A 72,089-nucleotide genomic window follows, 5' to 3' on the forward strand; every position below is an offset into this window, starting at 1 on the left:
AGCGAGGATACTCGCTCGTCTGCAACTGATGTCTGCAACTGAACACATACTGATATGCGGCTTAAACCGCCCATGAACATCATAAGTTCAGATTCTTACCTGAGGTCGGTCGCAGATGTGGCGTTACCCCTGAAGACTAAGCTAGAATGTCTCGGAAAAGTATGCCTACCTTACCACACCCTTCAAACCAGAACGCCGCAGCGCTTAACACTGCTGTTATTAGGCAGAAATAGGTGTTTTCGTATATTAGCACTTATGCACGTAGGTAAGAAGCAATACTTCTCTTGAGTGTATTATAAAATACTTTCTTTACATTCACTTTTAACTGAGCAAAAAACCAATTAAAACAAATAAATTATGTGTTACATCGGCGAACAACTTTGTCACACACTAAAAATATGTGTTACATCTCGCGTAATTTTGTTCCACGCTAGATTTACTCCGATCTATTTTCCGTCTTACCCCTTTACACCCGAAGATTTTTTTTCGCAATTTCCGATTCAAAACGTTTATTACGGCTTTTTATATAGCTTAAGGGATCCACAAAAAATACGAAAAAAAATCCAGAGTTTATACGTAATCCAGAAATCGACCCGCACGATCGTGAGTCTCCGGTGGGAACTGTCACACTCACGATCGTGAAAATTGCAAAAAGATTTAGTTTTTTATCAAAAAATATTAGAAAATTAAAACAATTTGGAGATATTTAACATCACTGTCTTTATTTTCATTAGTCTTTATAAAAAATATGCCTTGGCAATGAAACCTAAACTACGTAATTCTATGAAAATCAACATTCTTCTTTCTTCCGTTATTGCCTCCGTCTTAAATCCAGGTCTCCAAGGCGTAGGTATTCTTGGCTTGGGAATACATCCAATGATAATGCAGATGGAGAAAACTTTCGCCATATCTATTGCAATTAAATTAAGTTTTCGACCGGTTCTTCTTAGATAATATAAATTTGTGCATCTGGTTACATATCAAGAGCCTCATAATTAAAATATTAAGAAAAATATTTCTTTGGAAACTTTACTGGAGATGTTGGTAGGGATGTGTAGACCTTTTCAAGACAGAAAACGTATTCTTTTCCAAGCTATTTTTCGATGTGTTGGACGTGAAGATGCTCGGCGACGAGAAATTTCTAGGGATGATTTTAAAGTAGATGGTTGAGGTTCAGGCTCAAGTTCGAGATTCAATTCTAGGTCAGTTTCTATTTGAGGGTCTGCATGTGCTTCTGGATCTGTTTCAGGGCACAATTCTTCAAATTGAAACTCTTCTAATCTATTTGGTTGAAGCTCTTCACTTTCATGAAGATCTTCAATGTCCGATACATTTCTTCTCACCCCGCACTGGCAAAATCTGATCGTCATTTAAATGTACCCCTAAAATTGAAACAAACAAAATTGATATTGACGAAACTTACACATAACTGGTAATAGCAATAAAAGCATTTTCATCAAACGTTATTCTGCACCAACAACCGTAGGCACACGATCGTAACAGTTGAAATTTGCAACCTAATTGTATCTAAATTGCAAGTTAATCGAATAAACTACTAAATTCCACGTATTTAGTGTTCTTTTAGCTTTCAAATTAGCTATAATTAATAATAGATACTAAACATTTAATACCAAAAATAATTATATACCTGTGACAGTGCGCGGGTCGAAAAAATCTGCCATCTTTGGAGGAGTCCCTAGCACAAATGACCACCTGCACTACGCTCACTTAGCCGGTAGCACGTGCGATACTCTCCTCACGATCGATCGGCATCGGTTGCGTTTCGAAAAATAAGAAGCTATCACGTGGGAATTTTTTTAAAGTGAAACTCACGCTCATATCATCTCGGGTGTAAAGGGTTACACTAAAATATGTGTTACATAACGGTGTAATTTTGTTCCACACTAAATTACTCTGACCTGTTTCTGCAAAAGAAGTATTACTTCAAAGATCTATTTCAAATCAAATCAAATCATTTTTTTAAATTCAAAATAGGTTCTTTACAGAGCACTTTTTGAATGTCAATACAACTACCACCACTTCACAAGGTGTTTCGTTATGGAGAAGAAGCGGCGAAAGAAACTCCATAACACACATCTTTCAAAAATAATATTTTTACATTGTCAACTTAACGTAATGGTACATGTGGAGCTGGAGCTAATTCAGACCACACCGTTTTGTCAGTCAAATAATCACTTACTTTATAGTACGCTATTTTACATAGCGTTTGTTTAACGACAAGTTTGAACTTTTTTTCTGTGAGATTCAAAATATTTAAAAATTATTTTCAAAGAATTCTGTAAATTTTGTTACGTAAACGTATTTACAATATTTCCGTCCGCCGTCATCATAAGGCGCCTATGTTTATTTCGTGCTATCCAAATAGTGATGTGCAAAATGCATGCGATAATTACCGATACATTATCGACATTATGGCGGCGAGACTGCACTTTGCTGCGGCTATTAGTGTAGGGATGTGCTCTTAAGGCTGACTTATCGATAAAAACACAACTATGATTATAGTTATGTTTGATAGTTGTGTTTTACCGCAAACCTTTTATATAGGTACATATTTCTTTTATAATATAGTAGTAGCAGACGAACATGTAGTCCACCTGATGGTAAGTGGCTACTGCCGTTCATGGGCTTCTGTAATCAACCCTAGATAAGAATAGATTCCTACATGAGATTGGATACAAATCCGCCGCTATCCCTTAGGACTAAGCTCAATTACCTCGGAACAGTATGTGTCTTGCTAAGGACGGATCTCTCCTTATAAATAAGAAGATCCTAATAGAAGCTTAATAATAATAATATTCTTCTTCTTCTTGCGGTGCCTCTCCAACTACTGGTGGTACTTTGGTAGGTGGTAGAACCCTTTGTGGTTCGACTCCGGTGGCACCACCGCCACGCCTATTTCTGCCTAATAACAGCAGTGTCAGGCGCTGTTGTGTTCCGTTTTGAAGGGTGTGGTAAGGGAGACATACTTTTTCGAGGCGTTCCAGCTTAGTCCTCAAGGGTAGCGGCGCATCTGTGGCCGACCTCATGTAGGAATATCTAATCCTATCTGGGGTTGATTACAGATGTCCATGGGCGGTAGCCACTTACCATCAGGTGGACTGCATGCTCGTCTGCTACTCCTATATTAAAAAAAAAAAAAAAAAACTCAGGGCCTCTCCTTATAAATAGAAACTTAATATTCTTCTTGCTTCAACTACTGATGGTACTTCTATATTACGTCAAGGCGAAGATGTTTTTAATGTAATAGAATCAGCATATTATGTCTATCTGATGTTAAGTCGATAACGTCCAATAAACCAACTGAAACTCTTTTGGTATTCGACCGTTGAAGATAGACTTCGTAACAGCGAAGAATATACGCGTCTTATAGGCAATCTGTTTCCTTTGGAAAGTTAATTAAAATAATTCCTACACGTTAAATATCAAAAATATCGATACAATATCTTTGCACGTCCCATCCCTATTTTCAAGCAATGCTATAATTTTCGTACAAAATACAGCACTTTACCGCCGATTACTTTCGATACAGGTCCGCTCCTAGTTGCCTATACAGGGTGCTCCGAAAATATATTACATTTTATTTATAACTTATTTTCTTTTTGCATTTTACCCGACAGCAGAGGGTATGATTTTTGAGAGTATGTATGTATAAAAAAATGTTTTCAAAGGTATGTGAAGTCTACTAACACTCACTTGGCCAGCGCGGTGGACTATGGCCTAATCCTTCTCATTATGAGAGGAGACCTGTACCCAGCAGTGGGACAATTATGGGTTGATGATGATGTCGAGGGGTTTTGCCTTCGTCAAAATTGTAGGTGTGACATAAGCACATACATATTTTAAGTGGACGGGTTTATTACTTTTATAGTAATTCCCGTGTTTTTAAGATCGCAATATTTTTGTAGTGCTCACCACAGTAGTACACGAACAAAATTTATTTTCAAATTACATAAAACAAATTGGACATTTCTTTATAAATAATTTTAGAACTCAGCCGACGGCCGAACTCAGAAAAGACTATTATATTATCTGGGGTTGCTTACAGATATTTATAAGCAGCATTTGCCACTAACAAAGGACCACAAGCACGTTTGCTAATAAAAATATAAACATTTTTTATTTCCTTAAAAGTACTCAAAACTGAAAAATAAAAATGACAATTTATAGATTTAGAGCATCAAGCCTAACAATAAATAAGACTATAAAATGAAAAGTAGAGTTAATAATTAAAAAACAATATTTATTTTCAAAAAAGTAGCATCCTGTACACAGTAATGAGAGCTCACGTACACCGCGATGTATATTTAAATTTGATACGCTAGGTACATGTATAAGTAACGTACCTAGACGTTGTACGTGATGGGAATGGCTTAAGGTACGAGGTACAAACCATATTTATTTGGGAAACTAGCAACTTAGTTGCGCCGCATATTAATAATCAATATATCCATATACAGACCAAAGATCGTTATTTTTATAGGATTAGCAGACGAGCATACCGTTCACCTGATGGTTAGTGGCTACTGCCGCCCATGGACAAATTCAAATTCAAATCTCATTTATTCAAAATTGATTCATATAGAATACTTTTTGAAAGTCAACAAACTACCACCGCTTCGGAAGGTATTTTGCTTTGGAGAAGAAGCGGCGCAAGAAACTCCATCTGACATCTGACATCTGACATCTGTAATCAGCCCCAGATAGGATGATAGATATTCCTACCTGAGGTCGATAAGAGATGTAGCGCTACTCCTGAGGACTAAGCTGGAACGCCTCAGGAAAGTATGTCTCTCTTACCACACCAGCACAGAACACAGCAGCGCTTAACACTGCTGTTATAACAGAAATAGGTGTGGCGGTGGTGCCGCCGGAGTGGAACCACAATAATACAACAATACAAAAAATATTTATTGCATACCAAAGAAAAATAAAATAAACAACAATAAATATAAAACACTCTTCGTTTGTTTGTCCACAGCAATAAAATTATATTAGATCTACGTTTATTGTTGTAAGACACGCGACGATGTAAGAAAATGTACAATGGCCGCCATTTTGATAACAGAATTTCTTGAGAAAGAGAATCCATAATGTGAAGGGTGGGTCGGAAGGCGGTTTAACCTAATTTTATAATGTAAGAGTAGCAGACGAGAATGCAGTCCACCTGATGGTAAGTGGCTACTGCCGCCCATGCACATCTGTAATCAACCCCAGATAGGATTAGATATTACCTGATGTCAGCCACAGATGCGCCGCTACCCTTGAGGACTAAGCTGGAACGCCCTTCAAACCATATTCCATTACTTACAGTATAACAGTGATAGCAATTGAAGGTAGAACCCTCTGTGGTTCGACTCCGGCACCACCGCCACAGCGATTTCTGTTATAACAGCAGTGGTAAACGCTGCTGTGTTCTGATTTGAAGGGCGTGGTAAGAAGATATAATTTTCCGAGGCATTCCAGATTAGTTCTCAGAGGTAGCGCAGCATCTTTCGACCTCAGGTAGAAATCTAATCTTATCTGGGGTTGATTAAAAATGTCCATGAGCGGCAGTAGCCATAAAGCAGACTGCATGTTCGTCTGCTACTCCTATATAATATAAAAATTACATTTTATTTCCTTATATGTTACATGTGAAATGTTTTACTGTAATACTCTAAGGGTCTTCCCACACATATCATTGCGAATTCGGAGAGTATAAATGACGTCATTCTGCTCCTTTTGGTTTAGTTACGGATATTTAAAAAATATTTTTAAAATGATAGAGCCCTTAGTGGTTCGACTCTGAAGGCCCCGGCGTCACACCTATTTCAGCATAATACCAGCAGTGTTAAGCCTGCTATTTCCGCTTTAAGGGATATTGCCCCTGAACATTTATAATCAACCCCAGATAAGATAAAAGTCTTACCTTGTCGAAGGATAGAAATAGCAAACGAGAGTGCAGTTAATCTAATTTTAAATAACTACTGCCGCCCATGGACATCTATAATAAAACCCGGATAAGATTACATTCATATCTGAGCTTTAAAGGTGGTAGAACCCTTTGCGGTTCGACTCCGGCGGCACCACCGTCACACCTATTTCTACCTAATAACAGCAGTGTTTAGGCGCTGCTGTGTTCCGCTTTGAAGAGTGTGGTAAGGGAGACAGACTTTTCCGAGGCGTTCCAGCTTAGTCCTCAGGCGTAGCGGCGCATCTGTGGCTGACCTCAGGTAGGAATATCTAATCCTATCTGGGGTTGATTACAGATGTCCATGGGCGGCAGTAGCCATTTACCATCAGGTGGCCTGCATGCTCGTCTGCTATTCCTATATTATAATAATAATAAACTGAGGTCAGCCACAGATAGATAAGCTGGAACGCTTTGAACGTCATTCTTATGACGTCATCTCATCTATACTGCATTTCTAATTTAAGATTGAAGTTACAATCAAGCAAGCCTGTGATAGTAAGTGACTTTTGTCGCCCATGGACATCTATAATCAATCCCTGATAAGATTTGAGACCTACCTGAGGTTGAGAACAGATGCATTGCTACCTCGAAGGGCTAAGTAGGAAAGTTTCGGATGTCTCCCTTACCACACCCTTCAAACAAGAACACAGCAGCGCTTAACACTGCTGTTAGGCAGAAGTAGGTGTAACTTTTTTATCGTAGTTCTGTGTTGAAGATCACCTGGGGTTTAGTGCGGTAAGAATCCCACATAACCCTGCGTCGCTCCCACGGCACCGGGTACCTTTTGAAGGTTTCTCCCTCGTAAACAATAAAGGCAGAAATAGATGTGGCGATATTTCCGCCTGAGTTGATCAACAGAGGGTTCTACTTTTTTTTATTATATAGGAGTAGCAGACGAGCATGCAGTCCACCTAATGGTAAGTGGCTACTGCCGCCCATGGACATCTGTAATCAACCCCAGATAGGATGAAATATACCTACCTGAGGTCGGCCACAGATGCGCCGCTACTCCTGAGGACTAAGCTGGAACGCCTCGGAAAAGTCTGTCTCCCTTACCACACCCTTCAAACCGGAACACAGCAGCGCCTAACACTGTTGTTATTAGGCGTATAGGTGTGGCAGTAGTGCCGCCGGAGTCGAACGTCAAAGGGTTCTACCACCTTCAAAGCCTACCTACCGTAGAGCCGTAGAATTCGTGTAAACAGTTTTCCTACGCCAATTTCCTATTCTTATCCTTACTAATATTATAAATCCGAAAGTAACTCTATCTGTCTATCTGTCTGTTTGTCTCTTCTACACGTCTAAACCACTGAACCGATTTTAAAGATTTTTTCTATAAAGATAGTCTGAGACCCGAGAAAGGACATAGGATAGTTTTTATCCCGGAAATCCCACGGGAACTAGGGTTGTCGATCTAAGATCGATTAATCGGAGAATCGATCTTTTGGAACGAAAACATCGATTATTTTTATCGATATTAGTAAGGATTGAATAGTAAACTATGCATTTGATCAAGTGATGATCTTTAGCAAAGTTGTTGTCCATGAGCCCACGAAGGTTTCAGAGTTGGTACGACCAATTTTCGCCAGATGGCGCCACTTTCCTTCCAATGAAGGTACGTATTTTCAGTTTTATGTATGTTACTATGTCATTTATTTTCTTTTAAACGCGGGCGAAGTCGCGGGCGAAAACTAGTAGATATATAGGGAGACCCTCAAGACGTTACAGCGTATGTTTACGACGCCCCCTAGCGGATAGCATTAATATTTTATACCACGTTGCCAATGACTTTTATTGACCGAGCCAAAATCGATACGATGGAGATTATTTTTCGAGGTCGAAATGTTGGTTTCTTGAATTGAATTCAGACTTTCTAGTTAAGTAAATGTCAGACTTGATAGTGTAGCGCTGCTGTGTTCTGTTTGAAGTGTGGTAAGGGAGAGACATTTTTTTATTATATAGTAGCAGACGAGGATGCAGTCCACCTGATGGTAAGTGGCTACTGCCGCCCATGGACATCTGTAATCAACCTCAGATAGGATTAAATTCCTACCTGAGGTCGAACACAGATGCGCCGCTACCTCTAAGGAGTAAACTGAAACTCCTCGGAAAAGTATGTCTCCCTTACCACACCCTTCAAACCAGAACACAGAAGCGCTTAACACTGTTGTTATGAGGCAGAAATAGGTGTGGCGGTGGTGCCGCCGGATTCGAATCACAAAGGGTCCTACCACCCACTTTGGATATTTGTTCTGGATTTAGATGTTTTGTGTATTTGTGTGTGTCCATGGCACCTAAGATACAAGGAATCTTCTGGGTCTGTGAATGTAGAAGGAGTCTTAAAAATGTTAATTCAATTCTGTAAATAATTCGTTTTACAATAAAATAGTTAGTGCGAAGTAAAAGGGCTAAGAACATGTAACTTCAGAATAGTTACTTGCTCCCTAGATGCAATAAAATGCAGTAATAACCTTAGAGCTTATATCTGGGCGCGTGGTAGTGTAGCAGCCAAGTTAAGGCATGTTTGTGTAGATCAATAAAATAAAACTAACATCGACTTGTTTTTTAAAGGAAGATAAAACTTATATTAGGGGATCAAAAGGTGTGTAATTCACACGTTGGTAAGCAGCCACTGCCGCTTCTGGATATCTATAAGCAACCCCAGATAGTATCCATTAGAGGCACTGAGAAGTAATTTAGTACATCTAGTAACTATGAGTGTTCCTTACTACACCCTTCAGTTAATTTTGCTTGACTAGGGAATTAACCCAGAAAGGACAATGCCCATGAAAGTATGGACCGCCGTCCAGAGTTGCATTAAATTGAAACATGTTGTGGACGATGTATAATTAACCAAATACTACCACCAATAATTATTTTTTAGACCAGCACCCGGATTCTGAAGTTATTTACCGAAATGTTACATAACCTCAAAATCGAAAATATCCGACGATAGATTGATGGTCGGTTTTAACTGATAGTAGGTACCTATAATGTAGTTCGATTAACATATTCCATTTACTTTTAAAGGTAATAGGTAAAAAAACCTAAAATAATCCTAAAAACCTAAAATAATGAATTCCGAGTATAAAATACCGCCATTTTAATTTTTGAGAACAACCATAGAACAACAATCAACATTTCGTCTTATTTTATCTTAAATGGAACCCCCTTGTTCAAAGAAACTATTCTGATCGACAAACTATATAAAAAATCAAAAAATAATTTTAATATTACTTTCATTTTGATGCATGAGAAAAATCATTAGTCAAAACACTAATAGATCTTATTGAATTTCGAGTATAAAATTCCGCCATTTTAATTTTTAAGAACAACAATCTACATTTCGTCTTATTTTATCTTAAATGGAATCCCCTGTACAAAGAAACTATTCTGATCGACAAATTACGTAAAAAAATAATAAAAAAAAAATAATATTACTTTCATTTTGACGCATGAGAAAAATTAGTACCATGAATGGGCATTCTCCTTTCGTGTATCAAATCAGTATGGTCCCAGGACAATACATAAATACATAATAATTAATATATTTTTTTGCGGAGATTGCGGAGAGTAATGTTTTTTGAGCGTATGTATGTTTGTCATTCTTTGTCACGCTGCAGTCCAAACGGCTTGACGGATTAACATATGAGGTGTCGTTGGATTCGACTAAATTGTGGGAGTGACGTACACTATGTTTTTAATTATTTTATGTTGTCACAATAATTCCTTTTGTACGTTTTATTTCAGTTTTACACGTGTAATTTTAGCATAACAAATAATGCAGTTTTACTAAATTTTGGAGTTACGAGAATTATTTTGGTGTTACAGAACTTGGCGCACTTTTACAGTGTGTCTTACAACTAAATATTTCACCGCCGGCTGAGAGGAAACGATAAAATGCAGTCCTGTATTATTAACTAGTGTTCGTCTGTTCTAGACAGGGAATTAACTTCATGTTTCTTACGTCTATAAAAGTATGATGTTGACGTAATGAGATTTTTGAGTGAAAACTTCTTTAGGCACTAGGAAAATTAGTGAACGCATTGTAATGTTAGACTCTTAGACAAGTTTGAAGGTGGTAGAGCTCCTTGTGCTTCAACTCCGATGGTACCACCGCCACACCTATTTTTGCCTAATAACAGCAGTGTCAAGCGCTGCTGTGTTCTTGTTTGAACGGTGCGGTAAGGGAGATATACTTTTCCGAAGCCTGATGATAAGTGGCTGCTGCCGCTCATATACATCTGTAGTCATTAAGATTAGATTCTATCTGATGACGGCCACAGATGGGATGATACTCTTGAGGACTGTCGAAACACCGCAGATAAGTGTTTCTTACCACACCCTTCAAACCAGAACACAGCAGCGCTTAACACTGCTGTTATTTGCAGAAATAGTGGCGGTGATGCCGCTGGAGTCGAACCACAAAGGGTTCTACCACCTTCATCTTTAGCAACTCCATATAGAACAGGAGAAGGAGGATCTTCTTCTAGCATCATAAATGCTTTTTTACTTCTATGGACTATAGTGGGTGCTTCATATAACACTATGAAATAAAAAACTCAAAAAACAAATTAAAAATAATATTATATTTAATCATCACATAATTACGTAACAAATGTTAGACTACTTAAAAACTTCCTAAATTAGTTAAAGATTAGTCAAAATTATTAATGACATTCATGACCTACCAAGTAAACGTCGACTCACACTCAAAACGTCCAAATTAAAAGTATTACAAAATGTGCTACAATAAGCGAGTTGTAATTTGCCGATCGAATCTAAGATGGCTTTTTTTCGGGATTTTCGGGAGGGCTGAAGGGCTATTGATCTGGGGCTTCAATGAGACAAAAAAAAAATATAAATGTTGAAGATTTTTTTACAAACAGTATTTTTTTATATTTATACTAGCAATACTTGCTATTAACTGCATTAAATTATTACAGGACTTTTTCCAAAGCGAAACACCTTGTGACGTGGTGGTAGTTGTATTGACATTTAAAAAGTGCTCTGTAAAGAACCTATTTTTAATAAAAAAAATGATTTGATTTTTGAAAAAAATGTATTTGTAGGCAACAAAGCTTTGAAAGACTTGACAAAAAGAGAAAAAAATGGAAGGAGAGAAAATAATTCGGAAAATATTTAGGGCCTCCCTTCTTGTCAAAGATCCGCTGATCGGATCAAATATCAATAATGCCCTTCCATGTTACATCTTTTTTGTTTCCACAACCCTACTTCTTCATCTTCTTAGTTTCAGTCACAGTGCTACTAACTGTTGTTTTGTGCTTATTGAAGTTCTTTATGAGTTTCCTAATTCTTCTTTTAACTCTTCTCTTCTGTGCTCTTCTCAGTTTATTCAAATCCCGATTACCGCTGTTCGTTTCACGTTTCTTGTAGTATTTGTACATCTATGAAAATAAAATCAAATAAAATTACATTTCTACACTTGTATAGTGCGCACCAAACTGCTAGTCCGCTCTGAAGTTGTTGCGAGCAAGTGTACTCATACAATTTGCTATAGCGACGCGACTCATTTCTATATTCAGAACGGACTAGCAGTTTAGCGCGGACTTTAGCACCATACTCAGGGTGAGGTTAGGTTAGGTTAGTGAGTATTCATTTCTAATACGCACATAACTTGAAATATCCGTGCTTGCCTGTGAATCGAGCCGCGGACCTTCCATCTGATAGACTAAGTTTCTAATCACTAAATTATCCCTGCTTTTTGAATACAAAATATTGTTTATAGTATAATTTATATTTTTGTTATTTCTACATATTTTTGCTGCTTCTATTATACCTACATTCAATTCATCTATTGAATTCACTTTTCCTTTCAAGAAATCCAGCTGATTTTCTAAATACTGCTTAACACCACTCATTTTGCTCTGAAATAAAATTCACATATTTTAATAAGACACCCATGACAGATTAAAACAAAAAGTCTTTGTGCTTCGACTCCGGAAGCACTACACCTACACCTATTTCTGTCTCATAACAGCAATGTAGCGCTGCTGTGTTCTTAAGAGTATGGTAAGGGATATACTTAAACCAAACTTAGTCCTCAGAGGTAGCTACTTTCGATCTAAACAATCTCAGACAGAGCTCCAATTTTATCTGGATTAGATTATAGATGGCTGTACGACAGTGACTTTACCACCAGATGGATTGCATGTCCATTTTTTTAATATTTTTGTATTAGTACTGGAGTAGCAGACGAACAATCATTCCACCTGATAGTAAGTGGGTACGGCAGCCCATGGACACCCGTAATCAACCCCAGATAGGATTAGATATTTCTACCTGAGGGCGGCCACAGATGCGCCGCTACCCCTGAGTACTAAGCTGGAACGCCTCGGAAAATTATGTCTCCCTTACATTGCTGTTATGAGGCAGAAATAGGTGCGGTGGTAGTGTCGTCGGATTCGAACCACAAAGGGTTCTACCACCTTTAAAATTTACATTTGGCATTGACCTGATCAGATAGACTACTTACTACTTACCATCAGGTGGACTGCACGCTCGTTAGCCACTTCAATCAAAATACCAACCTTATCCACTTCATCCATTTCATCATACCGCCTCATCAGCTCTTGGACCGCTTGTATACTTCCAAGGCACTGTGTCCTGTCATCCAGATGGTCTCCAGGCATCAGAACACCAATGTCATCTGCTGATTTTTCTAAAAAAAAGACAGATTAATTACCAAGATTAATTCAAACCTTAACAGCAGTTAAAAAGCTGTAATGAGTAATTATAGAACCAAAGATAAATAATAATAATAATAATACTCTTTATTGTACCCAGATGTAGAACATAAAATAAAAAACATACAATTTAGGACGACACAAAAGGCGGTCTTATCGCTAAAACAGCGATTTCTTCCAGACAACCTTAGGGTGAGGAGTTAAAGAAAGTATGAATTACAATAAAAGGTAGGGTGAAAAATAATTAAAATTATAGCTACTAATATGTAAAATAAAGTGTAAGTTAAGGGATAGCATATACTTAGTAGGAGAAGAATAAATAAATAAAAGGGAAAGAAGCTAATAATTAAATTTAGAAACAACGTAACATTTTTTTATTTTTTTTTTTTAGATGATTAATAGCAAGAGCAAAAGTTTAGAGAAGGAATAAAGTTAGAGTTGAGGGTAGTGAGATTTGACCAGATTTTTGAAGGAATATAGGGATTGGGAGTTACGAATAGATACTGGGAGGGAGTTCCAAAGACGGATAGCTGAAACAGTGAAGGATTTTTTATAAAAGGAAGTTGAGTGAGAAGGCGTATAGAGAGCAAGATTTTCTGTAGAACGGAGAGATCGGTCATGGGACAAGTGTAGAAACTGGAAGTGTTGTTTGAAAGATATAGAGAAGAACAGAAGAATATGATAAAAGACCAATATATTGTTCTATCCGCGGTTTAAACCATAAGCCAGTACCTCTGAGTTTTCAAAATGAGTATTAGAAATTAAATATCACTTGCTGAAACGGTGAATTAACCCTTTAACGCACACCCTCACTTTTTTTGGAAATCTTAATAATTGATGATACTAATATGTTCTATGCTATAAATTTAAATGGTATATTGTAGTAAAACTTTTTGAATTCATTATTTTTCGAGAAAATCCAAAACAATGATTAGCATCAGAATCTCCACCAAAGTTTGATCATCCTCAGTCCCCATAAGAGATTCCCATAGAAGATTCTATTTATTAAGTGTAACTTCCAAAAAGTGTAATTTTGTCAAAAATAAAGTATATGTTACAATACAAATCTAAAATGTAACAATATTCATAACTAAAATGAAATGAAAAAATCAAAACATATATACATAATAGGTTGTAACTACCGAACAATATTGTCCGCGGTAAATTAATTATTAAATTAGACAAATTGATTATATACTTGTTGTAAGATGATATGGTTTATAGGAATAACTTGAAAATAAATACTCAATACAACAACTCAAAGTTAGGTAGGCAATCTTCCGGTTACAATTTTTCAACTAACCTCTTCTCATTCGATCCCAAAAAAACTAGGTTTCTTTTATTTACCTCTATTATATTTGCACGATATATCAAAGTATATACTACATTACAACAATTTTACTTACTTTTCCCAAGAAAACATTCCTTTTTATTACCGTAATACTTGTAAATAAGTAACGTATACTCGCGATTATAGCAGATGACCATGTATGGGTGCACGGTGGCCAGTTCACAGGCCATTTTGGAAAATGGCGCATATCTTTTAGTGCGCGAGAGTAACTTGAACACTCGCCTATCGTCTAGCTAGCGTGGTTCATTGGGAGTCGTAAATGATCATAAGGCTCAACATTCGAATAAAAATATATGAAATAAAGACCGAAATGTGACTGTCCAATTTACTGGCCACTTTGTATGAGCCGTCCTATAAAGGGTTAAAACATCGTGAAGAAACCCTACAGGCCAGTCTTCCAAAAAAGCTCTTAAATGTGTTTGAAGTTTAGTAATTCGAATTGGCTAGCTATTGACTCTGGCCTAAGCCTCCCTAACTCTGAGAGAAGATCCGTTACCCAGTAGTAAGACAGATAGATAACAAAAAAGATAGATTATCATATCCACATCCAGTAATGGTTGAAAATGCGTCTGACAGTTCTGAAAAAAGTTCTCAAAGGTGTGTGAAGTTTACTAATTCGACTTGACTAGCTATTGAAAGCCCCTCTAACTCTGAGAGAAGACCCGTACTCAGTAGTAGGACAGATAGATTACAAAAAAGATAGATTACCATATCGATATCCAGTGTTGGTTGAATATGTGTCCATGTTAAGGTCAGGCAAGGAATTTTCCTTTTCAGATGGCGACGTCAGCCATTCCAAAAATGTTTGGAGATCTGGTGGTAATTCTGAAAAATATCACTTTTTTAATTTTTAAGGTCACAGAGGTCCATATAGTGATGAGGGGAACAATGTAAATAGATTAAAAACTACTTACTTATTTGAAAATTTTTGTGTGTTTAAATATTTCAATTCTATACATATTACTAACTTTGTCGTACTTAATCCTTACTAATATTATAAATCCGAATATCCAAATATCCAATCCAAATTCCAATTCCAAATATTCCAAATAATATTATAAATCCGAAAGTAACTCTGTCTGTCTGTCTGGTTGTCTTTTCTTCACGCCCAAACCACTGAACCGATTTTAATGAAATTTTGTACAAAGATAGTGTGAGACCCGAGAAAGGACATAGGATAGTTTTTATCCCGGAAATCCCACGGGAACTAGCGATGCGATCTAAGATCGATTAATCGAAGAATCGGTCTTTTGGACCCAAAGCATCGATTTGTTTTAATCGATATTAGTAAGGATTGAATCGTAAACTATGCACTATCTTTAGCAAAGTTGAAGGTACGAATTTTCAGTTTTATGTATGTTAGTATGTTATATTATTTTCTTTTAAACGCGGGCGAAGCCGCGGGCAAAAACTAGTGTTTCTATAAAATAAGTCAGAAGTTGCCAACGAGCATGAAGTCCACCCGATGGTAAGTGGCTACTGCCGCCCATGGACATCTGTAATCAACCCTAAATAGGATTAGATATACCTATCTGAGGTCGGTCGCAGATACGCCGCTACCCCTGAGGACTAAGCTGGAACGCCTGGGAAAAGTCTGTCTCCCTTACCACACCCTTCAAACCAGAACACAGCAGCGCCTAACACTGCTGTTATTAGGTAGAAATAGGTGTGGCGGTGGTGCCGCCGGAGTCGAACCACAAAGGGTTCTACCACCTTCCATCGAGCATCGTCTTGGACCATCATGGTACAACAATCTGCTACTCCTATATTATAAAAAAAAATACGCTGTTTACCATCAGATGGACTGCATGATCGTTTGCTAATCTATACATATAAATAAAACTGAAATTTGAACTGTCTACCTCTGTTCAACAGTTAGTTCGCAAAATATCGGTTTGTTTTATGACGACCCCTTTTTATATTTTTATTTTTTTATTTTTAGTACTTTTTTTTCTAACGGCCAGCATTACACATTCTATGTAAAAAATTTCAATGTCTTTCTATTACAGTTCCAGAGATAGAGCTCTGTGACAGACGGACAAATAGAGTCTTAATAATAGGTTTCCGTTTTTTCCCTTTGGTTACGGAACCCTAAAAATGTGGCTTGTGACCCTAAAAATTTAATACTCACTGGAGCAAGTCCTCTGTTGAACCTGAAAGTCTACCACTTCCGACATAAGTTTGACAAGTTGCTGCATCAGGGAAGACGCCATCGCGTCTTCATGGTTATCTTCTCGAACTATGAAAAACATTTGAAGAAAAAGTTTATTTTCTTTCTTTTTTTTATAATATAGGAGAAGCGGACGAGCATGCAGTCCACCTGATGGTAAGTGGCTACTGCCGCCCTTGGACACCTGTAATCAAGCTCAACAACGCCAAGAAATTAGCTGGGTTTAGCTGGGTAAATCGAAAAATATCATATAACCATTTCTCCATTCCAACGTCTAATCTTCACAATCGTATAGGTCCCAATGAAGCTCGAGTTTCTACACATTTGGCATCATGGGCTCCCCTACCATTAAGGTTGATTCTGGTAAAATCAGAAAAAGGTGGTCCCTTTATCCCTAGAAAAATATACCAACCCTATTACCTTTTATATTCCTCGTCTGCTTCACAGCATTCACGGCTTCACGAACCACCTTCTTCATATTGGCAGTTAATGCAGCGAAATCATTCGTATCATCTACGTCATCCTGGAGAATATTAAATTTGCTTCAACTAATTTTAATTAGATAGATAGATTATTTATTTCAAGAACTTAAGCAACAACAACAAATTATAACACATAATACACAGTCAAATCCAAAAATACACAAATGGAAACACAAACTTAATCATGAACTTATTGACTACATTTTCTTAAGAAATAAAATTATACAAAATATAAAAAAAAAACTGAAAATAATAAAGTAAATTAAAAAATAAAAACAAACAAAATACATAATCGAGTGTTGCAGCTAAAGTATATGAAAAGGTTTCCGGAGCTCAGAAAAAAACAAAATTGGATCTCGGCAACTGATCGGATCGATTCAGCTCGGACCGTATGCGAACGTTGCTCAGAAGGCTGTACAGTATTACAAGGAAATTACTGTAAATTGACTTACTAATTAGTGATCAAATTATGTTTTTGAAAGTCCTAATTAAAATTTCTCATCCATCATTTTATTTCTATCACCAAGAGTAACAAAATGCTGGATACATTAAATAAAATAATGATAATAAAATGAAGATATAAGCAAAAGTCATGAACTAAAACGGTCTATAACTTTTTGTCAGATATTCTTCAGTTCTACAGTTCTTCAGTCTAATATTCTTCAGCTCGTTTTTGTATTCCTTCTATAGCATCAAAATATTTTTAAATTAAAAGTAATGATTACTCACTCCAATTATATTTCTGATATTTCTCCTCCTAATCTTACTTGAAATTCTTTTTGGACGTGGTAATAATCTGGAATATTTTAATCTTGTATAGAGAAACAAGTACATTATTTATTCAAAATTAAGTTTTGATGTTTAAAGTGGTTATCGAGCATGCAGTCCATCTGATGGTAAAAAGTCACTGCTGTCCATGCTCATTTGCGATCTGTATAGAAGGTGGTAGAACCCTTTGTGGTTCGACTCCGGCGGCACCACCGCCACACCTACATCTACCTAATAAACCTATAATAAATTTCATTTAATAAAAAACTCGTCTGTAGTTTTTAACTTGGACCACAACTAAAGCAAATGTATTGAATTCGCATCTTACCTACAACCACGGCACTTTGCTCATTCGTATTTTTTTCCGTGTACCCGCACCGGGTTAAATTATTAATCTATTGTACTTAATTATAATTATTGTTCTCATGTAACTGACAATTGTCTTCTATGAGAAATAAAGATCTTTAAACCTGTCCATGGGCGGCAGTAGCCACTTACCATCAGGTGGACTGCATGCTCGTCTGCTACTCCTATAATATTAAAAAAAAACTAATTAACTTACGCATTAACATCTTTAGTTGAACTCTTCTCCGTTCCACCAATATCACGTTTAGTGCCACGGAATTTATCAGCAATATTCTTCACTTTCCCTCCAATCCAATTTTTGGATCTCTTCACAAAATTACCACTGCTCAACGAATGCTTATCTCTTATAGGTTTTTCGAAATAATCCATTTTGACTCCATACTCATCATCGTAAATGTCATTCCAAACTATTAATTTGCTGTCTCGTGGAATACTTCGTTTGGAAATTGTCTTATTGTCAATATTATTATCTTCTTTCTTAATATCGTTTCTTAGTTCACTTATATTTGATTTAGTTACATTTTCGACGCCTTGTTTTGTTGTGAAAGTACTAGAGTCTGTAATATTATGAAATATGTTATCAAAATATTGTATTTTTTTATCTGATATATCAGGTTTTTAGTTAAAACTTACTTTTATTAAAATAATATACCTAGAGGTCTATTACTGTTTTAATGGCGTGGATTGGAAATTCATTCCATCTACTTAATATTTAGGATAGTACGGTATCTTAATCAAATCTTTAAGAGAAGTAGGGAAGTGATTACATATTTACCAACTACATAAGTACCATTAATTAATTATATAATTACCAACCAGTTATGATAGTCGGTGTAACTTGTACATTATCTTCTTTAGTTCTTCTACCTTCTTCTTTATCTTTTACTTCAGTTATCTTTGCAGAAGCATTTTTGTCGTCTAAAGATAGAAGTACTCTTGATCTATGTGCAATATTCTCTATCATGTCAGAGTCATATGTCGGATATAATACTTCTTCAGAAGTATTTCTTTTGATTATAGAGTTATTAGTTGAATTGTTAAGGATACTGGAATTAAATAATACAAAAATATTGTTTGAAAAAGGTAAAAAAACAAAAGGTATTAGTTAAAAGTTAAAAAGTGGGAATGAAATATTTTTGTTTTAGATATTTGATTTGATTTATTAATTTTGCGAATGTTGATGTCAAAATGGGAGAAATTATAATATGGTATATACACAATATACAAATATAACTCGTAATGAATTAAAATTCAGAATAAAGATTAAAGTAAAGAATCAGTAACCAAAACTCTATCCAGATTGGATAAGTAGATCTGAGAAAATCGCGGAAATACAAGTATACATACATATATAGTGGTCTAAAAAAGAACCTACTTTTTTGAAGTCGGTTATGCAGTAATGAGTAACTTATTAAATATTTATGACCATTAAATAATTTTAGAGATAATATATCATAAATTCACAGTTATGTCCCATAACTTAATAAATTCTTAATCCGTACCTTGAATTCTTCAATCCGAACGTCTCACCAGACAGTTTAGCGAGCGTGTTAAACCAATCCGAAACCATTGCGAAGAACTCACCAGCTCCCATTGTCTTATTATTCTTATTTCCAATACCATCCTTTTTTGTATCCCTTTTAGTCTCATTAACATTAGCATCTATATTAAATACTGTACTATCATCTTTAGTAATAACACCTCGATTTACATCTTCAAAATCATCCACATCTATAGACTCAACGGATTTCAACCCACGTTTCGGTACAGATAATGAAGCTCCTGAACTTTTAGTGTATAGTTTCTGCGTTATCATACTACTCTTGATCAATGGATCGTGTATTGACGGATTCAACAAGGGATCAAAACTCGGTTGCAGGTAGGGAATTGCGCTGGATTGTGGTCTTTTCTTTACACTCGCTATTTTAAAGTGTTTTCGGATAGCCTTGAACAGATCAGATTCCTTATTGCATTTGCCTGGTTTTATTTCAAATCTTATACCTTCTGATTTTTGTGGAAAACCTAAAAAAAATATGAATTTTACTAAACACTTTCAGAATGGATTATGGTAAAATTATCATCACCTAGGAAGTTGGTAAGACCCTTTGTGGTTTAACTTCGGTGGCACTACTGTCACACCTATTCCTGCCTAATAAAGTGTGGTAAAGGAACGCCTATATCCTAGGTATTCCAACGCATTCCTCGGAGGTAACAATGGATTTGTGTTCAAATTCAAGTAGAAATCTTAGATTATCTGAAATGATTAGATCTCTAGAGACACATATAGGAATATCTCTTCAGGATATGTTGTTTGTAAAAAGCAGTGGTAGTTAAGAAATGCGGCCTCTCGATCGAGGGGTCCCAGGTTCAAATCCCAGGCACCTCAGATTTATTAGAAATTAGTTATCACTTGCTTAAACGGTGAAGGAAAACATCGTGAGGAAACCTGCATGCCTGAGAGATTTATAAAAAACATCTTAAAGATATGTGTAAGTTTACCAATCCGCACTTGTCCAGCGCGGTCGACTATGGCCTAATCCTTCTCATTCTGAGAGGAGACCCGTGCCCGGTAGTGGGACAGTAATGGGTCGATGATGATGATATGTTGTTTATGTACTGCAAATGACTTCTACAATACAACACGGAAACTATTCAACTATGACAGACTAAAAGGTAATAGTATCGTACCTCCTAGTTGACGCTTAATCGTATTTTGATCCAAGGACATTTTATGCCTTTTAACATTTGGCTTCACAGTCGTCCCTTTCTGATCCACAGAGCCCTTCTTATCATCCAAAACTCCATAATCACTGTACGCTTGAGCCATTTCGACTAACCTATCGTATTTACTATCGAAATAATCTTCAATGTAGTCAGTATCGCTTATTTTATTTGTTTCGTCATTGTTAATTACGTCTTTTGTTTTTACTGGTACTTTAACGTTTTCCATCGCCGCTTGCTTTATGATGGCGTTTAGTTCTTCTGGATAAAGGGGCATTGGTCCTTTCCAATTCCTGTTGTATACGTCTGGTACATTTTCCTGGAAAATATAAAGTAGTTTTAAACATGTAGCTTATTCATTAAAATATATAATAAAACTATTTGTATGTGGGTGTGTATTTGAAGGTGGTACAACTCTTTGTGGATCAACTCCGGCGGCACCACCGCCACACCTTTCGCCTAATAACAGCAGTGTTAGGCGTTGCTGTGTTCCATTTTGAAGGGTGTGGTAATGGAGACATCATTTTCCGAGGTGTTCCAGCTTAGTCCTCAGGAGTAGCGGCGCATCTGTGGTCGATCTCAAGTAAGAATATCTAATCCTATCTGGGGTTGATTACAGATGTCCATGGGCGGCAGTAGCCACTAGGTGGTACCATCAGGTGGACTGCATGCTCGTCTGCTACTCCTATATTATTATAGAAAAAATCTCTATTTATTTTAGTTACTAGGAAATTCTATAGAGCACGTTTAACCCCCAAACCATTCCCGCACAGTTAAAAAGCTATCCACAGTTATATCTTAAGGTTAGATAGTGGACGATAAAAAAATCTCATCAAAATCAATCAATATGATGATAATGATAAGATTTAATTATCACTTAATTAATCGATTAGTTTATCAATCATCAAAATAGCATAGATATAATTTCTTAGAATTTCGTGAAGATTAAGATATGTTATGTCCTTTCTGATTGAATTTTCAAAAATTATGTGCGTATTAGAGATTCATTATCACTTGCTAAACGGTGAAAGAAGACATCGTGAGAAAACCTACATGTCTGAGAGTACAAAAAAATCTCAAAGGTGTGTAACGTTTATCAATTAACGTGTAACGTGTAACGTTAATCATTTTGAATCTCACGGAATAAAAGTTCAAACATGTCGTTAAACAAACGCTATGTAAAAAAGCGTACTATAAACTAAGTGATTATTTGACTGACAAAACGGTGTGGTCTGAAGTAGTTCCAGCTCCACATGTACCATTAAGTTAAATTTGACATTGTAAAAATGTGTTTTTTTTAAAGATGTGTGTTATGGAGTTTCTTTCGCCGCTTCTTCTCCATAACGAAACACCTCGTGAAGTGGCGGTAGTTGTATTGACATTCAAAAAGTGCTCTGTAAAGAACCTATTTTGAATTCAAAAAAATTGATTTGACTACTGCCTAAGTACTTCTCACTGTGAGAGGAGATCCGTGCCCAGCAGTAGGACAGTAAAGAATGAACGTAAATGAATAATTGGGTAATTTATAATAGTTATAACATGCTCTAATTTCGTAAAATCATAAAGGTCGTAAAACCTTTCTTTTTTTATAATATAGGAGTAGCAGACGAGTATGCAGTCCACCTGATGGTAAGTGGCTACTGCCGCCCATGGACATCTGTAATCAACCCCAGATAGGATTAGATATTCCTATCCGAGGTCGGTCACCGATGCGCCGCTACCCCTGAGGACTAAGCTGGAACGCCTCGAAAAAGTATGTCTCCCTTAGCACACCCTTCAAACCGAAACACAGCAGCGCCTAACACTGCTGTTATTAGGCAGAAATAGGTGTGGCGGTGGTGCCGCCGGAGTCGAACCATTGAGAGTTTCACCACCTAATCTTATCTGGGATTGATTAAACATGTCCATAGGCGGTCATAGGCACTAAACAAGAGACGACTGCGTTCTTTGCTTTAAAAACAATATGAATCATACTTACATTCCTCTTGTTCCTGTCAACTCCTCTCTCAGTCTCATCATGGGTTTCCATTTCATCAGCCAGCACTTCCTTCAAGTCCTCATAAGCAAGGGTTTCTTCATTACCTTCATCAACCTGAAGTAGCTTACGATGGTTGTAAGCTCTGCTTCTCTGGTCTGCTATGAGACTGGGGTTCAGATCTTGATTTTCTGGTTGCCTGTGTCAAATATTGTATCATCAAAGTATCGTATGGACATTTTGTACTGTTTATATTTTATCTCATCATAACCTCATCATCATCATCTTGGTGAGGATAAACTCGTCTCACTTTAATTTTTTAAATTGGACTCGTGTCAAAATCACACACAGTGAAGTTAATACAAAGAGAAAAATAGTAACTGACAAAATTATATTATAAGTTTTCCAAATCTTATATATAAAATTCTCGTGTCACAATGTTAGTTACCGTACTCCTCCGAAACGGCTATACCGATTTTCACCAAATTTTATATGCATATTCAGTAGGTCCGAGAATCGGTTACTATCTATTTTTCATACCCTTAAGTGATAAGGGTTGTTCACCCTTAACATTTTTTTATTTATATGGCAACACAACGTTTGCCGGGTTAGCTAGTATAGTATAAATATTATAAGATGAAAAAAAGTCCCAAACTATCCACAGCAACATTGACTTTCCTATTTCGTTCACAGATATAATGCTAATGGAAATAAAAAGTATACGAGAAATATGAACAATACAGCTCTTATTCAGCCATTTTTTATAAATACATAAATATGTGGGAGAATACTTCATTTTCTATATAAATATTCCGTTTTTAAGATCACCTGATTTTAATTTCGAACTACCGCTCCGTATTTAATAATTGGCTACCTGTATCATGGTATAAAAAAGGGGCGCGCAACTGTCAACAGATCAGAAGTTGTCCAATAGTAGGACGGCACGGTGGTGCTCTGAACTGTTTGGTGTTTTGCTTGGGTGTTGTTGTTACTATGGTGGCATTAACGCTTATTCATTTATTTATTTTAACTACATTTTTATAAATATTGGTCAAATTAGTTGAATCTAGTTGGTCTGAAGTAGTTCCAGCTCCACATGTACCATTAGGTTAAGTTTAACATTGTAAAAAACATTTTTTTAAAAGATGTGTGTTATGGAGTTTCTTTCGCCGCTTCTTCTCCATAACGAAACACCTTGTGAAGTGGTGGTAGTTGTATTGACATTGAAAAAGTGCTCTGTAAAGAACCTATTTTGAATTAAAAAAAATGATTTGATTTGAATCGAAATACCATTGTAGATCTATTTACTGGTGCGCCCACAAATAAATATACAATAACGACGAACAATATTGAATATTAAATGTATGTACTTACATAAAGGCAGTCATACGCAAGGGTATCGTTCTAGGGGTGACCGAAAACAGAATATCATTGTAGTCCAGATTTATATCAAATTTCTTAACAGTACTTGCTCTATCAGTCATCAACTCCATCAAATGATTACGTTGTACATCTCTATTAAATTGATCATCAAAATGATCATTTTCATCAATTCTTCTATTATCATTACCTACTTCATTTGGATGCCCAAAATCATAGTTCTGATTGTACGATTTTCTATAATTATAATTGACTTCTGGACTTAAGTTTTCTGTGCTTGTATACATCTTGTCCAAACCTTCGAAATAGCTTTTCAATTTATTACCGTTATTACCGTGTATTTTAGACATGAATTTTGAGCTACGATCGTTAAAGTCTTTAGTTTTATCATTCGATTCAACCTTCATTGAATTGTGTGAATTTTCATAATTCTGATTTTCCATTGCTTTATCAAAAATTGTTATGTTATGTCTATATTGGTTAATTAAAGGAATGCTCTCTGTACTGACAACTTCTTTGGCTTTCTTATCAATTTGATTTACTTTATTTGTAGTGGTTTCCGTTGTCGTTTTCGCTTCTTCATTAACATTTGACTCTTTATTAAAATGTTCAGTCTTGTGATTACATTTACCTTTATTGGAGAACAGTACATCCAATTCCAATGGATCTGTCATTATTTCTGGAATATTCCTATCCAATAAATGATCCAACAGTTCATCCAAACGTTGGCTATTTTGATAAAATGGATGTTTCATGTGTTCTTCGTGTGATTTCGATTCTTTTGGCGCGTGAGAACATTTTGGGAACTTTCGCTTTTCCTCTATCGGCTTGTATTGTATCAAAACCTTTTTGTTTTCTATCAGAAGTCCTTCTGGTTTTCCTAGATCAGTTATTTTTGATCTTTGCACTCGATTAGTAGAATTAGCTTTAGCATGTCTGTTTTTATTTCTAGATATACGATGTTTAGCAACGAATTTCAACGATCTTTTGTATCTATCGGGTGTGTTAATTTTATTATTAATTTCTGTATTCATAACATGGTTGTTTTCCAAACCTTGTTTCAATTTTTTTATTTGTGCGTCAGTTTCTATTAGCTTCTTGTAGAATTCTGTGAATAAAAATTATAATTAATTTCATTTCGCGTGGCGGAGCGGTCACCATACCGGTCTGACGCGCAAAGGGTCCCGGGTTCGATTCCCGGCCAGACAGATATCTAAATGATGAATTTAGGTGTCTGTATCTGGGTCTGAGTGGTTGTGTATTGGTCTATGTGTGTGTCCATGGCACCCACGACACAGGGAATCCTAGTGTGGGGCTGTGAGTGTAGAAAGCGTTTATTTATTTATTAATTACGATTTTGAAATTAATCAAATTCTTCTTGTAAGAGTCTCTCCCTTTCCAAACTGTGGTCCTTGAGGCCGGCCAACGCACCGCTACCCTGAGGACTAAGCTGGAACGCCTAGGAAAAGTATGTCTCCTTTACCACACCCTTCAAACCAGAACACAGCAGCGCTTAACACTGCTGTTATAACAGAAATAGGCGTGGCGGTGGTGCCGCCGGAGTCGAACCATTTAGAGTTCTACCACCTTCAATGTCACTCACCACGTAATTTCTCGTTGTTCTGTATTTCAATCATCTTGTCTGTCCCAATCACACCAGCTAGCTCGCTTGATACTCCTTCATCCAATAGGTTCTAATAAAGAATAACATAATTATTTCATAAGCTTGGAGCAGCAATCAAGCATACAGTCCTTATGGTAAGTCACTGTATGGACATCTGTAACCAACCTTTTTTTTACAATATAAGAGTAGCAGACGAGCATGCAATTCATCTGATGGTAAGAGGCTACTGCCGCCCATGGACATCTGTAATCAATCCCAGATAAGATTACATCCCTAGCCGAGGTCGACTGATGCGCCGCTACCCCTGAGGACTAAGCTGGAATGCCTCGAAAAAGCGTTTAACACTACTGTTATGAGGCATTATTTACAAAAAAAAAACTCAAAAGTTACGTGAAGTCTACCAATACGCACTTGGCCAGCGCTGTGGACAATGGCCTAATCCTTCTGATTATGAGAGGATACCCGCGCCCAGCAGTGGGACAGTAATGGGTTGATGATGATGTTATGAGGCAGAAATACGCGTGGCGATGGTGCCGCCGGAGGCGAACCCCTGAGTTCTACCACCTTTAATAGATTTAAACCTTTTCTCGGGTATGAGCTACCCGTAATGTACTTTGGTATTTTACTGTAGAAACATAAATATTTTATTTTATATCCCTGTATTATAATAATATACCTTCACGGTCGAAACACACTATAGTCGTCACAATTTAATAGGCCCATTTTGACACATGCCATCCTAATATCATGCCATGTAATTTTTTGAACTAACTTTGTATGAACGTATAACACGTAATTGGAAATTCAAATACTACTAAACATACAATAATGAAATAATTTATTAACAAGAATAATTAGGAAAATTTATAAATGGTATTACACATTTTATTTCAGTTAAAATGTGTCCAGAAACCAATTTATCCTACATCAAAAAGCATCATAGGGCGTCGTTGCAATGTTATATCAGTCGGGTAATTTAGCAGTTTACGACAATTTACGGCTACAGCTTGCAGCTTCAAACCATTCGGAAGAAACCATAATCGATTACCTTTCAAATAATCGAAATTTAGAATTACCAATATTTAATTATTTATCCCTTTTTCATCATAATAACAATAAAATAATAGAGACTTTGCTCCGTAGTGAATGATAAAATGAAAAAAAAATACAAGTTACGATAGCACGAGCACGCTTTATTTAATACTAGCTGACCCGGCAAACTTTGTACCGCCTCAAAATTTTGTCACGCCTATTTCATATAAAATATAGCCTATGTTACTAGTGGATAATGTAGCTTTCGAATAGTGAAAGAATTTTTAAAATCGGTCCAGTAGGTTTTGAGCCTATTCATTACAATCAAACAAAGTTTTCCTCTTTATAATATTAGTATAGATTCCGAAAATGATTAAATTTTTAAATTAAGAAATAAGTTATTTTATTTTATCTTTTTTTATTAAAACTAAACATGATTTAGAAAAATACTAAACAAATATTCTGTTCACATAATATTAAGTAATCTATACAATACGATATGGAGTTGTATTTGATCTGTAGTAAAAATCGGTTTCTTTGGTTATCGATTTGTATGGCATATGTTGAGTGTCGTAGCGATGGCATGTGTCTAAATGGGCCTATTAAATTGTGACGACCATAGATTAGTAAAGATACTTCGCCGCCTTGAAATTGAATGAAGCCACAAACGGCTTATTAGTAAGTTCTATTTTTGAACTCTTGAAAAATAAAAACATTTTAGAGGAAATTTACGAATAAATAACTAATACTGCGTAATTTACATAATAAATAAATAATTATTTCAAATATTTTAGGGACATTTTAGCACGGAGACGTGGCAAAGCTTTTTTACGCAACTATTTCAATTTTCAAAACTGGGTACATTTTCTTGTTAGGAGTGAGTAATATTTACTAGTGACGACTATAATTCTACCTTTGAACTAAGAAACGTAAGTACACTTTACAAAGGGCTAAAAAAACCCAAGCGTCTTCGTCAACAACCAATACGCTTAACAAACCTTAATTGAGTACTAGAATACCATAAATTCAACCCTTAATGAGACCCTACGTCACGCTCAGAACACCATTCCGTATATTAACCCCCATAATAAATATGTCGTGGTACTTATTTAAAAGTTCCCAGGTGTTGGAGAAACGGGCTACATTATACCAACGTTTTACAGCTAAATAATTAACAATTCTCATTTTTAGTGAGAACATTTTAAACGATAATTTCGGAAAGTGGTGCTCGAAAGCTTTTTAATAGAGACATAAATAGGATCGTACCTTGCACAGGATTGTTACGAAAATACGTTTAATAATAATATAATTATGGTTTAAAAATTAAAAACCTCGCGAAAATCGTACAAGGAAAATCGTTAATCCTGATTCCTGACGATCCTGATAAGGAGAATGGGATTGAATTATTAAAATCGTGTATTGTCATCGGTTCTTGATAATTGTTCAAAATTGATTGACATAAATATACTTATAAGTAATTACGAGAAAACACTAGTTGAAATTACAGCATTGTAAGAAGATAAATATAGTTTAAAAAACTAAAAAACACGCTTTTATGTTAAAATCAACTAAAAAGCAAAAAATAATCTTCAATCTAGGAATCAATTAAGGAACAGTAAATAGTATAATTGTGGAAAAAGTGTGGGGTGCTCCATTTATCAGGTTCGAAAAGCGCCCCACACTTTTTCCACAATTATACTATTTACTGTTCCTTAATTGATTCCTAGATTGAAGATTATTTTTTGCTTTTTAGTTGATTTTAACATAAAAGCGTGTTTTTTAGTTTTTTAAACTATATTTATTTTATTATTTTTAGTATTTGTTGTTATAGCGACCACCATCATGCATCGTTTGTAAAAAAATCAAGTGTCTATCTATTACGGTTTAAGAGATAAAGCCCTGTGACTCAAGAACAGACAGCGGAGGGTTTCGTTTTATCCTTTGAGTACGGAATCCTAAAAATCATTCTACAAGATGGCATTATAGATATGTTTCAGTACATTTGAGTTATAGGGAAATAATATTATTATTTTCCAAAGCTAAAAATCAATCTAGTAACTTTGCCTGAACGCTCCATAAGGCGCTTTCTCTCGCCTCGAAAATCGTTAATCCTGAGGATATTGATAAGGACAATGGTACAAAATTATTAAAATCGTGTATTTTCATCGGTCCTCAATAAATCTACAAAGTTTGAACGAAATCTGGCCGTTTAAAGTGGGTCAAAATCGCGCCCAAAGAAGTCGGTTACAAACATACAAACAAACATACAGGTGAAGCTAATAAAAAGCGTGTAAAAAGTAGGTTTTGCTAGCTGACCCGGCAAACGTTGTGTTGCCATATAAATAAAAAAATGTTAAGGGTGATCAACCCTTATCACTTGGGGTATGAAAAATAGATAGTAGCGGATTCTCAGATCTACTGAATATGTATATAAAATTTGGTGAAAATCGGTAAAGCCGTTTCGGAGGAGTACGGTAACTAACATTGTGACACGAGAATTTTATATATAAGATGAATTTAGATGTCTGTTCTAGGTCTGTTTGTGTAATTATCTTTATGTGTGTCCATGGCACCAACGACACACAACACTAAAAAGTTTTCATTTAAAAAATAAAGCAGTTTATCGATTTTTGCACAAATTTAAATATACATAACTCAAACGTGACTGACTGACATAGTGATCTATCAACGCACAGCCCAAACCACTGGACGGATCGGGCTGAAATTTGGCATGCAGGTAGATGTTATGACGTAGGCATCCGCTAAGAAAGGATTTTGATCAATTCTACCCCCAAGGGGATAAAATAGGGGATGAAAATATTACTTCGTAACGTAACTTCGGCAAAAGCTCGTGTCATTATAATTTTAACAGTGATGTGCTTTCAAAAACCATAAATTAAGGTTTTAATACTGAAAATCGATACACAAACAATCATATAGGAAACGTACAGTTAATTTTAACTGTTACCCAAAACTTCTCGTGTTCGAAATTAAATATACTACGCGGGGATTATATTAAGTGTTTAGTGTTAAGGGGAAGCGTGTTTCTGACTAAAGTTTATTTCTTTATTATTTTATCATCAATCACTGTCCCACTGCTAGGCACAGGTCTCCACTCAGAATGAGAAGGATTAGGTCATAGTCCACCGCGCTGGACAAGTGCGAATTGGTAGACTTCACATACCTTTGAGATTTTTTTTAATCTCTCAGGTATGCGGGTTTCCTCACGTTTTCCTTCATCATTTAGCAAGTTAATTTCAACTTTCGAACTAACAAACATGGTAAATAAAACCTTCTAAATAATAAAGCCTAAATAAAAAATAATTGCCTAGTGACAGTCAGACACTCGAATTTTTACAGAGGATACATAACGGTAGCCGCTATAACAACAAATACTAAAAATAAAAAAAGTTGAATACAAAAAGTGGTCCCCATACAACAAACTGCTATTTAATATTTTTCCGAGTAACTTTTGAACCATTATAGGTAGACAGTTCAAATTTTCACAATGTGTGTACGTTAACGCTGCTATAATAGTAAATACTAGAAAATATAAAAAAAAAAATTGGTTGTACGAAACCCTCCTGGTGCGAGTTTAACTTGCACTTGGCCAATTAAAAAAAATCAAAGTGCAGGCAGGATCGAACCTCGGACCCGTCGTTTAAAACGTCAAATTTCAATCACTATTACTTCGTGTTTTAGTCATCTCTACTAACAAACATCACCAAAATTAATATTTTTTATAAACTTTGAATAAATTTTGTATAGCACTCCCCCTTAACTGAGAGCGTGAAATTAAGCAGTCATTACTAACACGTGTCGTATGTACATGGAGCCTTAAATTGCATTCCGTCTCTTTCACACACCAGCCACTAGAGCGAGACGACACATCAATTTATACCAGCATTGAGTGAATTACATTCACATATAAATATTCGATTCAAATTAGACGTTTCGAATTTGGGTCTATTTGGGTCAATATTGACCCGGGGTCTTATTTATGGGGTTATTTTCGATTTTGGACTAAATAATTTTCAGTAAATTCGATTTATCATTGAGAAATTTCAGTCAGTTCTGTAATTAATATTTCAGAAACTATAAGGGACCAAACAAGTAAGCTATTTTTATTATTTTTATAATAAAGGAGTAGCAGACGAGCATGCAGTCCACCTGATGGTAAGTGGCTACTGCGGTAAGGACATTTGTAATCAACCCCAGATAGGATTAGATATTCCTACCTGAGGTCGGCCACAGATGCGCTGCTACCCCTGAGGACTAAGCTGGAACGCCTCGGAAAAGTATGTCTATATGTAGGTATGTATTTGCGATCGACGACTAACGCCTGTTATTATAAACCAATCTATCCATTGTTTGGCGTACTAAAGATGGAAACTTATCATTTTACATTGGCAGAAATTATCAAATTTCTACGCGCTCTGTCAAATAGCGCTGCTGTGTTCTGGTTTAAAGGGTGTGGTAAAGGAGACATACTTATCCGAGGCGTTCCAGCTTAGTCCTCAGGGGTAGTGACGCATCTGTTGCGGACCTCAGATAGGAAACTAATCTTATCTGGGGTTGATTATAAATGTCCATACAGTGACTTACCATCAGGTGGACTACATACCTCATTTGTTACAACTTCATAAAAATCGAACCTAAGACCGCTAGACTTGCATAATGACATATTTACCGTAGCAAAAACTAATTTAAAATCGCTTAGCATTCTATTTTAGTCACTTTATCGCCGACATTGTACTTTTAAAGTTTTTCTAGATTTTTCATACATTTTACAACTTTCTTTAACGTAAGTGTAGTTTTTGCACTAGTTCTTAGCACGCGGCGTCGCTTATATATTTAAATATATTTTTTAAATAAATATTTTTTCCTTTTATTTGCTTATTAGTATTTTGTGTGATAATATATGTGTTTTAACCGGCTTTTCATACATAAACATCCCATACATTGGCACTTATATTGAATACAATGTTCACGTCGTGATCCAGCGAAATATATTAAGCACCATCTTCAGAATTATGTACTCAACCAACATTCTTTAAATATTTTTACTTCTGTTTAATTTAGTTTAAACAATTTTTGATTTAAGTAGCAAACGAGAATGCAGTCCACCTGATGGTACCTGCCGTATGGACGTCAATAACCCCAGATAGGATTTCAGTCCAATCTGAGGTTGATCAGAGATACCTACATACCTAAGCTAGCTTACTACGCTTCAAACATTTTTTGATTTTGATTTAAGTAGAAACGAGCATCTACCTGATGGTGCCTGCCGTATGAACATCAATAATCAACCCCAGATAGAATTACAGTCCTTGAGCACAGATGTTCCTAAGCTTATCACATCCTTTAAAACAGAAATTTATTAAAACCCCCAGTATTTTTCGTAAAAAACGTATTCAAAAAATGTTTGCCAAAAATATGTTCAACGGACAGACAAACCCACAGTATTGTATCATTCATATTAGATGTAAAATACACAGGTTAAATACAAATGGTGTATTGTTACATTCGGTGCATCAACAAGTCGTTAGGCTGTCTGGGTGGAGGCAGCGTTTTCATCATAATGTCCTAGTCTAGGAGACGGATGAAAAACTATGCATGTTACAAGTCATTATTAGAGTTATGTACCCAAAAGGTAATAAAATCAAAAGATGAAGAAACTTTTAAAAAACATTTTTTTATAACTTGTTAATAAATAAAAGAACTACTAAGTTAAAAATAATTTAAACCCGATATATTTGTTTTTTTTTCATCTGACATTTTTTTTATAAATAAAAGTCTTGGTAACATTGCGGTAGAGGCAATATTTATACTTGATTTTTCTATGTTTGAATTAAGATATTGTCAGTTCGTTCATTATAGATGATGATGACGATGATCGCTTAGATGCCATAATAATTATAGTTCAAAAACTAAAAACCACGCTAAAATCGCACAAGGAAAACCGTTAATCCTGATTCGTAACGATTCTGATGAGGAGAATGGGATAAATTTATTAAAATCGTGTATTGTCATCGGTTCTTGATAATTGTTCAAAATTTTAAATTAATCGGACCGTTCAAAAAGGGTAAAAATCGAGTTCAAAGATTCCGTTACATACATACATACAGGTCAAGCTAACAAAAGCATGGTAAAAACAACAAAAATGTTTTTTTTTTTTGAGATACCGCTTTAATGTTTAAAGGCCCTACACGTTAAGGCTGCATCGCGCAGCCCTACACCATGCTCATGCTGCATCGTGTCTTCGCGGAACGGCCAACGCTGACGAGGCGCGTCCCACGTGCAGGTGGCCGTCCGCCATGGGAACAGTTCACCTCCATCGCGGAAAGTGACTCTACCTATCACATCATATATTTTTATTGTTACAAGTTGTGTTTAAATTTAAATAAAAAGTTTAATTTGTTCGCGAAATAGACTGCTATTCTTTCCTAGACGCCCAGCTCCCATAACTAGTATAATAATATTCCGACGTGAATACTGTAGCTGACTCTCAGCCTACCTAGATTGTCCCCACCCGGGTCCGAACCGTGGTCGGCGTTTTATGTTTCTCTTTATGCACTCCACCGCACGTTTTGTGTTCCGTAATCATACTCCGACGTTCTGTTGTTTTTTTGAAAAATGTCTCTTTTTTGCTCAAAAAATGGCTACTACAGACATCGTTTACAATTTATTTAAAGACGCTTCACACACACAGCCTTAGGATTCCCTGTGTGGGTGCCATGGACACACAAAGACGAACACACAACCAGACCCAGATCAGATATCTAAATTCATTCAGATGTCTGTCTGGCCGGGGATCGAACTAGGAACCTTTTGAGCGTCAGACCGGTATGGTGACCGCTCCGCCACGCGGGTCGTTAAATATTTATCGTTTTTTTAGTCATAATGAAAAATGTTGTTCTTGAGGACTAAGCTGGAATGCCTCGGAGAACTGTCTCCCTTACCACACCCTTCAAACCAAAACACAGCAGCGTTACAATGCTGTTATAACAGAAATAGGTATAGCGTTGCCGCCGGAGTCGAGCCACAGAGGGTTCCTTTACAAATAAAGATAGCTTAAGACTGATCTAGAGTTTTGATGCAGTCCCATCCTATTTACTTGTAATTATGAAAGGCCCTTTCCCAGCCATATTATAAAGGGCCCACAAACAAAACATCTAGTTTTAATCCAGCACCGCTATGGGGCGCCATTGTTCTCAATTCGCAAAAAGACCGCTGCAGCGACTTTTTTGCAATATCGTAATGTTGATGACGGTCTACCGTTTGTTAAAAGTTTTATTGTAACAAGGGGTAGCTAAGGGGTAAATAGCCGTATAAATGACTAAATGAAAAGCGTATGCCATCAAAAACATAACTAGTAAAAAAAAAAATGGCGCAACTCAGTTTGTGTACCGTAAAAAGTTGTGAGATCCATTTAAAACCAAGTCGGTCCATTTATTTAGTTTTATTCAGTCTCTACTTAAGGACAATCAGAAGATTGAAGTTATTACGTAATTAGCTAACCTGACAACATCTTATGGTACCATATCAATATTAAAAATATTTTATGTTTAGTACGATTGCCAAGTCAATCTATTTACTTAAAACATAAAAGATTTTTAATATTGATATGGTCTCATAAGACGTTGTTAGGTTAGCTAATTACGAAATAATTTAAGACCAGGTACCTTAACTAGGGACTGAATAAATTAACCGACTTGGTTTTACATGGATCTCACAACTTTTCACGGTAGAAGAACTAAGTTGTGAGACTTATTTTTTTTACAAGTAATGTTTTTGATGGCATTTCCCTTACCACACCCTTCAAACCAAATCACAGCAGCGCTTAAAACTTCTGTTATATTTATGTTTAGCAGTGGTGCCACCGGAATCGAACCACAGAGGGTTCTACCACCTCAGATTGGTCACATGAAGAGAAGACTCGTGCCTAGCAGTGGGACAATTAAACTCTTTTCTCGTTCCTAGCTTTCTTTAACACAGTACCCTTATATAAATTTATCACGGCTCAACTTATAATGGACAGACATATTAGTTTCGAAGGTGGTATTGTCTCAAGAGAGCCACAAAGTATCTTCGTTATAAATCTGGTTTACGAGAAATATATATAGAAAAAGTTACGCCCGTCTTAATGTCACAGCAGAGTTATAGGCTTTGGATCGGTTAAGCGCGAGTCGGGTTTTAAAGTTAGGGTTTCATCTGTAAAAGTAAAATAAAAAAGCGTGTTAAAAGTAGAACCTTTTGTGTTTATTACTATCTTCTAGAAGGGTGGGTCTGATATGTTCTAGTTTGAAGGGTGTGGTAACGGAGACATACTTTTCCGAGGCGTTCCAGCTTAGTCCTCAAGGGTAGCGGCGCATCTGTAGCCGACCTCAGGTAGGAAAATCTAATCCTATCTAGTATTGATTACAGATGTCCATGGGTGGCAGTAGTCACTTACCATCAGGTGGACTGCATGCTCGTACAGCTACTTTTATATTATAAAAATCTCCACAAAAATATTTAGTAGACAAAATTTTTTGACAGATTGTTTAATAATAAGGGACATAAGATAATTGAAAATTCCTTATTTCCCCTAAATTACTTGATATTTTTTCCAAAAATCATCCCCTATTGTTACTTAACAAATTTAATTGTTATTTTATACTATACTTTCAATCATTGATAAAAAAATTTAAAGAGAGGTTTTTCATTACAACCAAGGAACCCTAAAAAAGAGTTGTTCACTGCACCCCGCCGTCCCACAAATCACTTAAGGCCCCGCGTATAAATACCGCTTAAGGCGCGCGACGCGATATGATTTGTCGTCTGTTTCGCCCTTAAGGGATGGGGGTGTTCGTTTTGATTGGAAACGGAGAGCAGGAGAAAACAATTTGGGATGCTGCGCTGCATCTTTGTGGACTATTGTGTATTTTTTTTTAAGATTAGATTTTTTTATGAATTTAGATGTAAACTTAAGAAAGAGATTTGTAATGGTTTTCATCTTAAAGAAGGGAGATAGAAAAACCGATTGAAATTGGATACTGTACTAAATTTAAAAAATGTCAAAGAAAAAATTCTTTTTAATTCGTTTTCCAAAAAAAACCTATTATAAATGTATTACAAACAAGTGTAATAAAAAACTTTCTCGATTTTTTTTTTACTAATCCCGAAAATGTTGTAATAAATGATTTTAAAAGTATATAAAAAAAGTGTTTTAAATATATCAAATATTTTATCAATAATATCGTTTTTAAATTTAATTCTCATTGAAATATGATGTCAAATTTAAATTTCAAAAAAAAATATTCAATATTTTTTTGACAAAAACCACACTCTGTATACATTTAAGGTACACGCCAATTGACTTCCATTATAATAATATTAATATTTATCTCCATCGAAGGGTTTGTTTCAAACAAATTTATTTTCACCCCAAAATCACCCTATAAGCCCTTACCCTTACGAAATACGGTACAATTTGAGATTCTTTCAATATTTTGAGCTACGTTTTGGCGGGATTCGTTTTATTTGTGGCTTACATTTCGTATTGGTGGCTTTTTGCATATATTCCGTGAGACACTAGCGCCACCTATGGGACTTAGTGAGTAACGTCTTTCGAAGTGAATAAATATTGTTGTTTATTTAAAAAGTTTAGGTGGGGAAGAATTATTTTTTGAGAATAGAGATTATTTTTTGAGAAGTATTTATTTTACAATACAGGTGTGTAGCAGACGAGCATGCAGTCCACGTGGTGGTAAGTGGCTACTGCCGCCCATGGACATCTGTAATCAAACCCAGAGACGATTAGATATAGCTACCTGGAGTAGGCCACAGATGCGCTACCCCTGAGGACTAAGCTGGAATGCCTCGGAAAAGTATGTCTCCCTTACTACACCGTTCAAAACGGAACACAGCAGCGCCTAACACTTCTGTTATAACAGAAATAGGTGTTGCGGTGGTGCCGCCGGAGTCGAACCACAAAGGGTTCTACCTACCTTTAAAAGTATTCCGTACTTTATATTAACGAGACGTATTCCAAGACACCTCACGCGATAGTACCATACCGGTCTAAAGTCCAAAAGGTCCGGGTTCGATCCCGGCCAAAGCATCTAAATGACGAATTTGGATATCTGTTCCGGGTCTGGGTGTTTGTGTATTCATCGTTGTGTGTGTTCATGGCACCCACGACAGGGAATCCTAGTGTTTGACTGTAAGTGTAGAAACGTCTTTTTTTCAGAATTAATTTATTTTTGAGCAATAAATTACTGATTAATTATAGTTATGTCATGTCCTTGGCTATATATAATCTTATATATAAAATTCTCGTGTCACAATGTTAGTTACCGTACTCCTCCGAAACGGCTTTACCGATTTTCGCCAAATTTTATATGCATATTCAGTAGGTCTGAGAATCGGCTACTATCTATTTTTCATACCCCTAAGTGATAAGGGTTGTTCACACTTAACATTTTTTTTATTTATATGGCAACACAACGTTTGCCGGGTCAGCTAGTTTTCTTATAATAAAATTTAGAATATTTGATAGAGAAGTCAAAAAATAACTCACAGGATCTTGAAAGCTGCTATCACCAGATCCTGCAAATAAAATAACAATTTTTATGATGAAAGAAGAAGAAACAGAAGTAGCAAACGAGCATCTATAATCAACCCCAGATAAGAGTAGATTCTAACTGAAGTCGGCCACAGATGCATTGCTACCCCTGAGGACTCAGGCTGTTTGTCCACTGCACCGTCACCGAGCCGATACTGAGAACGAGATTATTTCGGGCCGATTTTAATTATATCCTGACGTGAAGGTGGTAGAACCCTTTGTGGTTCGACTCCGGCGGCACCACCGCCACACCTATTTCTACCTAATAACAGCAGTGTTAAGCGCTGCTGTGTTCCGGTTTGAAGGGTGTGGTAAGGGAGACAGACTTTTCCGAGGCGTTCCAGCTTAGTCCTCAGGGGTAGCGGCGCATCTGTGGCCGACCTCAGGTAGGAATATCTAATCCTATCTGGGGTTGATTACAGATGTCCATGGGCGGCAGTAGCCACTTACCATCAGGTGGACTGCATGCTCGTCTGCTACTCTTATATTATAAAAAAACAAAAAAAAAACGGCGATAGTTTGTCCACTGCGACCGATATCGGCGGTTTATTTTGTTCCAGCTGTCACTCGTGTGACGGCCGTGTATGGACAAGTTCCAATGTGTTTTACATTGCCGGCACATCGACCCGTCAAAAACTCAGCGCCGATCTAGCGGTCACGCCGACCAGTACCCTTACCACGAGTTTTTACGTTTTGACAAATATGACTGTTTTGGTATTTGTTTACGTATTGGCCCATACTATTTCCAAGTATTGATATAATCCGCTAGGGGCGCTGATTGGGGGATAATTTCAAGAATTGAACAGCAAAATAATAATAATACAGCAAAGTGAGCATTTAGCAGTTATAGTATTAGTGTAGATTTTGAAACAGGAAATATTATTGAGAGCATGTCAATTCGAAACACCATCAAAATAGGACAGGGAAAATTTTAATTAATTTCCAAAATATTTACCAGGTCCAAATAGTCCAGAGTAACTGCCCAAACGTTTCGCCAATTCCGAGTTCCACAGACTTCTGGAAAAAAAATCACTACATAACACCATCATCATCATCAACAACCCATTACTGTCCCACTGCTGGGCACGGGTCTCCTCTCAGAATGAGAAGGATTAGGCCATAGTCCACCGCGCTGGCCAAGTGCGTATTGGTAGACTTCACATACCTATAAGATTTTTTTTTTATAAATCTCTCAGGTATGCAAGTTTCGTCACGATGTTTTCCTTCACCGTTTAGCAAGTGATAATTAATTTCTAATACGCACATAACTTTGAAAAAATAGAGGTGCGTGCCTGGGATTTGAACCTCGGACCCCTCGATCGAGAGGCCGAGTTTCTACTACATGATCGTCTGCTACTCCTATATTATAAAAATATAGTTCAAAAAACTAAAAAACACGCTTTCATGATAAAATCAACTAAAAAGTGGAAAATAATTTTCAATCTAGGAATCAATTAAGGAACAGTAAATTGTATAATTGTGAAAAAAGCGTGGAGTGCTCCACTTATAAATTCTCGAAAAGCACGCTGCAAAGCGTGTTTTTTAGTTTTTTGAACTATATTTATTTTATTAATTTTTAGTATTTGTTGTTATACCGACCATCATTATGCATCGTCTGTAAAAAAATCAAGTGTCTGTCTATTACGGTTTAAGAGATAAAGCCCTGTGACTCACGAACAGACAGCGGAGGGTTTCGTTTTATCCTTTGAGTACGGAATCCTAAAAATTATTCTACAAGATGGCATTATAGATATGTTTCAGTACATTTGAGTTATAAGGAAATAACATTATTAATTTTCAAAACTAAAAATCAATCTAGTAACTTTGCCTGAACTCTCCCTCAGGCGCTTTTTCTCACCTCGAAAATCGTTACCTAACCCTGAGGATGTTGATAAGGCAATGGTACAAAATTTTTCAAAATTTTGAATTAAATTGAACGTTCAAAGTGGATAGAAATCGGGTTCAAAGATTCCGTTACTGTTACGAACATACAAACGTACAACCCAAGCTAATAAAAGCATGTTAAAAATAAACGCAAACAATATTATGATATACAGAATTCACCTCTCCGTGCTAGAATCTCCTTCAGTGGTCTTCTTTGTTTCCAGGGTTTCCTCCTTGGCGAGTCCGAGGCTCAGGGGCATGGTCCTGAAGACCAGCATGAAGGTCGCAGCCACGGAGACAATAAACACGAAGACCAGGCAGCCGATGCAGGCGTAGTCGCTACCGACTAGCTTCTTTAGACTGGAAAATAGATTTTATAATGTAACTACGAGTAGCTGACCCGGCAAACGTTGTGTTGCCATATAATTAAAAAAATGTTAAGGGTGAACAACCCTTATCGTAAAAGTATAAGTATGTTTTTATTAAAAAAATATTTCTAAATCTGTCTGGGGATCGAACCTGGAACCCTCTGCATGTCGGATCGTCATGGTAACCGCTCCACCATGTGGGTTATAAATCTTATATATAAAATTCTCGTGTCACAATGTTAGTTACCGTACTCCTCCGAAACGGCTTTACCGATTTTCACCAAATTTTATATGTATATGGTCTGAGAATCGGCTTCTATCTATTTTTCATACCCCTAAGTGATAAAGATTGTTCACCTTTAACATTTTTTTTTATTTATTTGACAACACAACATTTGCCCGGTCAGCTAGTAAAAAAAAATATCTAGCCATGGCAATCTAGCTCATGGTACCATCAGGTGCAAATAATATGTTAAGTTATTCAATCAAATTGTTATAGATATATATTTATTTTTAAAAGGATTGAACCGTTTCTGATAGAACTTTCGAGAACAGTAGAAACACGTGTAAACTTACGGACAAGTTGCACAGGAGCACGTGTCATCTGTTCTCTTCTTCTTCTTCTTTTCATCTTTCTGTCAAAAAGAAAATCAAATTCATCATCATCATCATCATCATCATCAACCCATTCCTGTCCTACTGCTGGGCACGGGTCTCCTCTCAGAATGGGAAGGATTAGGCCATAGTCCACCGCGCTGGCCAAGTGCGTATTGGTAGACTCACATACCTTTGAGATATTTTTTTTATAAATCTCTCACAGGTTTCCTCACGATGTTTTCCTTCACCATTTAGCAAGTGATAATTAATTTCTAATACGCACATAACTTCGAAAAATTAGAGGCGCGTGCCTGGGATTTGAACCTAAGACCCCTCGATCGAGAGGCCGAGTTTCTTAACCACTAGGCTACCACTGCTATCAAAAAGAAAATCAAATTGACAATAAATAAATTGGCAATAATAAACAAATAAAAGGTGGCAGAACCATTATACTTGGTTAAGAGTGATAAATGTACCACTGCTGTACCTATTTTTACTAAGAAGCAGTTTGCGTTCTTGTGGAAGGGTATTGATACTGGCTGACTGGCTTATAATATAGGAGTAGCAGACGAGCATGCAGTCCACCTGATGGTAAGTGGCTACTGCCGCCCATGGACATCTGTAATCAACTCCATATAGGATTAGATATTCATACCCGAGGTCAGCCACAAATGCGCCGCTACCCCTGAAGACTAAGTTGGAACGCCTCGGAAAATTATATCTCCCTTACCACACCCTTTCAACCAGAACACAGCAGCGCTTTACACTACTGTTATAAGGCAGAAATAGGTGTGGCGGGTGTCACCAGAGTCGAACCACAAAGGGTTCTACCACCTTCTAAAATGACTACATATGAGGAAGCAAACTTATTTTTTATCTGGCTTCAGGTAGAACCTGGTGTGTATAGAAGCCTCAATTAACAACTGCTACCCAATAATAACGAATCTGAAGTACCTTGTTTATTTATTTAGATATTCAGAGAGGAATAAAACAATAATTTCTAAAGGTGGTAGAACCCTTTGAGGTTCGGCTCCGGCGGCACCACCGCCACACCTATTTCTGCCTAATAACAGCAGTGTTAAGCGCTGCTGTGTTCCGTTTTGAAGGGTGTAGTAAGGGAGACATACTTTTCCGAGGCGTTCCAACTTAGTCCTCAGGAGTAGCGGCGCATCTGTTGTCAACCTCAGGTAGGAATTTCTGGTCCTATCTAGGGTTGATCACAGATGTCCATGGGCGGCAGTAGCCACTTACCATCAGGTGGACTGCATGCTCGTCTGCTACTCCTATATTATAAAAAAAATAAAAAAATAAAGGAGGAAATTAGTTATTTACTGTAGATAATACATTTAGTTTAGTGTAATTGGTGTGGCATCGTTGGTCAGAATGCACGACGTACAGGGCCGCACTGAAAACCAGTCGCCGGAGTCTGTTATTTCTCAGAGACATCGGCAGAGACTGAGTGCGACCATTTTTGCTGCTATACTGTTCGTTTACGTCACGTGTTTTTTTTATTATTATTTTTTATTGTATCCCTTGCATTGTTATTATTTTCTTTTCTATGTTGTAATCATAGATTAGTAAAGATACTTCGCCTCCTTGAAATTGAATGAAGCCACAAGCGGCTTATTTTAGTAAGTTATTTTTTTGAATTCTTGACAAATAAAAACATTTTTAGAGAAAATTTAAGAATAAATGACCAATTTACGTAATAATTACGTCATTTTCGTAATAAATAAATAATTATTTCAAATATTTTAGGGACATTTTAGCACGGAGACGTGGCAATACTTTTTTACGCAACTATTTCAATTCTCAAAACTGGGTACATTTTCTTGTTAGGAGTGAGTAATCTTTACTAATCTATGGTTGTAATTTCTATAGTATGTAAAATAAATGGTTTATTTCTTAAATAAAAAAGAAAGAAAGTAATTATATAAAGTTGCTCAACATTCCTCCATCGATTTTTTTTATGAATTTTAAGAAGAAAGTATAAATTTTAATGAAGTATTTTTATTTTACGAATTTACCAATTTTCACCTACCCATAACCACCAGCTGTCTCTCTTTTCGCTTTGAATAGGCTGAAAAACAAATTTGAAAAACATTAAAATTAGAAATACCTATATTTTATAACATTGAAATATTTTTCTCAGAAAAATCTTTCATTTGATACCCATATCATAGGGGTATTTGAAGGTGATAGAACCCTTTGTGGTTCGACTCCGGCGGCACCACCGCCACACCTATATCTACCTGATAATAGCAGTGTTAGGCGCTGCTGTATTCCGGTTTGAAGGGTGTGGTAAGGGAGACAGACTTTTCCGAGGCGCTCCAGCTTAGTCTTCAGGGGTAACGGCGCATCTGTGGCCGATCTCAGGTAGTAATATCTAATCCTATCTGGGGTTGATTATAGATGTCCATGGACGGCAGTAGCCACTTACCATCAGGTGGACTGCATGCTTCTTTACCACACCCTCCGAACCAGAACACAACAGCGCTAAACACTGCTGTTATATCAGAAATAGGTGTGACGGTGGTGCCGCCAGAGTCGAACCACAACGAGTTCTACCACCTTCAAAAGTTTAAAATTCATTTGCAATGTGACCCTCACATACAAACTTACAAGGCAAGTTACTTAAAAAACTTATAAAACCAAAATAAGGTTGGGTTATAAAACCCAAATAAGGTTGGGTTGCATCATGTAACTTTAACATTTACAGAAGCCTAACCAACCGTCAAATCCATGGTTAAAAATACATATAGTTGCACCATTTTAGTTGAGGTTGAAATTACGGCATAACTAATACTTAACTTTTACCGCTCGGTTTCGATCCGTTAAAGTTACTGTATTTGTCAACTTCCCTATCTGTCAATTTCGAATAAAAATTGCGGTGACAGCGACACAAATGACGTTAATGACAAATTATTGGTGCAACGCAGAATTCTTACATACCATCGCTACCGTCAAAGTTACTGTTATATCCAACGCAAACTTTAACCAGGCTTTCGATGCAACCCACCCTAACTGTAGTAGAGTCAGCACCAAACTACTAGTCCGCTCTGAACATAGAAACGAGTCGCGTCGCAACAGCATATTGTTTTTAGCGTTACGAAGACAGCGGGACCCCCCGCACCCTCCGCTGCCCGCTCTCGCCCGCGGGTACATAGCTGCGTTAGTGTGCCCTTACGTTACTACGGAGTAGGGGTCGCAATCCGGTATTCGAGATTTCGAAAATACCGGGATACCGGGCCAAATTTAGGTCTTATTAATACCGGTTTTAATTTCACAAAAACCGGGATATTCGGTATTTTCGGTTTTTAGTAAAATAAAACAAAATAAAGTTATAGTCATATAAATTGACTCCAATGGACTCTGGCACAATGCAAAAGTCCATATTAAACAAGCGTTACAATCGACACAACCTTTTTTTTTTTTTTCTCGAGGGGGAAACCTTCAAAAGGTACCCGACGACGTGGGAGCCACGCCGGGTTATGTGGGATTTTTATGATATATTTTTAAAATATTTTATAACAATGTCAATTATGACAATAGGCGTCAAGAAACAACCCGCCAACACGATCTTCGCTTTAACAAGATCTGCTGTCGATAGGCTTGATAAGATTTGGAGGAACCGCAACACCAAGACAGATCAATATGGTTGTCGCAAGGGCCGATCAGCTGGTGATCTTCTTGTGTACCTCATTCACCTTTGGGAACAAGCTGTTGAGAGCAACGGGAAGGCATTGGCCGTAAGCCTGGACATCGCTAAGGCCTTTGACCGGCTCTGGCATAGGGTCCTTCTCGCGAAGTTACCATCTTAAGGTCTTCCCGAGAGGTTGTGCACATAGACAGCCAGCTTTCTGTCTGAGCGGCATATTAAGGTCGTAGTTGACGGGTGCTGCTCAGACACGGAGCTCATCAACGCTGGCGTGCCCCAAGGGTCTGTATTATCTCCCACGCTTTTTATTCTGCATATCAATGATTTGCTGCTATTAACCGGTGGCATTCATTGCTATGCAGATCATAGCACGGAAGATGGTATGTACACAGGCCGTGCGGACACCTCCCGGACATTCGTGGAAGAAAGCAGAATCCGACTTGTGTCTGAAATCGAGAACTCTCTGGAGCAGGTCTTGGAATGGGGTCGTCTTACCCTTGTTGAGTTCAACCCCATGAAGACACAAGTCACATCCACATCAACTGGACCCGTGGCGGTCCTCCACGGTTCGGTTTGATCGTTCATTTTTGCCGCGTACGTGCAAAATGTGGAATAAACTTTCTCCTGAGGTATTCCCTCAGGACTATGACGTGGGGCTCTTCAAGAGGGGTGTAAAAAGAGCTCTCCTTCAAAACCGGCGATGCATTGGCGACTCCTCTGGTGTTGCAAATGTCCATAGGCGTCGGTGACTGCTTTCCATCAGGTAGCCCGTCTGCCTTATCGTTAGGTTACATATAAGACTTATGAAAAGTCTAGTTTTTCCTATCCTTCTCTACGCTGCAGAGACGTAGACGATTCGGATGCAAGATCGCCGTAAAATTGATGCCCTAGAAATACTATTCTCTGGATCTACGATTATCTGGATTAGAATACTAAAATATTTCGGCCGCATATTTAGGGACGAGAACTCAGTAGTACGGTTGTAGTTCCGTGAAAGGTACATAGAAAGAGGTCACGCGGCAGATCGCCTACTCGCTGAACAGACCTTATAAAATCTAGCACACAGTGTTTCCTCGTCGAGTGTTGCCGCAAGGCCAGCATAGAAGGCGGTGGCGAAGGATCGCAATAGCGTCTGTTCAAGGCAGCTGTGGATGACTGACCAGTTGTCATCATCATGCCACGACCACTCTGTCAAGAGTGCACGACTACAGAGATATTTTTTTCCAGCTTTCCACATATATTTTTATATAATTCATTTATTGATGAATTCGGAACTCATAACGTCGTTATTAAATCATAAATTTCTGCAATTAACTTGGTATTAAGTAATAGGACCTATTTTCCTTCGGAATTCCACTAAATTAACATTACATAGTAAAATGCTTAGTAAAAATTAGTAACTGTATCTTAATCTCGAAAATATCGAAAAAACCGGAATACCGGGATTTGTCTGGGGTCAGTACCGAAAATACCGGTTTTGCTTAGATGGTCCGGTATTGCGACCCCTACTACGGAGTATATGCTTGTAGTTGTGTTCCGCATTGGCTCTCTGATTGACACCTGCGCGCATTAACTTCAGAGCGGACTTGAAGTTTGGCGTTTTATACTAACAATACTTTGGGTTCGATCTTGATTAAAACCCCAGTTATGTTTCTCATCATTTTGGTCGGCCATTTTCTTTTTGGTTTTCTGTTTAGAGCGGTCTAAGCCGCTAGAGTCACCAGCTTTCTATAAAGAAAATATTATTGTATTGAAGATAGCGGTGATAGCCTAGTGGTGAAGAAACTCGGCCAAGATCGAGGGGTCCGAGGTTCAAATCCCAGGCGCACCTCTGATTTTTTCAAAGTTATGCGCGTATTAGAAATTAATTATCACTTGCTAAACTGTGAAGGAAAACATCGCGAGGAAACCTGCACACCTGAGAGATTTATAAAAAATCACGGGCACGGGCACGGGTCTCCTCTCTTAATGAGAAGGATTAGGCCATAGTCCACCGCGCTGGCCAAGTGCGTATTGGTAATACGCACTTGGCCTCCTATATTATAAAAAAAGTATAATATTGACAATTTATTCATAGTCTACTTAATATCAGATAAACTGCATGCTCGTGCAACAAAAGTAGGTAATAAAAATTTATTTATTTATTTATTTATTCATAATTCTAATTATAAATTATAATTCTAATTATAGATGATATATAAATATTTTGAAAAATACTTACTTGGTCTGCCTTCGTTCGGCTATATGACTTCTTTTTCTGTTTTTCTTGTTTTTCCTTTAATAAATTTGACTTTTCAGAGTCTCTAAAAGATTAAGAACATATATTAGATGTTGTAAGGAAGCTTAGTCCTCAGGAATGGCAACGTATCTATTATCAGATTTTTTTTATAATATAGGAGTAGCAGACGAGCATGCAGTCCACCTGATGGTAAGCTACTGTCGCCCATGGACACCTGTAATCAACCAGATAGGATTAGATATTCCTACCTGAGCTCGGCCACAGATGCGCCGCTACCCCTGAGGACTAAGCTGGAACGCCTCGGAAAAGTCTGTCTCCCTTACCACACCCTTCAAACCAAAACACAGCAGCGTTAACTCTGCTGTTATGAGGTAGAAATAGGTGTGGCGGTGGTGCCGCCGAAGTCGAACCACAGAGGGTTCTACCAACTTCAAAAACTTGTTCAAGCTAGAACCTGTCTATTGTTATAATTATTTATTTTAATTTGATTAATACTGTACAAAACCAATTACATTAAATTAAAGACAACTCAGTCACACTATCTCATACACACTGACAGCAATTAATTAAATCTTATATGTAAAATTCTCGTGTCATAATGTTAGTTACCGTACTCCTCCGAAACGGCTTTACCGATTTTTACCAATTTTTATTATATTCAGTAGGTCTGAGAATCGGCTACTATCTATTTTGTATACCCTAAGTGATAAGGATTGTTCACCCTTAACAATTTTTTATTTATATGGCAACACAACGTTCGCCGGGTCAGCTAGTAATAAATAATATTAAATAATTAAATTAATAGTTACTTATCATCAGATGGACTGGTTGTTTACTGTATGTATGTATGTATGTGTGTGTGTGTGTGTGTGTGTGTGTGTGTATGTATGTATGTATGTATGTATGTATGTATGTATGTAACGGATTTTTTGAAGCCGATTTCTATTAACTTTGAACGTTCAGTTTAAATTATTCAAAAATTTGAATATTTTCGTAAACTGATAAATGGAGCACCCCGCGCTTTTTTCACAATTATACTATTTACTGTTCCTTAATTGATTCCTAGATTGAAAATTGTTTTCTACTTTTAAGTTGATTTTATCTGAAAAGCGTGTTTTTTAGTTTTTTATACAAACTAAATAGATATGTGTACATACTTATGTTCTTTTTGCATTATTTCTTTGAACACCCTTAGCATTGGAGACTGGGTTTCCTTGTCAGATCTCTTCTCATTACTAAAAAAAAAAACAAATTTTTAAAAACAAAAAAATGTCTGCTTAAAAGTGTGTTATGTCACTCACACAATTTAGACGAATCCAACGACACCTCATATGTTAATCCGTCAAGCCGTTTGTGCTGCAGCGTGACAAAGAATGACACATACATACGCTGGAAAAACATTACCCTCGGCAATCAGGTAAAAGTAGTTCCGGTTTGAAGGGTGTGGTAAGACAGACTTTTCCGAGGCGTTCCAGCTTAGTCCTCAGGGGTAGCGACGCATCTGTGGCCGGTCTCAGGTAGGAATATCTAATCCTATCGGGGGTTGATTACAGATGTCCATGGGCGGCAGTAACCATTAAGTGGACTGCATGCTCGTCTGCTACTCCTATATTATTATAAAAAAAAAGAAAAAATAGAAACCGTAAAAGCTACTATGTAAAAATAATACAGAGATAAGTATGAAGGGCCTCTCAATCTGAAGGTCAGAGGTTCGAATCCCAGGCAGACACCTCTGACTTTACCAAGTTATATGCGTATTACAAATTATTATCACTTGCTTAAACTATGAAGGAAAACATCGTGAGGAAACCTGCACCTGAGAGTTTTTACAGAGTTTACAAAGGTATGTGAAGTCTACCAATTCGCACTTGGCTCGGTGGACTATGGTCTAAGCCTTGAGAGGAGACCCATGCCCAGCTGTGGGACACTAACAATCTGATTATGTCAATTTTTAAAATATTTCTAAAAACTCCTCCTATTAAGATAAAATGCAGTGATAGCCTAGTGGTTAAGAAACGCGGCCTCTCGATCGAGGGGTCCAAGGTTCAAATCCCAGGCACGAACCTCTGATTTTCAAATTTATGTGCGTATTAGAAACTAATAATCACTTGCTTAGACTGTGAAGGAAGACATCGTGAGGAAACCTGCATACCTGAGAGATTTATAAAAAAAATCTTAAAGGTATGTGAAGTCTACCAATACGCACTTGTCCAGCGTGGTGGACTATGGCCTAATCCTTCTCATTCTGAGACGAGACCCGTGCCCAGCAGTGGGACAGTAATGGGTTGATGATGATTAAGATTACATATATTTTTCAATTAAATTTTATAAAATCCACCATATAATAAATGGTCACCGTTGCTTATAGTAAAATAATCTTCAAAAAATTATAAATAATTACCTTTTATGGCTAAATCCCATTATAACATAAATAAACTGTAAATAAATTTACAAAAATTCTTTTCTTTATATTTTGACATATTGACAGAATATTTCAGATGCTTAAATAAAACCTCTTTAAAAACATATATACTTACGGTCGAAGTGAGAAACCTCTTTTTTTAAATTCGGTTAAAAAATATTATATCTTATTTAATGAGAAAATTAATTGTTTCCTTAGAGATAGTTTTTCAAGATGGCTATTAGACATATTTTTATTTTACACATGAAAAATAAGGGAGGGGTAAAGCGAAGAGGTTTTAAAGGTGGTAGAACCCTTTGGTTCGACTCCGGCGGCACCACCGCCACACCTATTTCTGTTATAACAGCAGTGTTAAGCGCTGCTGTGTTCTAGTTTGAAGGGTGTGGTAAGGGAGACATATATTTCCGAGGCGTTCCAGCTGTCCTCAGGAGTAGCAGCGCATCTGTCGCTGACCTCAGGTAGGAATATCTAATCCCATCTGGGTTTGATAACAGATGTCCATGGGCGGCAGTAGCCACTTAGCATCAGGTGGACTGCATGCTCGTCTGCTACTCCTATCTATACTAATATTATAAAGAGGAAAACTTTGTTTGTTTGTTTGATTGTAATGAATAGGCTCAAAAACTACTGGACCGATTTTAAAAATTATTTCACCTTTCGAAAGCTACATTATTCACGAGTAACATAGGCTATATTTTATATGAAATATATTTGATAAATAGATTTTGAGGCGGTACAAAGTTTGCCGGGTCAGCTAGTATTATATAAAAAAGCTGTCCTCAGGGGTACCTATTAGGACTTTAATCTTATCTGGGTTTGATCACAGATGTCCATATGGCAGTAGCTTACCATCAGATGGACTGTTGCTACATATTCAGATGTCCATACGATAGTGGCGACTAAACGGTTAACTTATAAGATTAATATTTAGTAACCCGCAAACTGTATGTTCTAACATCAATTTATTTATCCTAAAAGGGTAATACGTCTTACTGCGTCTCATGTCGTACTATAAGCGATAAGCGATGAACTATTTATACTTTATCGCTTGAGGCATTTTTGAAATAATTCAATGAGTTGAATTAATTGAAATTGATTTATTAATTTATTATGAACTCATAATGGCCAATATTTAAATATATTGTCCAACTGCGATTCGAATTCCTAAATGGCGGGTTCTGTATGAGTAAATTTATACATTTATTTTTAGTTTTTTTTTGTTATAGCAGCCACCCTTATAGGTAAAAAAATCAAGTGACTATCAATTATGGTTTAGGAGATTGAGCCCTGTGGCAGACGGACAGACAGCGGAGACTTAGTAATAGAGTTCCGTTTGTACCCTTTGAGTACGGAACCCAAAAAACTATTTGTGTAACACAATTCTACTTTAAAATGGTCCAGAAGAGCAAATTGGCAGACAGGCAGACAGAAAGACAGACACACTACTGATTTTATAAGCGTTCTGTTTTTTCGTGTTGTCGTACGCAACTCTAAATACACTGCTAGGCGCTAATAAAAGTAATGACATACTTTTCCGAGGCGTTCCAGCTTAGACCTAAAAATTTAATCTGGACCTAAAAAGTTAATGTCAAAATTGAACTGTTTTTTTTATATTTAACCTAGCGATAAGGCAGACGTGCTACCTGATGGAAAGCAGTCACCGTCGCCTATGGACATTTGCAACACCAGAGTCGCCAATGCATCGCCGGCTTTGAAGAAGAGCTCTTTTTACACCCCTCGTGAAGAGCCCCATGTCATAGTCTGCTACTCTTATATTATAAAAACGGTATCACAGAGTGGTAAAAAAAGTCTACCAGCTTTCAAAATCTTTTCTCGCCGTTAATAAAACAAGCGGCTTACCTTCAAGACCCTTGAAACGACCAGAAATTATTTCTTAAAACGCATCAAAAATAATTTTATTGCAACACGTAACCATAATGTTATAACGAAATACTAGCAATTTCGTGGAGTGATACTTCGATGTGTTCTGGGATCCTCAAAAAAATTTGAGTTTTTGAAAAAATGTACTTATTTTAATCTTTTTCTATTTTTTTATTATTGTGAAAAAAGAAAGTTGGTTTTTTTAAACGCGCGGTACTTACTTATATTTTTTTATGAAAAAGTGTAATTAATTTGAATGTTTTGAAGGTTTGTTTGTTGGAACACTTTGTAGTTTACTTTGGAGTCACAAGGGAGACAGGATTAGATATTCCTACCCGAGGTCGGCCACTGATGCGCCGCTACCTTTGAGGACTAAGCTGGAACGCCTCTGAAAAGTATGCCTCCCTTACCACACCCTTGAAACCAGAACACAGCGCTTAACACTGCTGTTATAACAGAAATAGATGTGGGAGTGGTGCCGCCGGAGTCGAACCACAAAGGGTTCACCTTTAAATGGAACTACTACAACTAATAAATAATTTAAAGGCACGGAACCCACAACATAAGCAACGTTGCGTGCTTCACGAAGTTTTATTGTGTTTTATTGCTTACTTTTGAGGTACGATGGTAATAAACATGGTGTAAACAGTTTAAGGGAAGTTTTATTTCCCATCCCTCTTATATACGGCCTTCGTGGTAGATAAAAAAGAGATGTACATACGTTTAGTACTCCCATATAGTATTGATGTTATTTACTAGAACCGAAGGACTACGTTTTAGGTAAATGATTTAGGAATATGCGCGTGGTTAAGTATCAAATTCTGAAAAAGTATTTCGAAAACATAAATATGACAAAGTATTTTTATACAAGACTCATAGTAACAATAGTAGTGTTTAACGTTGCTGTGTTTTGGTTTGAAGGGTGTGGTAAGGGAGACATACTTTTCCGAGACGTTCCAGCTTAGTCCTCAGGGGTAGCGGCGCATCTGTAGCCGACCTCAGGTTGAACTCTGTTATTATATGGATTTGGTTAACAGTCTATAAAGCAATGATTCTGTTTTTATAATATAGGAGTAGCAGACGAACATTCAATCAACCTGACGGTAAGTGGCTACTGCCGCCCATGGACATCTGTAATCAACCCCAGATAGGATTAGATATTCCTTCCTGAGGTCGGCCACAGATGCACCCTAGCCCTAAGGACTAAGTTGGAACGCCTGGGAAAAGTATGTCTTCCTTACCACACCTTTCAAAACGGAACACAGCAGTGTTTAACACTACTGTTATGAGGCAGAAATAGGTGTGGTGGTGGTGCCGCCGCAGCCGGTTTGAAGGCTGTGTATGAGTTACATACTTTTTCGCTCCCCTTCAACGCCGGCGATGTATTGGCGACTCCTCTGGTGTTGCAAATGTCCATAGGCGACGGTGACTGCTTTCCACCAGGTAGCCCGTCCGCGTTATCGTTAGGTTAAATTTAAAAAAAAAACATGGTCCAGTCTTTCCAAATTCTCTGTAGGCACTGTAGTCGTGCACTCTTGGTAGAGTTCGTGGCATGATGATGACAACTGGTCAGTCATCATAATTGTCTTGAACTTGCTTGCGATCCGTCGCCACCGGCTTCTATTGCTAACGTTGCGGCAACACTCGACGAGGGAACACCATGTACTAGATTTTATGTCTGTCCAGCGAGTAGGCGATGCCGTGTGACCTCTTCCCTAAACTACAAGCCGTACTGAGTTCTCGTCCCTAGATATGTGGCCGATGTCTCTGTAGTTCAGGGACCAGAATTGGGTTACGGTATATCCCCTGCCTGTCGTAAGAGACGACTAAAAAGGGCTTGCGGGCGGCAAGAGTGGGAACTCGAACGGCCTGGACAGCGACGTGTGGATACCATCGTGTACACCAGACGGAGTGGCGAGCGGCATGCTTACCTGGGCGGAGCCCAACGGACCAACGCGCTAAGAGGACTCCGGTTGCGTTCCTTTGGATATCCACGAGTCCTCCACGCAGCGCCGAAGACGCCCACCGGGGGGTTTTAGTGCGGTAAGAATTCCACATAACCCCGTGTCGCTCCCACGGCATAAAGTACCTTTTGAAGGTCCCTTTTCCCCCTCTTAAATAAAGAACAAAAAAAAAAAAGATATGAGGCCGAAATATTTTTGTATTCCTATCTGGATAATTATCTTTTTCTTTTAAGATGGAGTTATTGGTTCGGTGATCAGTCCAGGGAATTCGGAGCCATCTCCAACACCACATTCCTAGGGCATCAATTTTACGTCTTCCCGAATACTGTAGGGTAAATACACCAGGAACGGTCCGTACGAGTCCCGTGGGAGGACACTGTCGTCGTAAACTCCTCCGCCCTCCGGTCATTACTTATTCCATAAGCTTATTAATATATTTAGGTAATGCTTGTAGTTATAAATGACGATTTTAAATAGTTGTTTCAATGTTATTGATGTGAAATATTTGAAAGGTGAATTGATTGAGTGAGCCTAGTAGTTAAGAAACTCGGCCTCTTGATCGAGGGGTCCGAGGTTCGAATCCTAGGTACGCAACTCTAATGTTTTAAAGTTATGTGCATATTAGAATTTATTTATAATTTGCATAAACGGTGAAGGAAAATATCGCGAGGAAACCTCCGCACCTGCAAATCTGAGATATCTAAAAAAAAATTCAACGGTATGTGAAGACTCACTTGGCCAGCGCGGTGGACTATGGCCTAATCCTTCTCATTCTGAGAGGAGACCCGTGCCCACAAGTGGGACAGTGATGGTTGATGATGGGCATCACTGACAATTTACTATCAAAACTGCAAGCTCTTAAGACTTTATATCCTATATATATATATATATATATATATATATAGGAGTAACAGACGAGCATGCAGTCCACCTGATGGTAAGTGGCTACTGCCGCCCATGGACATCTGTAATCAACCCCAGATAGGATTACACCTTAGGTCTGTGGCTGACCTAAGTCCACCCTTCAAACCGGAACACAGCAGCGCCTAACACTGCTGTTATTAGGTAGAAATAGGTGTGGCGGTGGTGCCGCCGGAGTCGAACCACAAAGGGTTCTACCACCTTCCAACTTTTCTCTTCAACACAAAAACCACAGGAATTTTCCCGAGGATTTCTATCCCTGAGTGCGTTTAAGAAAAACATGTGTAGAGAATGTAAATGTGTTTGGCGTCTGATAAATAAACTAGGAGGTTAAACGAGTGCGGTGGGTGCGTGAACTTGCGTTTAGGGTGTGCATACCTGACTAAATCGTTTATTTTTCTTGTATACAACTTTTTTACAAACAAAATTCAGCTTCTGTAGGCTCTGTGCTGTTGGATTTTTTATTGTTGACATTGTCATATATATTTTTATTTTGACCACTTTGTCTACGCTAATATTATAAAGAGGTAAACTTTATTCCTCCGAAACGGCTTTACCGATGTTTACCAAATTTTATATGCATATTCAGTAGGTCTGGGAATAGGCTACTATCTATTGTAGCCCTAAGTGATAACGGTTGTTCACCCTTAACATTTTTTTATTTATATGGCAACACAACGTTTGCTGGGTCAGCTAGTATCATAAATATATAAAGTCAATAAATTTTCTGATTTAAGTATCACTTTTAAAAGATTTTAAAAACGCCTAGAGATAAGTAAAAAAGTCTACCTTCAAATATAGCTTATGTCACTCCCATAATTTAGACAAATCCAACAAAATCTCATACGTTAATCTGTCAATGTGTAATCAGTAATTTATGCGTATAAGCAGGGCAAATCAAAGAATGAGAAAATTCAATTCAATTCAATTCATTTATTACAGGATAAGGTGAAATACATAATATGTGGAATACAATAGTTTTGTGCTCCTATCCTAACCCAAAGGGTATGCAAATATGTAAAATGTACAAATATAGATTCTAATTAAAGTTAAATTAAATTAATAATATTGAAATAGAAAAAGGATACAAAAATAAAATGAAATTAAATCATCATATGAAATGAATAATTAGACAATAAAAAAAAATATTTCCGCGATAAAATTCGGTACGTGCCAACCCTAAGAGCTAATATGTGAGTGACAGAGGTCATAAATTACATACGTCGCATGATGCCTCGGGGATACACCGGGGTCCGGGTTCGATTCCGCCACTTTATAGCGGCCGTATAATATTGTACCTGAAGTACAGTATAAATCCACAATTCGTGACGTCACAGGAAGGGATGTAGGAATAACATGTTTTTCTGGAATCAATTGGATTCTGGAAGAAAATTGGTTAAGAAAATGTTTGGTTGTTTTTTTATATGAAAGTTGCAAATGAGAATGCAGTTTACTTGTTGGTAAGTCACTGCTGTATGGACATTACAATCAATGTCAGATAGGATGTGAGTCGTACCTGAGTCTTTTTTTTTATAATATAGGAGTAGCAGACGAGCATGCAGTCCACCTGATGTGTGTGGCTACTGCCGCCCATGGAAATCTGTAATCAACCCTAGATAGGATTAGACATTCCTGCTTGAGGTCGGCCACAGATGCGCCGCTATTCCTAAGGACTAAGCAGGAACGCCTCGGAAAAGTCTGTCTCCCTTACCACACCCTTCAAACCGGAACACAGCAGCGCCTAACACTGCTGTTATGAGGCAGAAATAGGTGAGGTGGTGGTGCCGCCGGACTCGAACCACAAAGGGTTCTACCATCTTCGAGTCTGTCACAGCGTTCAAACCTGAGAACTTACGGACGCCTTACCACATCCTTTGAAGAAGGACACAGCAGCGCTCCACAATTGGAGACTCCAGAACTCCAGAAGGGATTGAACTTCTCCAATCAGCCACAGGGTTGCTAGCCCCGAAAACTAAGAAGTAATTAACGTCTCGTCTTCTTAAGCACACCCTTCAAACCAGAACACAGCAGCGATACACTACTGTTAAGAGGCAGAAATAGGTGTGGTGGTGGTACCTCTGGAGTCAAACCACGAAGGTCTCTACCACCTTCATTAGTACCAAAACTTTGTCTGGATCTAGTTTGAGTCTAGGTCTAATTGCAATACTTGTGACTTATTAAGGTATTATCTATAATTACCAGCCCTATGTATAATTACTTCAAAAATATATAATTATTTCTTACTCTATATAAAAAATAATTACAACAAAAGGATAATATAATAGACATTTCTACTGATTTTTTTTCAGAAATCTTCAAGATAGACAAGTCTACCAATTCGTACTAGACCAGAATGGTAGCCTATCAAAACCCTTGTATATCCATCTCATAGTAAAAGAACACTGACTGACATAGGACAAATCCCTTAAAACTCCCTTAAAGGTTCAATAAACCCACCCTTTAATCCCACACATTAACCCCACAAAACAATGATTCAATTACGAGTCACCAACGGTTATTATTAATCCATCTACCAATCAATCAATCTATCCACACTTTAAACAAAGATCGGTTTTTGACAATGTCTGGTAAAAAGTTAACAAACGCTAATAATTGAAGCAAAACAAAGGATAGATTTATTTTTAATTGCCAAATTAATCGATAGATTGATTTTTAATAGGCGGAACTGTGGAAAGATTAATCTACACTAATATTATAAAGAAGAAAACTTTGTTTGTTTGTTTGGTTGTAATGAATAGGCTCAAAACTGGACTGATTTTAAGAACTCTTTCACCATTCGAAAGCTACATTATCCACGAGTAACATAGGCTATATTTTACATGAAATATATTTGATAAATAGATTTTGAGGCGGTACAAAGTTTGTTGGACCAGCTAGTTATTAATAAGAGACGTGAACCTATCCATACTTTACCAGCAAAGTGGACTAACATAAACCCAACGGAAACATACCTCCAGCATCTAGAAAAAACACCCTTAAAGGGTCAATAAACCCACCCTTAAACCCTCGCATTAACCCCACGAAACAAACTCCGGTGTGACAGATACAACAATGATTCAATTACAAGTCGCGAACCAATATACCTATTACGTCGTGTCGTAAAGTCGTGTCGTAAACTGGGTGGTTTACCCTAAAGGTCGCGTTGCACTAGTGTTATTGCCGCGCGGTGCTTGTGGGGCAAGTTATAAGGGACTAGAGGTTATTAATAAACAATCTATCCATTTATTACCCAAAGATTGGTAAGCAAAACAACAGATAGATTGATTATAAATAAGAAGACACTATGGATAATATGATGATTATGAATAATCAAAACAATGGATGGATTGATTATTAGTGAGATTGATTTTTAATATGCAAAACAATAGATAGATTGATTATAAAGGTAGTAGAATATCTATCCATACTTTACCAGCGAAGTGGACTAACATAAACCCAACGGAAACATACCTCCAGCATCTAGAAAAAACACCCTTAAAGGGTCAATAAACCCACCCTTAATCCCACGCATTAACCCCACCAAATAAACTCCGGTGTGACAGATACAACAATGATTCAATTACAAGTCGCGAACCAATATACCTATTACGTCGTGTCGTAAAGTCGTGTCGTAAACTGGGTGGTTTACCCTAAAGGTCGCGTTGCACTAGTGTTATTGCCACGCGGCGCTTGTGGGGCAAGTTATAAGGGCCAGGAGCGAATAATGCCCGCTATTTTTATGACAAAAGTATTATTTAAATATAGCTTGACAAAGTAATTATGTTATCTTCATAAATTATTAAGATGTGCGACGAAATAAATCTTTCTTCTTCTTTGTGGTTGTGTTCTGGATATTATTACTATTAGTGCTTAATAACAGCAGTGTTTAGTGCAATTTTTAACCGACTTCAAAACAGGAGGAGGTTTCTCAATTCGACCGTATATATGTTTTTTTATGTTTGTTCGGCAATAACTTCGTTGTTTATGAACTGATTTTGATGATATTTTTTTGTTGGATAGAAGATACGTCCAAAGTGGTCCTATTATAAGTAAATCAGGGTCTGATAATGGCAAACCAGAGAAATCGGGGGAAACTTTCAAAAATCGTAGGGGGCGACTAGTGCGTTTGTAAGTTTTTCATTAAGTATTTTTATTTATTGTATCTGGAGGCACGGCAGTGCCTCCGCCAAGTCGAGCCTATTATATTCATGTAACGTTAGTATGTCATCACTAAAAAGGACACGCTGTTTACGCCGTTATCCAACGAAATATATTGAGCGCAGACTTCAGAAATATGTATGTACTAAACCAACATTTATTTCAATATTTTTTTACTTTGTAACAGAAGTCGGTTGTATTTTTTTGTTAAAAATTTTGCACCTTTTATATTATTTTGAAGCCGTAACATACATGCAGCAATATCATACCGTCAAAGGCTACACGCTCCCGCTTCCGCTCATCACTTGTAGCGCACCAATATATCGAAGTATCGATGGGTGACGGTACGGGGAGAGACAACAAGGTGTTTTGGTGTTTTTACGATTGAGACCTTATGGTACTCGCGTTCCTTTGGATTGGTAGTGGATTTATTATTTTAATTGAATTCATCATCAACCCATTATTGTCACTGCTGGGCACGGGTCTCCTCTCAGAATGAGAAGAATTAGGCCATAGTCCACCGTGTTGGCCAAATGCGATTTGGTAGGCTTCATACAATTTTCTATCTATCTTTTTAAAAATGTCTTAGGTATGCAGGTTTCCTCACGATGTTTTCCTTCACTATTTAAGCAATTGATATTTATTTGTCATTTATTCAGTTTTAACAGTTGTACATTAATAACATCCTTAAAAACTATATATCTTAAGTTATAAAGTCTAAAATGTACAGCTACTTACAGATAAACTCATCATGCAAAAAAGGAAAGATGTACCAATTTAATCGTACACTGCAACTCTGAACAGTTTGACAACGTAATAATAACAATTTTGATTAATTTAATTCTATTGAATTACGAAACTTTGTCGATGAATCTTGATTAATATCTAATTTGCTTAGGCTGTTAAGTAGTTTAAAAATTTTCACGAATGAAGAGTTAGTACCTTTTTTTTGTTTACGAGGGAGAAACCTTCAAAAGGTACCCGATGACGTGGGAGCGACGCCGGGTTATGTGGGACGTTTACCGCACTAAAACCCCCCCGGTGGCCGTCCTCAGCCGTTGGTCAGCTCCGGGATCTCCGATGGAACACAACCGGAGTCCTCCGAGCGCGATGCCCCGGCTGGGCTCTGCCCTTGGGGGAGCAATTTGCGCTCCTCCAACACACCTGGTGTTTACGACGGTATGCGGCCACACACACCGCCGTCCTTCCCGGGGTTGTTTGTTGGACGGTTCGAGCTCCCACTCTTGCTGCCCGCAATCCCGGAAGCCCCTTTTTAGCCGCCAGGCAGGGGATACCGTAGCCCTATTCTAGTCCCGGGACTACAGGGATAGGAGAGCTAGTACCTAATTTAGTTCTTCTGATTGGTATTACGAGGTCTATTTGTTTACGAGGGTATCTAATTAGAAGTCATTAATAATTAATTTCTAATGCCTACATAACTTTGAAAAACTTAGTCCCTGGGATTTGAGCCTCGGTCTCCTATTATGCTCAAAAAATATATTTTTGTTCATAAAACTAAATAGATAAATAGATGTACATAGTTTTAAGATTAATTATAACTAACAAAATGGATCTCTGTTATCTGAAATAAAATTTATTATTATTATTATTATATATAAAAGGTTGTAGTCAACACACCATTTCACAGTATGCCCACTTACTTCCACCTTATCCACAGAACCGGTAATTTTAACAAAGCCCACAGATATGTGGATTTGGTATATTTTATAGTAATTGTATATAATACTATTACCCCTTTCCGGAGTATTATGTTCTCACAAGCAATCCGCCGGCTTCGAAATAATAAAGATATAATATGGATAAGAATTTTATTAAGGTTCCTGAGGTCATTTGGATTTTTTTATAATATAAGAGTAGCAGACACGCAGTCCACCTGATGGTAAGTGGCTACTGCCGCCCATGGACAGTAATCAACCCTAGATAAGATTAGATTCCTACCCGAGGTCGGCTGATGCGTTACTCCTGAGGACTAAGCTGGAACGCGGAAAAGTATGTTTCCCTTACCACACTTCAAACCAGAACACAGCAGCGCTTAACACTGCTGTTATAACAGAAATGGGTGTAGTGGTGGTGCCGCCGGAGTCGAAACACAGAGGGTTCTACCTTCAACTGAGGGTTCTAGGAGGAATATTTCCATTACAAGATAGGTGAAGATAGCTTAGTTTGAGATTGAAAACCCCAGACACCTTTGATTTTTCAAAGTTATGTGACTCAACCAACTTGCCAGCTTTGGGCCCGGATCTCTGATGTTATAAGGAGTATAAATAACTATGATTCCGCGCAAAAAACCTATTAAAATCATGACTGTTTACACTTTAAAAAGCGGGTGAAACCGCAGGGGAGTACTAGTTTAAACAATTTTCACACCATCGTTCAAACTGTGATATTTATTACATTTATATGCGCTGCACACTCAAAGCATGCGCTAAGAGGAATTTAAAAGCTTTACTGTTACATCTTGATGCGTTGGTCGGTATTATGCAAGAACTCCTAAGTTTACCAAAGCTCGAAGATACCATCGAAATACCTTTTTTTGACGAGGGGGAAACCTTCAAAAGGTACCCCCTGGGAGCGACACGAGGTTATGTGGGATTCTCGGTGATTTCCCGGTGGCCGTCCTCAGCGCTGCGTAGAGGACTCCGGGATCTACAAAGGAACGCAACCGGCTCCTCTTAGCGCGTTGCCCCGTCGGGCTCCGCCTAGGTGAGCTTGACGCTCACCACACCGTGGTGTGTACGACGGTATGCGACCACACATTCCGCCGTCCTTCCCGGGGACCATCGGGTACTTATTGCTATCGTGAAGCAGTTCTGCGTTCTGTTGGAAGGCTATGGATGCCAGCTGACTTACACGAGGTGACTATCTTAGTGCTCGGGTGTGGCAACCCATCGCGACTAAAGCCAATCATAGGATTGGATGTAGTCACTTGCATCCCATTTTTAGGAAATAAATAAGTTGTAGAATTGAAGCCGCGAGAAAACCTTTAGTTATGCCTGTGAGTTTAATTATAATCTTATATATAAAACTCTCGTGACACAGTGTTAGTTACCGTACTCCTCCGAAACGGCTTTACCGATTTTCATCAAATTTTATACGCATATTCAGCAGGTCAGAGAATCGGCTACTATCTATTTTTTATACCCCCAAGTGGTAAGGGTTGTTTACCCTTAACATTTTTTTTATTTATATAGCAACAACGTTTGCCGGGTCAGCTAGTCTAACTATAAAAATAAGTGTCTCAACCCTACCACACCCTTCAAACCAGAACACAGCAGCGCTACACTACTATTACACTTTCTTCTTCTTCTTCTTCATCAACCCATTACTGTCCCACTGCTGGGCACGGGTCTCCTCTCTGAATGAGAAGGATTAGGCCATAGTCTACCGCGCTGGCCAAGTGCGTATTGGTAGACTTCACATACCTTTAAGATTTTTATCTCTCAGGTATGCAGGTTTCCTCACGATGTTTTCCTTCACCGTTTTAAGCAAGTGATAATTAATTTCTAATACGCACATAAATTTGAAAATCAGAGGTGCGTGCCTGGGATTTGAACCTCGGACCCCTCGATCGAGAGGCCGCGTTTCTTAACCACTAGGCTATCACTGCTTCTATCACTATTACACTTAAGTATCAATAAGATTAACTAAACACTTTATTCTAGTGGTAAAATCCTTTGAGACTTGACGTCAAGGGCGCCACCGCCACACCTTTTTCTGCCTTATAACAGAACATGAAGTGTCGTTTGAATCTTTTAATTTGTTTTTTTTAAGCAATCAGATTATTGTATATAAAAATTTGCTGACAAGTAACGTAAGTTTTTTTTAAACAGTCCGCTTTATGTTTATAAAAAATTACTTGTATGAACAAAATACAAAATATTGATCACATAATGCATACCACCGTCCAGAGGACTCGCGTCCCCATACAATTAGAGCGTGACTGAGCCCAATAGGAATGGATACACAGCTTTCCCCGCGGACTGACTTGCGTCTGATTTCAACGAAACAATCATATATTTTTTAATAGCAAAAGGTTGATTGCAATGTAGGTGGATGTGAAATACATATATATAAAATCAATTGCTGTTCGTTAGTCTCGCTAAAACTCGAGAACGGCTGGACCGATTTGGCTAATCTTAGCTGGCTTTGGCTGATTTGGGGTAGTTATTTACCGATTGTTAAGAACGTTACTCTACCACTTTTGTTATAAAATTGCGTTTAATCGTTATACTGCTAATTTATTTAGAAAAGCTAAAGTTCTAGGCTTATAAAAAATTGGGTTTTTAAATAATTTCCTGATTAGGTTTTTAATAAGTATTTTATAGAGTAGCAGGTGAGCATGCAGTCCACCTGATGGTAAGTGGCTACTGCCGCCCATGGACATATGTAATCAGCTTCAGATAAGTTCTACCTGAGGTCGACCAAAGATGCGTTGCTACGGCTGAGGACTAAGTTGAAATGTCTCGAATAAGTATGTCTTATCACACACTTCAAAGCGGAACACAGCGGTATTTGACAGACAGACAGACTTTGACGAGGCGTTCCAGCTTAGTCTTCAGGGGTAGCGGCGCATCTGTGGCCGACCTCAGGTGGGAATATCTAATCCTATCTGGGGTTGATTACAGATGTCCATGGGCGGCAGAAGCCAGTTACCATCAGGTGGACTGTATGCTCGTCTGCTACTCCTAAAAGATTAACGCTGTTGTTATTAGGTAGAAATAGGTGTGGCGGTGGTGCCGCCGGGGTCGAACCACAAAGGGTTCTACCACCTTAGTGGATACTGCTGCCAACGGACGTCTATAATTAACGCCGGGAAATTAGAATCCTATCTGAGATCGGCCACGGAGGTACTTCCACAACTCCAGAGGTGTCTACCCCTAAGGACCAAGTTGGAACACCTCAGATAAGCAATATCTATGTTAAGGGTAGGAGAACCCCTTGAGGTTCGACTGCGACGGCACAACGATGGATAAGCGCTGTGTTCTGGTTTGAAGGGTGTGATAAGAGAGACATAATTTTCCGAGGCATTCCAGCTTGTAACTCAGGTAGTAATTTAATCTTATCTGGGGTTGATTACAGATTTCCATGGTCTCTTACTGCTACTCCTATATTATAAAAAGTACCCATTCCCAATTATTTAAATGACATATTGATACCTTAATTCGCAAATAAGCCAACTCCACTTTATGGCAAAATTATGTTTTTTATTTATTTTGGTTTCGTTCAACGCTATTTACTATCAAAATAAATAAAAAAAATATTTTGACAAAAAGTGGAGTTGGCTGATTTGCGAATTAAGGTGTCGATATATAGTTATGTACTCATTGCATTATTACCTAATTAAACCCTACCTTCAGTTGGACCAAACCTTTCCCAAACAAAAACAAAAATCCGCCACAAACTGTATTTTTCTAAATTTTCGGAACCAACCTTAATTTACAAGTTATTAATAAACAAAAAACACGAAAAACAAAACAAATGATTTGTAATTCCCTTAACGTAGGGTAAACGCACCCTTGACGACCGAGTGGAATAATATCATAATCCAATCGCGAACAGATGTTTAAATACGAATCTCATTATGAATAGGGTGACAGACACCGTTTCCGTCTTTTCAATTAATACTTTTGTTTTAATCATATATTAATAAAGATTACTCGCTCCTAACAAGAAAATGCAACCTTTTGACAATTGTCACTGTCAATTATTTTCGTGTTTGAAAAATATTTAAATAATGCAGTTTTTAGATCATTTACGAATGAAACGATATTTCTTCACACTTTTTCTTCGATTTCGTGTCTTAATCGCGCTTGTCGGCATTATTCCGCGTAAATTACATCATGACAGCCATTCAACGGCTGACAGAATTGTCAGCTGTTTAACTCATTATTGGCTTCCTTCAATTACAAGGCGGTGAGATATCTATACGTATCTATGGTTTTAATATAATGTTGAAGAGCAAACATAAAAATTAAGATATGAATCATAAAAAAGTCATAGAAAATGATTTGCTGTATAAGAAAAATGTAACGTGAGGCTAATAATATATGATTTTCTGTGATTTTTCAAATAAAACACTTATAAAGTAAATGTGAAAAAAATCAATAACAAGTGTAGCTTTAACTTATTTGAATTTGAATCAACATTATTGTGAACAAAATAAAAATACATTTTCAATTTTAATATATATATTTTTAATTGTTTGCTTTTAATAAAAAAAAATACAACGCAGAATGTATATTTACGTCATGCATTTAAATATTGCTTTTTATTTATAATATTATTAGAGTTATAATAATAATAACATAATAATGAACAGTGTCATTTATTGGTGCATTTACCTCATCGCGACAAAACAAAACACAGATTTTCGTCTGTTTCACTTTGAAGACAGGATTAGACGAAATATTAATATCTTAACATAAATAAATAAATATGCAACTAGTAGCTATAATCCAGTGGTCGTAGAACGACCGTGGGAAGGCGGTAGAACGATTCGTGGAAGGGTGGTAGAATGTATCGTTGTAAGGTGGTAGAACGTTCGTGGACAGTTGGTAGAACAATTCGTGGATAAGTAGTGTAACGAATTGTGGAAAGGTGGTAGAATGTGTCGTTGTAAGGTTGTAGAACGATCCATGGAAAGGTGGTAGAACCATACGTGGAAAGGTGGTAGAACGATCGTGGCTAGGTAGCAGAACGTCGTTTGTGGCAAGGTTGAAAAACGATCGTTTTTTTTTATAGAATAGTTGTAGCAGACGAGCAAGCAGTCCACCTGATGGTAAGTGGCTACTGCCGCTCATGGACATGGCATGACATGGGATGGTAGCCACTTACCGTCAGGTGGACTGCATGCTCGTCTGCTACTCCTGTATTATAAAAAAAAAATGATAATATAAAAATAATTCTAACGTATAATTATTAATAATCTTATAATAATCAAGCGGATGTATACTGTCCTTAGGCAAGTGAGCGTCTTAGTCCTCAGGAGTCAGAGTCAGGAGTCAGGAGACTTCAGGTAGAAGCCGTTCTATATGGAGTTGATTACAAATGTTTTTATGACTGTCAAAAGAAGTCCACCACCGTCAAAAGAATTGCATACGTACTAGGTCTTTCTTTCATACTCCTGTATTAAAGTTGTACAACACTTGTATTATGTAGGATTATTCCCAGAAGTGCAAAGGATGGTGACCACTCACCATTGCTCATTCATTTTTTTTATATAATATAGGGGTAGCAGACGAGCATGCAGTCCACCTGATGGTAAGTGGCTACCGCCGCCCATGGACATCTGTAATAAATCCCAGATAGGATTAGATATTCCTACCTGAGGTCGGCCAGAGATGCGCCGCTACCCCTGAGGACTAAGCTGGAACGCCTCGGAAAAGTCTGTCTCCCTTACCACACCCTTCAAACCGGAACACAGCTGCGCCTAACACTGCTGTTATTAGGTAGAAATAGGTGTGGCGATGGTGCCGCTGGAGTCGAACCACAAAAGATTCTACCACCTTGATGATTTGATATTTATTCATTCCTAAAAATATAGTGATAAAAAGTTTCGTTTCTTTGTGCTTTCATAAAAACAGGATTGTTGAATTATCTAATTTTATTGTACAATTATTTTATTTAATAAAATTAAAATGAGATAATTATTTAATAAGTAATACACTGTTATTTGCTTGTTTTTTCTGTTCCATGGTTATTTGTCATGAATATATTATTTACTTTTATTATTTTTGCCCTAACAACTAGCGCCATCTAGTATGGAGTAGGAAAATTAAGATAAAATTACGTAATACAGAGTAAAGAAAAAAACATTAGTATTCAAAAAAATGTTTAATAATAATATTTAACATTATAAAACTATAAATAGATTTTTTTTTTGATAAATTAAAAAATATGTAAAGGTTTTAAAGCGTACATGATAGTGTTTATTTCCAAAAATTAATAAATACTTATTAAACAAAAATAAAATTTTAGTAGAAAAACAAAATTTTAAAGGATTTTTGTAGCTATTCTGTTCTTTGTTACGAGACTCTTACCCCCATCTATCGATATAAGTAACAAACTAGTTGTACATAATGCTCACTAGATGGCGCTACACACCTTATTTTTTTAACACTGACTACTTTCAAACCAATTTGATAACAGTTTATTATTCTTCCAAGAGATGGCGTTATACGTCTAGTGTGTAGTGGTCACATTTTCGTCAAATAAAATTACAGAATATTGTTGTTTCAACACTATTTCTTAAAAAAATAAACGAAATTTCTCTTTACAATTATTTCGAAGTTTTGTGACTCTGGTCTTTGCACGTGAGCCTTTCGCAATATAGCAACCGTTGAGTCAGCATAAACTAAGTATTATCAATTACATAAGTATCTACCTATATGGTAGATTGATAGAAAATGGTACAATTCTTTGCGGTTCCATGTCATCATCATCATCAACCCATTACTGACTTACTGCTGGGTACGGGTCTCCTCTAAAAATGGGAAGGATTAGGCCATAGTCCACCGCGCTGGCCAAGTGCGTATTGGTATACTTAATATACCTTTGAAACCTTTTATTTAGATTTCTCAAGTATACCTACAGGTTTCCTCACGATGTTTTCCTGCACCGTTGAAGCAAGTAATAATTAATAGATATATAATACGCACATAAATTTGAAAAATCATACGTGCGTGCCTAGGATTTGAGCGATCAAAAGGCCGAGTTTCTTAACCACAAGGCTATCACTGCTTCTTTTTTTTAATTCGATATATTAGAAATTAATTATCACTTGCTAAACGGTGAAGGAAAACATCGTGAGGAAACCTGCATACCTGAGAGATTTATAAAAAAAATCTCAAAGGCATGCGAAGTCTACCAATACGCAATTGTCCAGCGCGGTGGACTATGGCCTAATCCTTCTCATTATGAAAGGAGACCCGTGCTCAGTGGGACAGTAATGAGTTGACAACTTCAGTAGGTATTGAAGATTTCATAATATTAAACCATAGATTTTCAGTATAAGATTATATCTAACAATCGGTAGATACTTATCTAAAACAACAAACAGTAAGTTGATAATTGATAAAATATTTTGATAAATTTGCAATTGCATCTTGATAATCGATATGCAACGATAGTTTGATAAATTTTTTTGATAAACTTTTTATCTTTTATAACATATGTGTAACATAGAAGTGGTATATGTATGTGATTTATTTGTAACATAGCAGAGCATGCAGTCCCATTGACGGTATAGTCCGCGTCAAACTGCTAGTCCGCTCTGAAGTTGTTGCGAGCAGGTGTTGTCATACAATTTGCTATGGCGACGCGGTTCAAACAAACACTTTCTACACTCACAGCCCCACACTAGGATTCCCTGTGTCGTGGGTGCCATGGACAAACACATAGACAAATAAACAAACACCCAGACCCAGAAACAGAAATCTAAATTCATCATTAAGACATCTGTCTGGCCGGGGATCGAACCCGAGACCCACTGCGCGTCTGACCGGTATGGTAACCGCTCCGCCACGCGGGTCGTGATTTCTATATTCAGAGCGGACTAGCAGTTTTACGCGGACAATAAGTTACTCCTACCGCCCATGGACATCCGTAATCAATTCTAGATAAGATTGAAGCCTGAGGTCGGCCACGTCGTTGCTATCCCTAAAGTGTTGGAATGCATAATAAGTATGATAACCTTATCAAACCTCTCAATCCAACGCGAAACAGAGCAGACCTTAACACTGCTGTTTAGGCAGACATCTTTCTTATGATAAGAAACAAGAATGTATTATATTCGTGGTAAGGCTATGCCGCCCGCCGCGCTGGTCAAGTGCGTATTGGTAAGCAGGGGCGGCTCTAGCTCATGTGCAATGAAACCCTGGCGCCCCCAAGGCCTGAACCAGCGGCTATAACTATTAACTTTGCCGTCGTAACAAGAAAGTTTTTTCATTTATTTATTTATTAAACACAAAATAAAGCAATAAAACATTACAGAAACTCTTTCCAATTCGTTTTAAAGCTTTCAATGTACGCTCCTGCCGTGCTGCGAAGTTCAGCAAGAGGCGTGCAGAAAATATCGACAGCTGGATTCCACTCCACCAAGCCATTGAGCAAGGTCAGCACTCATATTCCAACAAGCTATTTTATAAGGTATAGCTCACAGTATGGTATTAGTTACGGCCTTTCTTCATATGACTGCAGAATAACTCATTGTTTTTATGCCTGTAGCACATCTCAGTTGCGAAACTAATTGTTTTTTTTATAATATAGGAGTAGCAGACGAGCATGCAGTCCACCTGATGGTAAGTGGCTACTGCCGCCCATGGACATTTGTAATCAACCCCAGAAAGGATTAAATATTCCTTCCTGAGGCCACAGACGTGCCGCTACCCCTGAGGACTAAGCTGGAACGCCTCGGAAAAGTATGTCTCCCTTACCACACCGTTCAAACCGGAACACAGCAGCGCCTAACACTGCTGTTATTAGGAAGAAATAGGTGTGGCGATGGTGCCGCCGGAGTCGAACCGCAAAGGGTTCTTTCTATCACCATCAAAAATTGTTGTACCATGATGGTCCAAGACGAGGCTCTTAGCTGTCTCAGGGAGCGCCGCGGTGAGACGGCAGCGCCCGTGTGCATGCACACCCTAAGTCTACCATTACGTGCGTGCGTATTGGTAAGTGTGTCGTCACACATAACTTTGAGATTTTTTTTTATAAATCTCTCAGGTATGCAGGATTCCTTAATGTTTTCCTTCACCGTTTAAGCAAGTGATAATTAATTTTCATACGCACATAACTTTGAAAAATCAGAGCGTGCCTGGGGGTTTAACCTCGGACCCCTCGATCGAGAAGCCGAGTCTTATCCACTAGGCTATCACTGCTTTGTCCATGTAGTTCCGGGTCCAGTATAGGGCTACGGTATCCCCTGCTTGTCGCAAGAGGCGACTAAAAGAGGGCTTCCGGGGTTGCGGGGGGCAAGAGCACGACGGGGCAACGCGCTAGGAAGAATCCGGTTGCGTTCCACTGGAGATACCTGAGTCCTTTACGCAGAGCCGACAGCCACCGGGGTTTTTAGAGCGGTAAGAATCCCACATAACTCTGTGTCGCTCCCACGGCACCGGGTACCTTTCGAAGGTTTCTCGCTCGAAAAAAAAGGCTATCACTACTATAGTTTATTCATACTATAGTGTCATTTTATTGTTAATTTGGCCATAATAATATATTTTAATTAATAATTTTAGGACTTTCTAATTATAATGTAATACAATTTTAATCATAATATTGAGCTAGCTTGAGAATTAGCTTTTTTTAAATAATAATAATGTACCTATGTAATAATAACGATTTTTTGTGAAAATAAATATGTAAACTGTGTTCACCTGTAATTGCAAGAACACGATTGAACAACAAATTATATGTTAGAAATTAAAGACCGATGGTGTATCTTGTTTTGGTAAACCTTAAAATAAATAAATAAATCACTGCCTCGTTTGTATGTGAGAGTCAAATCTTACAACTTTTTAAATCAGCTAATCGTTGGGATTAGCTGGAATTTTATATACACATTTGTATGACAACGCATGATTAGCTTAGTGACGTCATCCTTAATCCGATATAGCGGACACCTCAAGGTGAAACTAATTATATTTTAGGCATATGAATACGGATTAGACTCCGGCACCACCGCCACACCTATTTCTGCCTAATAACAGCAGTTAAGCGCTGCTGTGTTCTGGTTTGAAGGGTGTGGTAAGGGAGACATACTTTTCCGGCGCATGTGGCAAGTAGGAATATCTAATCCCATCAGGTGTTGATTACAGATGTCCATGGGCGGAAGTAGCCACTTACCATCAGGTGGACTGCATGCTCATCTGCTACTCCTATATTATAAAGTTTTTAGTTTTTGACGTCACTGTGGAGGGATGGATGACATGGCTCTTCAAAAAAGGTGAAAAAAGAGCTCTCATACGAAACACCAGATGGGATTAGATATTCCTACTTGCCACAGATGCGCCGCTACCCCTGAGGACTAAGCTGGAACGCCTCGGAGAAGTATGTCTCCCTTATCACACCCTTCAAAACGGAACACAGCAGCGCTTAACACTGCTGTTATGACAGAAATAGGTGTGGCGGTGGTGCCGCCGGAGTTAAACCACATAGGGTTCTACCACCTTCTACATAAACTTCCTTTTGTATTAAGATAAAAAAATAGGTATATTTAGAGGCCGGAAACGGCGAAACACTTTATCATGTTATAAATAATAATTCGAAGAAAAACATGGCAAAGATATTTTATAATCTGTAATTATGGTAGGGATTATTGATTTAGTTTAATATCCTCTAATTGTTTTCGAGTGTCTAATCAGGGGGGCTAGCCAAGTTGACATTCTACAGTCGCTTGCGCTGTAGAAACGCTATAGAAACGCTAAAATGTATGAAAATATCAATGATCACGTGATCAAAATAGCGAAGTAGAAAAGTCGTAGCCAAGTTACACGATAGAATAGAACGCTAGCGATTCTACAATGCCCATGTCATTTCTTTTTTCCATACAAATGACAACCTTTGACAACCTTTTGATAACCTTTTGACTTTTTTGTCAAATTTGTTAGCGAAGCGTATTCTAAGATAAATATCATAGTGAGCGATCGCGCCGACCCTGTAGAAAACGTAAACGCTAATAAAATGGTGGATTCTGTATCAGCTGTTTGTCACTTCACTACGCGCTATCACTGCATTATAGACTTTAATTACTTTTGATCATTTGAAAATGTATACTTTAAATGTGTTGAAATTTGAATATGGCTCTCTATAACTAGTGTATCCTAAAATATTATAGAAATGAATTGCAAAGCCGTTTTTCTATTTTAAATTAATATGAGCATATAATATAACTAGATGACCCGGTGAACTTCGTACCACCTAATTATGAGTGACTATCTGTACCCCGTAGTTTCACTCGTGTAACAGTCTTAAGGGTTGATCTAAACAAACAAACAGTGACTCAGATGCTTCATTATGTCTTATGATCATTTTCTTAGTGCTCCAAATTAACGGATTTTAAATTAAAGTTCCATACCCGATTAAACGACCGTAAGAGTTGATTTTCCAGAAACGGTGAAATATGTGTTCTATTATTTTCAATATAAAAGCTAAATTCTAATTTTCATAGACTTTGCTTCAAAATCTGCCGACTTCTAAACGAAGTGCCTTTTAAAGCCAAATGCAATTTTTTACAGCCTTTGCTTCCAAATTAACGGATTTTAAAATAAAATTCCAACCCCTATTTAACCAACTTAGGGTTGATTTTCCAAATATCGTAAAATAGATATTTAATTACTTTCTATCGAAATCCCAAATACCAATATTCATATAGTTTTGCATCAAAACTGGGCGACTTTAATACAACCTTTCTCCCCTTATTTATTCATGGAAACGCGGTCGAACAGGATAAAAAGTATTCTATGTCCGTCTCCTGGTTCTAAGCTACCTCTCCACCAATTTTCAGCCAAATCGGTTCAGCCGTGCTCGAGTTATAAAATACTTCACGGAAACGCGGTCGAACGGGATAAAAAGTATCCTATGTCCTTTTCCTGGTTCTAAGCTACCTCTCCACCAAATTTCAGCCAACTCGGTTCAGCCATTCTTGAGTTATAGTGTAACTAACACGACTTTATTTTTTATATATAGATATTGATTCAACACGTGTTCGAATGTAACTCAATGAAAACAAAATATTTTTTTCAATTCGATTGCAGCGCCAACTGTTGGTAAAAACTATCATTAAAATAGATTATTATTTAATATTTGAAACTGCGATGGTAGCGAAGTCTGTGGAATCCAATGTGAAACATTCCAAAATCAACAACTACTTACGAATTAAAAATTAATTAAAAAAACCGTTTCCCACGGACTAAATTGTGAATCTAAGCCATTCTCAAGTCCCCTTGAACACACACAACAAATTTCATCAAAATCCTTCATCAAATTCCATCAAAGTCCAGTCGTTTAGGAAGAGTTCAGTGACATACACACGCACATAAGAAATATATATATATATATATAAAGATAGATAAAATAGAACTTAGAGTTATTCCAGTATTTAAATAAAAGTATTGTCTCAGTTTAACTGTTTTATTGCATCATTATATTAATGCTTCTCATATTATCTTTACTTGTAACAAAACAATTTATTAAAACCTTAATAGAAAAAAAAAATATTAATATCCGTATCCTTTTTTTTTCATTATTATCTCCAGTTTCCCTGCAATTTCCCTGTCTAGGCAAAAAGCTGGTGGTTATGAGGTTTCATTTGTTGGCATGGCATGTATAGTATACACCCAGTGGCGTAACCATTTATAATTATTGCCTCCTTGGAAGCCGCTCCTACGATGGAAGAAGATCCTGAGTAGCTCTACTTTTGATGAGTTTAAAAGTGCGGGTGGATTTCATAAGCTCAGTAGTAACTTCATTGGAGTGTCTTTATATGACGAATACAATGATAGGTTACCCCTATGGACGAGTATATGATTTTAGTTTATTTGTCACTTCCTCTTTCACTGTTGTCTCTGTGGCATCAGCTACCATGTGAAGCATCTTCGATTGGAAGCGTTGTATGATGTCCAAGTTTGAGTTGGATGCGGTTCCGCAACGTTTAGATCCATATGACCATATTGGTTTTAGTATGGCTTTGTTGCTTGATGTTGCTGATAGACTTTCGTGCCATGAGCCAGTAAATCTTACGTCCAGATATTTTCTTTTAGTACGAGGTACGAATAAGTATCCTCAGTTGAAGTAATAATTTTATATAAAAAACATGCA

General features: G+C 37.4%; 1 protein-coding gene across 3 annotated transcripts; it reads right to left on the minus strand.

Moving 5' to 3' along the window:
• Positions 1-10,544: 10,544 nt before the first annotated feature.
• On the minus strand, positions 10,545-48,418 carry LOC140748743 (uncharacterized). 3 transcript variants are annotated; one of them, XM_073081600.1, is made up of 24 exons: positions 48,307-48,418; positions 47,063-47,140; positions 45,888-45,969; positions 45,278-45,394; positions 42,050-42,088; positions 39,988-40,046; positions 39,224-39,403; positions 38,115-38,176; positions 37,115-37,143; positions 25,498-25,588; positions 23,889-25,002; positions 22,518-22,713; positions 20,507-20,858; positions 19,321-19,840; positions 18,635-18,864; positions 18,015-18,375; positions 17,414-17,480; positions 16,623-16,725; positions 16,164-16,271; positions 14,741-14,857; positions 12,526-12,656; positions 11,779-11,862; positions 11,165-11,382; positions 10,545-11,118 (listed from the first exon to the last, which is right to left on the minus strand). In XM_073081600.1, exons 1-23 carry the CDS (start codon positions 48,324-48,326, stop codon positions 11,206-11,208), a joined length of 4,317 nt encoding a protein of 1,438 aa, XP_072937701.1. In that variant the 5' UTR covers positions 48,327-48,418; the 3' UTR covers positions 10,545-11,118; positions 11,165-11,205. The 3 variants fall into 3 exon arrangements, with proteins under 3 accessions (XP_072937701.1, XP_072937700.1, XP_072937702.1); XM_073081599.1 differs by having other exon boundaries at positions 10,545-11,382; XM_073081601.1 differs by lacking the exon at positions 45,278-45,394 and having other exon boundaries at positions 10,545-11,382.
• Between the last annotated feature and the right edge of the window lie 23,671 nt (positions 48,419-72,089).

This window comes from Epargyreus clarus, unplaced genomic scaffold, assembly GCF_041222505.1.
Source record: "Epargyreus clarus isolate Ecla_fem2 unplaced genomic scaffold, WU_Ecla_fem_2.2 ptg000016l, whole genome shotgun sequence".
NCBI lineage: Eukaryota > Metazoa > Arthropoda > Insecta > Lepidoptera > Hesperiidae > Epargyreus > Epargyreus clarus.

Excerpts from the sequence above, each read along its gene's own strand:
- LOC140748743 (XM_073081600.1), bottom strand. The coding sequence starts at position 48,326 with ATGGGATTTAGCCATAAAAG. Across the intron at positions 45,395-45,887 it reads GCCGAACGAAGGCAGACCAA|AAAGCTGGTGACTCTAGCGG; the intron begins GTAAGTATTTTT and ends TTTTCTTTATAG. Across the intron at positions 16,726-17,413 it reads ATATCAGAAATATAATTGGA|GATGACGTAGATGATACGAA; the intron begins GTGAGTAATCAT and ends AATATTCTCCAG.